At 41.5% G+C, this 72,089-nt stretch overlaps 1 protein-coding gene and 1 non-coding gene across 8 annotated transcripts; one reads left to right on the top strand and one right to left on the bottom strand.

Moving 5' to 3' along the window:
- Nucleotides 1-227: 227 nt before the first annotated feature.
- On the bottom strand, nucleotides 228-299 carry trnat-cgu. The gene has a single exon. It is a non-coding gene; the product is annotated as a tRNA-Thr (tRNA).
- Nucleotides 300-33,309: 33,010 nt separating this feature from the next.
- On the top strand, nucleotides 33,310-71,851 carry LOC118794968 (axin-1-like). 7 transcript variants are annotated; one of them, XM_036553273.1, is made up of 11 exons: nucleotides 33,310-33,394; nucleotides 44,434-45,399; nucleotides 56,707-56,850; nucleotides 59,668-59,764; nucleotides 61,880-62,017; nucleotides 64,824-65,329; nucleotides 65,798-65,977; nucleotides 66,325-66,573; nucleotides 67,863-67,970; nucleotides 69,512-69,661; nucleotides 69,935-71,851. In XM_036553273.1, exons 2-11 carry the CDS (start codon nucleotides 44,507-44,509, stop codon nucleotides 70,059-70,061), a joined length of 2,592 nt encoding a protein of 863 aa, XP_036409166.1. In that variant the 5' UTR covers nucleotides 33,310-33,394; nucleotides 44,434-44,506; the 3' UTR covers nucleotides 70,062-71,851. The 7 variants fall into 7 exon arrangements, with proteins under 7 accessions (XP_036409166.1, XP_036409168.1, XP_036409165.1 ...); XM_036553275.1 differs by lacking the exon at nucleotides 33,310-33,394 and adding an exon at nucleotides 39,749-39,889 and having other exon boundaries at nucleotides 65,801-65,977; XM_036553272.1 differs by lacking the exon at nucleotides 33,310-33,394 and adding an exon at nucleotides 39,749-39,889.
- Nucleotides 71,852-72,089: the final 238 nt, after the last annotated feature.

Below are 72,089 nucleotides of genomic sequence, written 5' to 3'. Positions count from 1 at the left end.
ATATGCTAAGCTTTTTGTTGATAGAAAAAACATTCAGTTGTAAGGGTTCAGTTTTTGTTGTAGGAAACAAAGATTGACTTGACAGTAAAAAGAGAATGGAAGTAATGTAATTAGTCAACTTAATTCTTGAAAAATATTCATGATAAGCATATTTGATATAATGCTTTTTAAGACTGTAAAAGCAGTAATAGATGGATTCTTCTCAAGCAAAAGCACCCCGGCATATTAGGCACGGACGGGGTTCGAACCCGCGATCTTCGGTTTACGAGACCGACGCCTTACCACTTGGCCACCGCGCCTGCGCTCTGTAATGGAAAAAATGACTATTTGTTTAATGACTACCGTAGTTCATGTTTAATGTGCTAATGTAATAATTGCAATACGCACGTAAACACCTTGCACAGGCCAAAGTAAATCCTGCTCTCCATAAGCTACCCGGATAAAACGATTTTGTGACGATTTTCTACGTACTTCTGTATACAACATCGCGGGGGTGAGCAAATGGAAGGTTTTAGTAACTCTTCTGAAGCGAACTAGCACCTACAACCATGTAATCATGGTTAATTTGCGGGAGGAAATGAAGGAAAGATTTTGTTTTGGAAAGGAACACTAAATTTCTGCACAGGTGATTTATTTTAATACAATTTAATGGAGAGGCGTGTTTGATATGAGCTCCACAGCAGTATTCCCTTCCAGTGAAGATTCAACACAATCTGTAAGTCTGTATCGTGGTTTGAAGCGCAATTAAAACAGAACAAACATTTCTGAACTGACTCTAATCTAAGTAAGCAGGGAAAAGCAGTAGAAATCACTTAGATTTCATGGAAACTGTTTGGTTCTGTCTCATTTCGAAGGTAGCTCTTAAACCCCAACTGCACGCCTGCTAGTGTTCTTGGATATTGTTGCCTATTGCATGCTTACTAATGTTCATGGAGAACTGTAGAATCAGAGCAGAAGCAAAGTAGTTAAATGGCAACTGCAGGCATATTCATATTTCAGTTTGATTCAGTTTCAATTTTCGGTTTGATTTGCTCTGCCTGCTGAACTACATGACCTGAAAACACAATGACAGAAATGAGAAAATATAAGCAATCAATAATATCCATGGAATGAATTGTAGTAATAGATTTTTTTATATCAGTTTTTGGTTACTTATTGCATTCAGAGCTCCTAGGTCATTGTAAATGAGAGTGGCTCATGATGTAGGGTGGCCATCACCTTTGGTGATGGGCTTTAGCAGCAGGGCTTTGGTGATACCCAAATACACCAGTTGAGTTGTGAGGAGCTGGGCAGATTGCAAAGCATACTGGGTCCTTTCTTCAAGCTTTACCTCAGCTGAACCTGGTGAACTTGCAAGCAAACAAATGTGGTCCAGATGGATGCTGGGGAGAAAGCCCAGAGCCCACTGCAGACCAGCGCTCTGTCACTCTGGCTTTTACGAGGAGCAATGTTGCCAGATCCCTTCTGTATTGGTAACAGAGCGTATGCTGTGAAACTGGCCAGGGCTAAAAGCTACCAAGGATTAAAACATAATTTACCAAGAAAATCCCCATAGAGCCATCCTAGAAAAAAAGTTGTGCCACTTTGTTATATCTCTACCTTTGTAGAACCCAACAGTATCTGAGCACTGGCTCATGTCTGCTTCATCATACAGAGTTTTCCTTGGATTCAAGTAGTTAATTGACTTTAGAGACCAGTATAGTTTGCACACAAACATAATGTGCATCACTATTGCTAGTACCATTAATATTGCACTGCTACAATGTCCTCAACATAGTTCATATTACAGCACACATAGTTGAATTTTTACAATGGGAGTGTCCTTCCTGGGATTCAACTCACAACCTTCTGGTTCCTAAAAATAAGCTTCCTATTCACTACACCATGCTGCCACATACGCATTAAGACATGAGAGATCCCAGTCAGAGGGAAATATTCAGTCTGAGCTGAGAGACAGTTTGACTCGCTAATTCAGTTTGTTGAGAGTAGAATTGTCTTTATCATTAGAATTATTTTTTTTTTTTTGGTAGATGCTCTTATGCAGAGAGATTTAGTGGACCATCATGGAAAGATACATTAAAATGTACATCACAGGAGCAACAAGACCAAAAGCATTGGCACAGAACAGCCAGTAACACAGTAAATGAGCACTGTTTATAAAGTAAACAGACAGACAGCAATACTTGTGTTACGATACACATAGTACTCAGGAATTATCCCAAAGACCAACATACCTATATCATAATAATATGCACCCAATAATGATCTATAACAGCAACATCACCTGAGATACTGGGTACTGGCTGTAGGGTATGTCATCCCTCAAGAAACCACAATTTTAAAATCCGAAGAATGTACCACAAGATGGCGCTGTTTTGCCAGAATGTTTAATATTCTCGCCAACCACCCACGCACCCACACACAGTCTCGCACACAAAGCACATACAATTGCATGTCATGTACACACACAGATCCTGCCAGTGATAATGAAATAAATATGCTAACTGTCCACAGTAATCTCTGCCCAAAGATATGAAATAATTGATGCCCCTTTTATCTGCTGAGTCTAGATAAAACACTGTCTATGCAAATGCATGTTTAAAGTCATGAGAGCTGATAAATGTGTCTGCCATTGACAGAGCTTAGAGGCATGTCATTTGGATGTGACCATGGAGATTTGTCTGTTTATGTTAATTAACATGTCATTGCATGAGAAGTGAATGACAGGAAATGGTTTGAATGAATATTCATTTAACTGATTCATTTCATATGGTGTTCTTTTGCAACAAGATTTTCTTAATATCTAACAAATTGTGAATGAATGACTAACTGCTTCATCATTCTACTTTACTGGAAGCAAAATGGCATCAGTTAACTAGTCTGATCACTCTAAGTATATTGTATCACTGAAGCCAATTGTATTCAGTCTCTTTCAGCAAATAACTGTATTGATTGCATTATATGTGCTCTGTTAAAGACAGAAATTTTAGCAATGGATGAGTTTACTTCCTTATTTTCATAGCCAACGCATATTCAGAATCTGACCTCGAGGTACCACATTGTAATTCTACAGGCAGACATTATCAGTTTGTCTGTTGTAAGCCTTTTACATTTAACAATTCACCACATGAGAAACAATAACATACAAACAACAGATAGTATTTTTTTATTATTTTTTTGGTGGGGTGCATATTTAAGTATGTTCATTTTTAAAATTTCAATGTAAATCTGCATATTTTAGCACAAGTACACATGCATGCATACATGGACACCCTCTCACACACTAAAACTTTGTGGTATGCTTTGTAATAAATTTTCTACACCTCTGTTTTTGAGATTTACCAATGTGTATTTCATTTTCAATACTAATTTTTAGTCTTTTCATTACATTTACTTGAGAAAATGAAATGTAAAAATTTATGCAGAAATAAAATACCATTATTGGATGACAGAAGAGCCAGGTATGATTTTCATCAATTTCCATTCAGTGTTTTGTTGGTTGCATTTAGGAAGCAGATAAATATGTGGATCCACTTTTGTCAGAAGACATAATTTTGGCATATGTACCAAAAGCTGAAGAATTGGGCTTAGGAACTATGGAAAACAAGCTTAACATATCTTTAAAGTTATCTTAATTAAAAACCTTTCTTCCACACAAGCATAATTGTTCCATACTAGAAATGTGAACACATATAACAAACATTAAGGTTACACATGATGTACCAAAATAGCAGTGTGTTATAATAATACGTCATCATATGAGGAGTGTCCTCTCAACTGTAGTTTTACCTCAAACAGAGTGGTTATCCTTAACATGCAGAAGAGGATTGCTAAGTCTAATGCTGCCTTTTCCTTCATGCCCCCAGAGAACAGAATTTTTTAAACTGACTACTATTAGAATATTGCCATATTCTACCCTGGAATTCATTTGTCACACAGAAAATTAAACAAAAATATATGAATCATCTGACATTCTTCCAGCTTTCACACAAATTTAAAGCCCACCATTTTTAAAAATGAAGTGTTACAGGAATCAGGCACAATTTTTTTTACTGAGAAATCAGTGACAAATGTAATAAAGAATCCTTGTCAATTGGCATTATAACCAGAACATGCGTTATCGCACATGATGAAGAACATTTACAAGTTTTACTAATGTATGTTAATTATTTTATGCTATTAAATGTTTGCACATTTTCTGAAGGACTCTTTTCTAAATCAGATTCATATCTTGCCAATGACTGATCTAATGGTATCAACTTCACTGCAAACAGCTTGTATTTGTTTGTATAACTGTATAAATGTATTTGACCAACAACGCGTTAATGAACCTCTCCTGCTGGATTAGAGGCTTATTATATAGGTGTGTGGGTGGAAAAGAGTCGTATTTGTTTGAACAGATTGACTGTGGCTGTACTCTGTACAGAACTGCGAGTTCTGTTAAGTAGCTTATTTAATCTTTGTAAAGTTTTACTCTTTTTGTTTTTGTGTGGGAAACATCAGCCAGATTCTCTACAAAGTACGTTTGTAGAGAAAGATCTTTTTGGACTAAGGAGCTGCTTGTATAGACACCTTTCCAAATAATCCATCAAATTTATTCTGTACACAGCCAATGAGGAGAGGAATTATCACAGGGTGTTTGGTAAAAGAAACACAGCTTAAAAAACATGCAATTGTAATTGTTAGGCACTGCCATAATGTTACACAGAACAGAAACCTACAGTCAAGATGACTGGCTGGAAGAGAGCAGCAACACAAAACAGAAAGCATTGGAATGAAAGGAAGCAGTGACATCTAGTAAAAAAAAACACATGACGAATAATGAGAAACATGCAGAGCAGAACGGTGATTCAAACATAGACAGAAAACAGAATGAGGGAACACTAAGAGGCTGCAGTAAAATACTGGCGACAGGATGAAAGCAAATGACAGCAAACACACGAGACGAGATCACAAAACAACAGCGCTAACAGAGCCGTATAACAAGGCAGTAATGGGCAGACCCTTTTGTTCTGTTACAGCATGGCATTGAACTGGTTGAGTAAGTCTGTCCAAATGATCAGGGCGGGTAAAAGAGCTTTTAGAGGTAGAGGGTTGCCTAGAATAATCCTAACTGTTAAACTGGTAATTTACCGTCGTGATTGAACCAGTTGCGGGGCAAAGGTTGAACCTGTTTAATAAAACCACAGGATGAACCAGACGATACCGCAAAGCAGTTTATAGGCTCCACAGCTACATTGTAAGGACAGACAACAGAGAAATAATGAGGCAAAAACGGCACTGAAGCTCGATATTTCATTGTGTTCACTGCAAATTATTTTAGCAAAGGCTTTGGAAGAGGAGAGAATTTCTCAGCAGACAATTCTCGCTCAAGTTTTCCTTAAATGGTTACAGAAAGATATGGAATACCTTCACCCTCTCACTTCAACTGCTATTTCCATGCTTTGCTCTCACTCACCACCAACTGTATCTGTGCTGCAGGTGCTTATTTCATGATGTCCACATGGGGGGGCCAGCCGGCACAAACGATTTCTTAGACACCTCAGAGGATGCTAACGCCCGCACATTCCACACATTCGCCTTCCTTGTTAAATCTATATTTAATGAATGCTATATATACACCTCTGTTAGAAAATTCACTTTTATAGACTCTGCTGTAATTGTCTTAAGGAACCTCAGTGTAACCACATGGGAAGCCATACAGCAGGATAAATATTGTTTGTGATTGCTTAGAACACAAAGGTACTTGTTATTTTTCCAAAAGGTCAGTGGCAAATAACCTTGCAGCCACAGTAAGAAATCTTTATAGAACCACAATATGTACATTTTGAGATTTCTTTTTGCCCGGGAAATATAATTATATAGCTCAAATGGTCATATTTTAAAACGTACAGATTGCTGAGTATAAAAGCTGTGGGTGTGAAAATAACATGAGAGTATGAGTTTTAAACTTATGATAAAAAGAATTCATTGAACAGTATTTCACAAAGATATGAGGTATGACCAAAAAAAAAAAAACAACAACAGTGTTTGTGCCTGTGTTTGCGTGTGTACATGCACACACTATTTTTATGTATTATATTTTAAACACTTCATGTTATATTCATAGCATGCCTTTGAGCAGGTACAAATGTTAATATTGCCTTTTTTATTTCATAATTAACGACTGACCAAATCAATAATTCATTCAAATGTCCAACAGAGGCATCTGAGGCATAGATTATTATCTACAACATTGAATAATCAAAACCTGTCAGAATAGGGATTACACCTCTTGCAACACATTGGAAGTAAATGTAAACATCTGAGCGAATGCACCAGCAGGAGCAGTTTAATAAGATACATTAACGTCCATCATGATTGCTGAGTTTACCCTGCTCCTGTTACATCTGGCACAGTCTCTTAGGAACTGTTTAAACCCTCAAAGGGCAAACAGCGGGAGTGGCAACAGTTAGCACCCTATTATCACCGCTGATTAATTGAGCTTGAATTGATAAGGGATTTACATTGCTCCGCAGTTCATGCCTGTGAGCCACTTCAAGTGCTGTCTGTTCTCGGCCTTGCTGAGAACTTTTCTGATGATTTCATTAACCGCCAAAGTCTTGCAAAAGCCACACCAAAGGCTCGTCTTTTAATGATGATCCATCAGACCCGGTTTATGCCAAATGCAGCTAATTATTCTGGCTACCCACGGCGCTTTGGGCGTCCTTCCAAACGTGTCGGTCAGGCTTTGCGGAGAACTTTGCACGTGTTAAAGGTCATGGGTATTTAAAACAATGATGGAAGCTCTGCTGGTACACACTCTGAGATCACCAGACTGACATTTGAAGTGAAAGTTCCATTTTGCCACAATTATTCTCATACAAAGAGACATCTGTAGCACTCCTGGGTTCTGAATATGACCATTAAGGAAAAAAACAGTTTTGGCAGCTGACCCTTTGATACTGTAACTGAAGTGAATTATACAGAAAATTCTGAAGAGGTGTTTTCTACCTGAGGTGTGTGATTTCTTAACCAGCATCATAATGTCTAATCCTATTACAAAACCCAGAATCTATTTCTCCACCTGGGCACTTTGTATTCGCAAATCCTGTTGTGTTTCTCATTCTTAAAGAACACATTCTTCAAAACTGGCCCATATAAATGCAGACTTCAAATACTTAAATGACGTACACATATGGTGTACACATTTTAAGTTAAGCTGGTTTGTGACTTTGAATTTAATATCTATTGTAGGAGATCACTAGTTACATGCTAACAGGTAGAAGAACATTTGCACATAATATATATATTTGATAATGTTGTTTCGTTTATAAGAATTATGTCTGTTGTGATATTTGATACACTTTAGACTTTAATGTTAACATCCCTTACAATGTGTTACATACCTATAATCTTCACACTGGAAATTTCAATCTGAATATTTACATTAATTTGATAAACGTAACACAGTCGTTAGTGACTACATAAAAAACAAACAGACCTGAAAAAGAGAAGGTGAATAGATTTGGTAAAATACAAAAGAGGAATTTCAATTAAGACAGGAATTATTTGGCAATCCAGACACATTCCCTTTTGAATTTGTATATGCTATGTAGCCCCCTGCATTCATCTTAAAGAAACTGCCCCCTTAACGAGTCCCTGACTGCGTACTGGTGTTTTTAAAAGTGACTTGATAATGAGGTCTGTTTATTAGCATCTCACAGCTCTTCATTTCTTATTTATAGCAATCCCAACCTGGAAGGTGCTCTCAGTGTTGATATTGATTTCTTTATCTATTTGACTGTCTCCTTAGACTCTGGCTTTGTTCAGTCTAAATAACCACATGATAATGTTTTCAGGGCACAAAGGGCAGGAGCACATTAATGCAGGGGATAGAAAAGCACTTATATTTAAAACAACAATGTATTGCATTCAAGATTGTATATATATATAGACAGATGCAACAACACCATGCCCAATCAAATACAATTTAGTACCCATTTAAATGATTTAACAGAGAATGTTTTCCACATACTGAAATTCACTATTCCAAAAGCACTTATGCATTTTTGTTTTGTATGCATGACATACATGTGTTTTTCCCCTTCAGCTAAATAATTGTCTCTTTATTTCCTTAATACAACATGGCTGAAAGGAAAGTGAGTGAGACGGAAACATTACTGGGTACTATTCATTTGCATTTTACATTCTCTCATACAGTGTAGCTTATATTGTTCATGTATACATCCCTATACATAGTTTACATACAGCTTTACATCACAATAAGCCAAGTATTTCCCTTCCAGTGAGGTGTATTCTCTGTACATCCACATTGCTTGTCAGAATTATCCATTCTTCTGGACTTTTAAGTTTTTACTTCACTTTTCTTATTGAATACGAAAAGATTTCATGACAAGATGCTTATTCTTGACAGAACTGCAAGATGTGAAATTTGAATCTGAAACATTGACTCATTGTTATCAAAGGTGACTGAACACTCTGTGCTTTAATCAGGCTCAATCATACATCTTTCATGCACAGTGAACAGCTTCCTCCACATTACATGATACTCATTTATTGAGTGCCTGTGAGGTTAATACTTCATGAAAGCGTCATGAAGCTACCCCACACTGAACATCTTTTTATAATGTGATCTGGCCTTTCAGTTGTAAGATTTTTAAATACTATGATGCAATTTTTGTACCTGCACAACATTATGTACTGCAACCTTTTTGTCATTGTATGTTGTAGCTGTATGTTGTACTGTGATAATTGTCATTGCTGACATTGCAAATAGGTAAAATTGGACATTTGTGTCATTATCAAATAAAACATATAGAGTCCAAAAGGAATGAGTGATGTTTCTCTGTGATACCACGTGAAACCTTAAAGACTCAACGAATCATATTTGACTCGATATAGCGCTCATAATAATGTATCGTAACAGAGTGTGCCATGGCATGCATTACATAGAAATAATACAAGTTACAGCAGGCAGGACAAAAGGAAGACCAACATGGGTAATAGCTTCAATAATGTATTCAATTTACATTAGCAATGTATTCAAATTATGTTAGTCAGCAGACAGAGGGAAATCCTGGTGGACTGTCAGAATGTATAGAAATCAAAGTGTCTGTCAAACCCTATTTTCTAGATGCAGTAAAACAAAACCTTGACTGATAGAAGAACACTGGATATGAAAGCGTTTCATATGAAATACTCATCAGATATTGTTTCATTTACAGTAAACACATACAGTATAATGCAATTGCATTGTATTGTAGCCTTAAATGACACTAACCAGTAAGGTGAAGCTGAATTTGTCTGTACTGTAAGAAAAGCCATGCAATTCATCTTCTTGATATACAGTACAGACAAACATTATATGTTTTATACAAAGCGCATGGCCCTGTTGTAAACATAATTTTTATCACAAAATGTAAACATGGAAACATAGAACATGTATTCTTGATTGGACCATAGAATAGATCCACTGTAAGGCCAATGTCAGCTCAAGCTAATGAAAATAAATCCGTTTTAGTCAAATAAAAAAAAAATTAAGAGTCTGTGTGTGTATGTACATGTGAGAGAGATAAAGTGTGTTTGCGCGCATGGGAGAGCGTTGTGTATGAGAGAGTATGTGTATGCATGTGCGTTTGGGAGAGACAGTGTGTGTTTGTACATGCGTGTATGCGGACCGAGCTTGACTGCATGTGAGAGAGTGAGTGCTTGTGAAAGATGCATTGTGTGTCCGTGTGTGAGAGAGAGAGCGAGTGAGTGTCACAGATGGTTTGGACAGCACCACAGCGTGTATGTCTGATCTCTTTAATCTGCCTTTGTTCTGTGTATGTTCTTTCATGCTCCCCTCTCGCAGCCTGGAGGGAGGAGTAAATAAGCACCTCTGGGAGCCAGCAGAGAGGGCCGGAGGGGGTGGGGTGTGAATGGGTGGAGAAAGGAGGAGGGAGACGTGGAACGGGGGGTCATGTCCTCAACCCTGTGTAAAAGCTGAAGTTAAAGCCATGTGTTAATATTATAATGTCCAGAAAGACATTATAAGAGAAATTTCTAGAGAAACTAGATAATGCACAGTCATTGAGAGAAGGATATATATATAATATATATATTTTATATAGATTTTGAATTTTATGTGATTCGGTAGGTGAAGGATGAGGAATTCACTCCTCTGTTGACATTTGTGGTAGTAAGAAGAATAAAAAGAGGAAGAGGAAGAAGAAGAAGAATATTGTTAGAACAGAACAGTGTTAGAATTTGCTTTTAATTGCACTAACATGGTATGCTTAAAAGTGTAGCTGCACAAAAATATGCCCAAAACTGAGGGTACGTGGTACAGGTGAGATTTTGAGTCTGGAGGTTTGTTTTATTGCATTATTTATTTCAGAGTAAAATATAAATGAAGATGCACAAACCACCTTCTCTTCTTCTTCAAAACCCAAAGGCTCTTCATTGAATAAGAAATCCTATGGTGGTTTCAAAGAGAATAAAGCTTGTTACCAATGGGAATGAGTCAGTGTGGTTCAGAAAGCCACAGATGTGCCTGAAACAAACCTTGATGTCTTTTTGCTCAGCTTCTTCAGGAATAAAAGCTGTCTCTGTTACACATTCCAGTTTATCTGGAAAAAATGTCTTGCTTTCTACAGGAGGGATAGACCATTTATATGTGCGAATGTGTATATGAGCATGTGTGTGTGTGTGTGTGTGTGTATGAGCATATGTGTGTGTGTGTGTGTGTTCCCATTTTGTAATAAAACGATGAGTCATTGTGAGCTGATGTGGATGACTCAGGTGTTTGGTATTTGATTTGATACAGCTTCAGTCTTTAGGCCTTCCTGTACTGACAGAGTGCTCTTGGCCCGGTCATGTCCACAGGTTTGCTTTTATGACTCACTTGAAAAAAACACTGATATTATAGCCTTGCTATAAACTGTTCAAAGCAAATACTATTCTATTATGCATCATTGTCTTTTTTTGTCAGTGTTTAGAAATTTGATTAGATATGATAGATACAGGGTCCGGGCTCCTTTGAAATCTCAAGCCCAAGCAACACTTAAGTTGTATGTTTTTGTAAGATCAATCTGTGACACATTAAGGTCTCTGAATGCAATTTAATTGTCATGGTCAATCCCTATCATGTACCCTGTGTAATTAATGTATTTTATGCAGTTATGATTTATACAAAATTACAAGAATAATGTTTTATAAGTTTGACATGTCTCTTCAATTGCTTTGACTTCAATTTCAAATGGCAATCCAAGAAAAAGTGTACACATAAAAAGTCAAATCTCACTCATGCTCTCTCTTTCACCCACTTTCTCCATCAAGATCAATACAAGACCAAATAGAATAAAAAATATACTATTAACCATGACATAAAATCTTGAAGTAAAAGCACAAATGTCAAATGCACTGGCATTGTTCTTTTTTAAAATCTCACAGAAACTGTTCTGTTTTTAGCAGACACTCCTAAATTAATTAAAATTGCAAGCCCCCTTCTTCCCTTCCAGAGAGGGCCACCAGCATTCCTGGATCTCTGCGGGCTGAATCTTTTATCGCTCCCGTCTAGATTTTTCCCCTCGTCGCGGTTCATGGATTCTCATTCTCTATGAAAATAAAACATATACCATGAATACCAGAGGAGAGCACCTTGTCAGCTTCATGCAGAGGTCCTCTTTTGAAGTGGAGCAGAGCCTGTGTTTGCCGTGTTCCCTTAACCTAATTAAAGCACAGGCTGAGGAGAGATAGGCCTATACCTGAGAGAGAGAGATAGCTACATGCCTTAGGCAAGCAGAGCCTTATTCAAATGGCTTCACACAGCTTGAAAGACGCTTGCCTTATAAAGCAACCTTTCTTTGTTTTAGTCAGAGAGGCTGACATCCTCTTTCCCGTGTCTGAATAAAAGAGTCTTGGTTCCTCGTCCTGCACTGCACATATCCCTGTTTTTTTTTCAATCTCACAGTACAGGAATGGCAAAAAATAATAATAATTGGAAGTGGAATCGCTCCCGTCTCTAATCCCTCCAGAGTCCCATGGCGGTAGCAGTAGCCAAAGGTATTTACGCAGTGTGTCGGTATTAAAGGATACCTGGGAAGGAGTGATTTATGATGGCAATAAAGAAGACCGTGGGCAGTGGTGCGCCGTACAGAACAGACACATCCAGGATTCTGCTGCGTAGGAGCTCTGAGCCAAATGTTGCTGTGCTGCAATTACATGCCACTCAAGATTAGGCTGGGAGGTTTCGTAGTTTTGGTTTCATTGTTTTGTCAATGACTAATTCTGGAGGGTTGAGGAAGGCAAAGCACACTAATGCTTTGTCCTTTTTTGCCACTGGTGTGACTCTCTGTTGTCTCACTGCGGCATGTCATTATCATTGTGAATGCTGAAAGGTATAAGGAGGTCCAGGTTCTGGCATGGATAGGAAAAGTCACAGAGAATCGGAAACAAATCTGCCATACTCTTTCTCATCAGACAACAGGAGTATAGTATTCTGAGACTTCACTCTCTGTCTCTTTTTAAGCATCTTCTTCTTGCTGTCCTGCTGGAATTGTGCCAGCCTGTCTGTATGTAACATTCCTTCAACAATGCCTTCTTATTTTAAACCTGCAATCAAGAGTGAAACAGAAGACTCTTTCTGATAAATAAATGAATATGTGTGTACATAGACACACACACACACACACACACACAGTGCTCAGTAACTCAAGAAACCTTATACAGTTGTATGTGCTATAATTAACACTAAATTAATAGAAACAGGATTACTAATTTCTAGATTTCATTACTTCATGAATGCACTTTTTGTTAGAGAAATCCTGCGTAAATGCTCTGCTGTAAGAATATATAGAATTTAGTTTTAAAATAAGTAATTTGCTACTTAACATTCACATTTTCATACAATTTAACCAAAAAAAATACCAGGAGGTTAAATCCCTGAATCAATGGAAGCAGCAAAGCTGAAAAGTTTAGGCTTCACACAGCTTCTTTAAGGCTGAGTCAGTCCAGGAGTATGTTGCCCATTTATAATAAACGAGGTGAGGTCTCTAAGGTAACAGCTCCTTCACACCCAAACCTGAGATTTGGCAGCACATTTGTTGGCACTCCTTGTTTCAATTAAAATGGCAGATAAATGCACTGACACCTTTCCATGTCTACATACAGTTCTCCAAGTTTCAGGCACAGACAGATTTCAGTCCTTTCATCTATGCCATTATCTTGTCCACACTCATTGACTTCCAAAGAATTTAAGCAGGATTTATGGGCATACACTTTTTGCACATGGAAACAAGTGTCTGTACATTATAACCAGAAAATCCTTGAAATATTGCATTGGACGACATTAATTTCATAAATTACTTCTACAGCTTTTATGATAGAGCAGAGAGAAGCCAGGAGGCACTGAGTTATTATGCTATTTGCTTGTCCCTTTAGTTTTCTTCCACACAAGTTGATTTTGACCATGGACCTCTACTCAATCTACCGCCACTGTGCTTTTTTCATAACTTTAAATGAGCGATTTAAGACGCTTTCCCCCCTTTTTGTCCCTTATACCTTTTCTGTTAATTTTAGCATCTGCTTGACTCATAATGTTGTGAAAGAACTGAAAAACATAACATTAGTTTAAATGAAGGGCAAGGTGCATTGTTGGTAGATGTCAGCCTTAGGTCTGATTATTGGTTTGTGTCACACGGAAGTGAGGTTTCCTTTTTGCCTTTTATGAAAATGTTTGAAGGATATTTATGTCTCTGAAAGAGAAATGTAGTGACCTCATATCCTCTTCGCTCTGTTTATTCAAGTGATAATTAGCTCCTTAAGTAAGACGTTTTGTCTGACGTACTGTAAGTGAAAGCTCAAATGAAGTTTGAGTTGAGAGAAAGAGACTTTATTATTCACATGTGATTTTGTACATTATTATTTATAGAATTAGACACATCAAACATAAAATTCATGCATTCTAAATAAGACATAATGATGGCATATGAATTATAAATGCAATTAAATGCATAGCTTTTTATACTGACGAGGATAAATCATTAGTGCCAGGAGCTCATTTGCGGCAATGAAAGAAATTTGTTAAGCATTTTTTTTCTCTACTTTCTCTAATCATAAGTAATGACACAGGCAGGGGGCCCTCCATCAAGGGGGAAGTGATTAAGGAAGTCGCTCACTGTGAAATAAGTGTAATCGCTCATCAGGCCCATCTTTGTATCTCATCTATTTTTAAAGCAAATGCACCCTGTTCAGTAATGAGTCTCCATGTCCCCATGTCCTTTGTTCCGTACAACAGCACACGGGTATGCACCAGAGCCCCCTGAGAGTGCTCTGTGATTGGGAACAAGGTCACCGATTTCTCACCGATTGCTCTGATTTCTTAACTTTCTTAACACATTTGCTGCAAACATTAATGAATATGAGACATTGTTGCTGTTTTCTCTTTATCCCTTTACTGTAATCGAGGCAAATGTGACTGCTTTTATCCAAAATGGCTTTGTTCAATGTTTCTTCCTGGTCTGCCATGAGATTCTTTATTTGAAATGCCAGGTTTGTATGCACCTGTTGACAACTACCCCCTCTCTGGTTTCTCTGACAGCTGCCTCTAATCTTGCCTGTTTTGAGAGCACACAATCCCAGGTGATTCTCTCGCTCACTGGAATGTTCAGCCTTCCCTCACTTATATTTATCTGTCATCATTATTATTTATTGTCATGGGGTTAGGGTTTTTTTTTCCATTTTTACTTTTTTGTTTTGCACTTTGCAAAAACATAACCTTAAATTTAGATTTTGTTACTGAACTGTCTCTCTTTCTGTCTAATCATATACACATATGTGTATACATCTTTTTTTTTAGATGTCCACACACTTGAGTGTGTTGAATTCACTCATTAACCCCGCGGTCCCTGCCGCTAGAATGTTAAAAAAAAAGGTAGGTGGTTGGCTGTGATTCAGTGTGGGTGCATTCTGTGTTCTAAGACTGTGTGTGTTTCTCAGACAGCCTATGGTAGAGAGAGAGTGAGAGAGAAAGAGATACAGCCAACCCTCAGGGTTTGAACTGACACTGGGGACTTCATCACAGATGGTCCTTTAGGAGCACCAGATGTTACTGTAGTGCTGTAGTCAATATATGCATTGGAAAAAAAAACAGCAATGAGAACTTCACTCAGCACCAGGGAGGATCCATTTTCCATAAACTTGACATGTGAAAACACAAGTAAACATGCATGGTTTGTCACACACACTGTATACAGTGCACACTTATAGAGCAGCTATGACAGCCCTCCCAAAGTCTTGGTCCGTACAAGAAATGAAGTTTTGACCCTGTACAGACTGCAGCTAGAACAGATGATATTAACAAACATGAACAATATCATTATCAGTGTTCCTTCTCCCTCTTACCCTTTGACTTTCCCTCCCACTGTGGCCCTAAGGCCCTTCTTTTAAAAGCTGGCATTCATTATGATGGACCAGAATGACCGTTGTGGCTGGACATGGTAGAGTTTTATACATGTGCCTCAATGGTGTCAGATCACAATACCATCTTATATTCATTGCTGCTTACACATCTTTTAATAATGTATTTTATTGTAGAAAAAAGTATTTATATAGAGTTCCTCTTATATGCACATTCTATATTTGAAACCATATACACCCTTTATGTTACTGTATGCAGGAGCTAAGAAATATTTATTACTCATTTTTATTTTATTTATGTTAAGACACAGTGTTCCAGTTACTTTTTGTCCTTTTGCATTCATAAATTTTTTTTTCCTCTTATTCCATTGTGTTGATGTTCTGAAGCTGTGATTTTGTGATTATTTATCAGGGTCTAGAATATATTTGATGCCTGTAAAGCTACATGATCACCTGACCCTAAATTATCTGTCCTTTTTGTGCTGTTTGGGCATTTTTATGGACATGGAAGCAGTGATCATACAGTATGTGATATGCATGTCTGAGAAAGGTATGGTGGGCTAATAGTTTTGGTGTACTTTGATAAAGGTTCACGGTTGTGACATTGACAGGTGGATTTCATTCAACGTAGGCCTTTATCTCTATGGGGTGTGGGATTGAAAGTAGGGTGCTGTATAGATCCCCATGGGTCATCCTCACTTACCTACTGGTACCTCTCAAAGTCCTAAACCGAAGAGGTACAAAGGACTGAGGTTTCCCGCCCCGTAGAGCAGACATACAAAAGACAGCACTGTCACAGCAAAGAAGCATTGTGTGTGTGTGTGTGTGTATTCAGATCCAAATCTCCACAATTTCGGCTCTGTTGAGCTGTTTGTGTTTTCTCTTTCGTCTCAAAGGTCTACAGACTCCCCTGCACTGATGCTCCAGCGCCTGGCTGCTCTTCAACAGTTAAAAGACACACAAAGCTAACAAAACATTGACATAACCGGTTACCACTTAAGATCCGTCCTTGACCTATGTAGAACGGAAACCTTTCATGCACCATTTGTTTTTCATTAGCAGAGAAACAAATGCTGGTGCAATGTTAATGAAACTGCTCTCTCTCTTTCTCACATTCCCTCTTGCTGAGTGAGCACACTGGCTGTGGTCTTATGATCTGTGTGGAGACAGGCAAAGCCGCACCCTCATTTGTTGTCCACAATCACAATGCAGGGTTTGCTGTGTGTTTCACATTGTTTAAATTAGCGGCGCACAGTAAGCTTGTCCTCTTCTGGCTGGGACCTTGTAAGGATGTGCAGTTCCTCCCAGCAACCAGTAAAGACAGAAACTGTGGTCTTTATTTTACTCCAAATCAACATGAAGGGAAGACATATAAACCCACAAGACGGTTCCCACTCTTAAAAACCTCAGGAGAAGACAGACCAGATGCTCTTTAAGCTCTTTAAGATGTTGACTTCTCGGTTGCAATACAAGCTTGACATTAGGTACAATAGAAATGGCTTTGTTCATGCTTTATCTCTGAACTCAGCCATTTTGAAAAAGCTGTAACGTACCATCGCCTCTATCCTGTCTGCCTTGCCCCATCTGCCTGACTGAAGCCTGATCATCTATCAAAGTTACCTATCTGATTTAAGTGGGACAGTTGGGACTGGGGCTTAGCACAGAGCGTGTAATATTATACGCTATTGATCTTGCTTTGAAAGGCACAGCTCCCCAGCTGAACCTCAAATTAATCCAGCACCACAACCTGAAACCCTTTTCTCAGCACATGAAGTACCTGAAAAGTAATGGACTGGATTTAATGGCACACGTCAGGCAGATTATTAGTTCTTTAACCTTCATAATAGTATAAAGCTGTCAAAATGAATTTTTTTAAAACTTCATTATGTTGCTTAAACAAATCCTTAAACAACCTTTTAATTTTGTATGTTATAACATAAATTGCAGCTCATGATGAAAAATACTATACTGATTCAAGACATGAAGGAATATATACCAACAATTCTAGTTAGCTTGATAACTTCATATGTAGATAATGTCAATAGTTGCACAGTCCAGTTCCGGATCATGTGTTTTCTTGTGGGAAGTGAATGATGAATGGTCAGTTGTTTCCTGATTTTATCATAGTCAAAGGGATTTATTGCTGGGTACTTCAGCAAAAGTCTTTTCTCCATACATTGCTGCATCAGTGACAAACATAAGCATCATGCTTCTATCAAGGATATGGCAGAGCAGGCACCTCTGAAGTAGAGACCACCTAAAGTGATGTTTCCATATGTCTTAATGCGTATCAGCCCTTCTAATGCCTGTTCCTTAATTCCCTCTCCAAGCATGGTGATTGTAGTTACTGATGTTATTGCATTGTTATTAAAACGGAGTGGATGCCCATTCAAGAAGAAAACTGATCTTATTTTATTGCTTAATTAAAAAATAAGAAAAACATGAAACCAATGGTGCGGATTTCTACTACTGCAAAGGTGAGGGGCATTACATTGTTTTTTTTTTTAAATTATGGATGAATTATGCCTTAATTTCAAGTAGATTTTGAACATACATAGTGCATAATTTGTGAATGATTTCTGTTCTATGTGCCTCAATAATTTCAGGTGTTCAATTGTCTTCCATCCTCACAAACATATATATATATATATATTTCTTATGACTATAATGTCCAAAACTAGAGGTATCAGATAATCATTGTGAATTCAGTGTTTTTTTTTCTTGGGATCAAAACACTGATATTCTTTTCTTGGTTTGGCGCAAAGCACCCAGCTACAGCCTGTACAGACACTGTTTATGAATAATTTAATATATTATTGGACAGTGGTACAACCTCATAAGATGACAGTCAGGTTTATTCTGTCAATACGCCCAGAGTAGCACCAATAGTTCAGAATCTTCTTAAAATCTCAACTGTAGTGTGGAAGTGATGAATCAAATTAATAAAGTAACTCATAGCACTTAACAGCTAGTGTCCATGCTGTGATCATTGATTCAGTGTTTCTGAGTTTTTGACGTGTCAGTACATTTAAAGCAGCTGCTGCAATGTCTTACATGTTTCTGTATAGTAGCCATTAAGTTGTTTAAAGGATATTGAATGAAAACAGCCTAATGCTCACAGACAGCAGGAAAAAAGACTCGACAAAAAAAAAAAAAACATAGAGCTTTGTCAGATTGATGTCCTTTTGTCCCTCCCCTATGGTAACGTTTCATTCCTGATCACAACAATAAAAGGGCTGTTAAAGCTTAACACATTACAAACAGCAAATGGGTGAGAATTCAGTGGGGTGTCTATCAAAAATGTTTTGCATAAGCATTCACAAGTTTTGGTGTCACACTGCCAAAATATATTGTTTTTGAAGGAGTGTATTTGACGTATGCGGATTTGTTAAATAAACAGACTATAGTTTTGTTATAAATAAACCTCCTCATTTGTGTTTTATTTTCATTACTTCTTAAACATGTTAAAAAATAATTGGCTCTGAAAATGAAATTTTTGTAAAAAAAATCTGTATTTTATCATCTGCATTGATGTGTACTACCTGCTTAACAGGTGCTGTGTTTGATTATATTTTGATAAAACATCAAAATATAATCAAAGGATGTTTTTACGTGACCTGTATAATTTTTTCCACTGGCTTCGATGGAATTTAGAAAGGCTGCTTCAGCATGTACAGAATCCAAAGATATGAAATAAAAAAAGCACATCCAGAGCTGTACCACATGTGTATCCATATATATGACAGAAATGATGTATCCTAGTTCCTGTGTATTTCAGTCTGTGCCCCTGTATGTTCACTTAGTGCCTGTGTATTTTTACTTTGTGCCTGTGTACTTCACTTTGTGCCTCTGTATTTTCACTTTCATTTTGTCTCAGACGTTATATTCTTGTGATTATGGATTGTAATGAGTCATAATAAATCTAATATTATGATGCTGATATTATGTAAATGTAATTATAAAGGTATAATAATTCTAGGATTATGTACAGGTGATTTATTCTGAACTCATTACTGCACATTTTCTGTATAATAACAAAAAAAGCCCCCCCCCCTTACTGCTCAAACAAAAAGGGATGTCTCATATAGTCACTTACTGTGCCATTTCAGAAATAATGTGCTGTCATGCATTGGATAATATCAAAATATTTTCTTTTAAAATTGTTTCTAGTTTTGATCACATCTGTATGTTGCCATCATAGTAGCCCCCGCTAGATCACAGTTTTTTAATCTGGGTACAGTATGAATAAATCAACAGGCAAATCACCATGAGAAGTTAAATCCATAATTCTCTTCTTTTGCTTACAAAATATCAATAACAAAATATTACATTTAATCTGTTGTGGTTCTTTGTGGGCAAAGTTAAAAACAATTCCATATTATGAATGTAAAGATTTGTTATAGTTTTGTAACACAAGCAAAATTTTTTTAAAAAAGAGAAATAATCCTGGATTCCTTTTTAGAATGACCTGAGTGATAATTCTTCTTTGAAGTTTAGAAGCTGGCCTCTCTGCTTAACAAATTAGTAATTAGACCTCTGTTTAATATCCATCTAAAAATAATGGGCAGGTGCAGGGTTTTTTCATTATTATTTTTTTTAATCCAAATCAAAAGTATCCTAATTCTCTTTTTTCCGTTTTGCTTGTCGCGTTTGTGTTTTCAGACGCGGCGTGAAAAGGACCAAACATCTCCTCTTGTTGCGTCCGTTCTCTCGCCGAAGTCATTCTACAAAAGAGCGCGAGGAGAAGCATGAATTCAGGAGAGAGCCCATATGAAACATTTGTTTTAGCGCGGCATCATCGACGCAAATGTAAGTGGCAGGCGACACAGAAAAGAGGTCCTCGCCAGGAATGGTGTGAATGGAAAATTGTTATTGTGGGGAGGGTTGGCTGCGTCTGACCCCGGCTGCCAAGACAGGCGACTGTGAAATCCAGATGAAAGGTAAGCAGCTGATAAGACTACGCTACAAAGGGAAAATGATCTCTCCTCGTCTTTCTTCCCCCTCTTTCCCCCACCACCTTCATCTGCTTACCTCTGCTCTCTTGTCATGCTTGGTTTTGTGTTGTTGTTGCTCTTCTTCTTTGTCTTCATCATCAAAAAAAAACCTCAATCTGGTCCGAACCGAACTTTATTCCTTATTTATGAATGCAGAAAATGGCACGTGTGACAGACAGGGAAGGGATTATTATGTGACCATATCATCTTCTTTTTTTTTTCTGAGGAAAACTGGAGAGAGGATCGATCTGGCTCAGCTGGTACTGTGTTTTCAAAGCTCTTTGATTTGTTAATGGTCACATCTAGTCTCGTCACTTATGACAAGAATACCCAACTTATAATAAGTGGGTTATTTTGAATGTTTACCTTGCAGTTATGAGCAAATCGCTCGTGCCTTAGGGGTCTGTTGCCATAGTTACAATAGGGTTCTCAGCACTATCATCTGGTCCTTGTGTCATCCAATCAGGTTGCAGAGCCAAAGCTGCAACATAAAGTAAAGATGCTCATCTTTCAGCAACACAGTAGTAAGAAAGAGAAACAGGTTCATGAGTATAAGAAAGTACTTGGGGTGGCAAGTAGGCGACTGCGCCCAGTCATGGCGGAACGCGAAAATCAGACCCGACGAGACGCACAGCAGGGGAGGCAGGTGAGACGATCGACCATTTTGAGTTCCATTATTGTTCTCTGAAACTGCTCTGTGGAACGAAAACAAAAAGACAGTAAACAAGATTACGCTTAACATTCAGCTTCCAATAGAAGAGGGCAAAAAGATTAAAAAAATGCGGTGGGGGGGAGGGGGGGGGGGAATTAGAGGCGATGGAGAATCATTGGGGGGGAGAGGCGGAAAAACAAACTGTCATACTTTTTCAAATTGTTGTTGTAGGCCTTTCATATCCGATTTCGCTAAAAAATCACGCGATCAAAGCACTCCAGCAGGGCTCTTTTATGGATCCAACACATTTTCCTACAGTTCTTATACAGGAAGCGTTGAACAACAAAGTCAGCTTGGTCAGACAGAGTGTTTGTGTGTGTGTGCCTGTGCCTGTGTGCTTGAGTGTATGTGTGTGTGTCTGTCTGTGTGAGTGTGTGTGTGAATGCACATCTCTGTGTGCGTACGAAAAAAGAGAGGCCTAGATTAATCAGAGTATTCTAAATCTCATTACTTGGAACATCAGAGGGAAAGATATTTTCAAAAGGCTCCATTAAGGAGCAGTAGACGCAGGCCTTCGCAAGATCAAAGGCCCCTGGAACTGGGGCGAATTTTTGTTTGCATTTTTCCATGTTTGTAGACAGCTGCACGTAGCCAGTGCATCTGCAGTGCGGTGGCCGCGGCGGGCAAGCTGCCTCTGTTTCATGCTCCTGCTACCCCCTGCAGAGCGACCCGCGAGCCCGTCGATACAGCACTGTGGTGTCAGTCAGAAAAGAGAACCACCAGAACAATCATATGGTGAGGGGGGGACGGGCGGGGGGAGAGAGACAGAGAGCGGCGAGAGAAGAACCAACACAAATGAACCCACTTCTTATTAAAGATGGCGGCTATGTATACCGCAGAATGCGTAACGCGAGACCCGACTGGTAGAGAGGCGATCGGAGCGGTCCGCTTCGCAACGCAACAAAAACAGGCAGCACATGACGAGGTAAACTCAAACGGAGGTGGTAGGTACCATGTCTGCACGCCTTTGAACCTAGAAGAACGGTCGTCTCTGTTTTTCCACTCTCGAAGTTGCATTGTTTTGTCGTTCGAATGTTTTTTTTTTCCTTCTACGTTCATTTTTTTTACCCTTTTTTTCCACAGTCTTGGTTCGGTTAGGGCCTCCTTGTTTTCAGAGGCGGCACGTCAATTGATTCGACTGCTTGATGTGCATCTTCAGCTCAACATATGGGAGAAAATGGCATGCTTTCATGCTTATTTTTACCTAGCTTTTGCTCGCTTCTTTACAGGCTTTCCATGACCAAGGTCTCTCGCCCTTGGATGCACGACAATAGCTGTGTGTCAATGCCATTCAGTTCCACATACTTTAAATAAACACAACTGAGTTAGATAATGATTTGTGCATGTTTTTCGTTCCTTATAACGTTGGCCTGTTATAATAAGTAATACAAAATAGAGTAAACTCAAGGCTGCAAATCTTTTAATCCACTGTGGCTAATCCACTCTCGGGTTTGTTTGTCATGATATATTCAGCATTGACAAAAGACATCAGCAGGACTCCAGAATACATTTTGTGACAATCTTTTTTGGTACTTCAGCTCTTTCAAGACGCCCAAAAAAAAAGAGCAGCGTATCAATACACCAAAGACACTTTCTTCTTTCCATGTTCCTTTCATTCAAATAGCTTAATTATTCGGCAGTGAAATTCAAGGTTTTTTTTTTGGTACTTCACTCATCCAAATGAGTGAAGTACCAATGCATGTACTGCTTTATTCTCTCTGAACTTCAAAGGCACCTCGTGTGGGTCTTTTTATCCAGCAAACTAAAGCAATCAAAACTTGTGACTACATTCACGTCACCATCTGCAACAGTACTCATTTTAAACATGCTTTATGGACTTGTTTTGTACTGCTTGCTTGTAACTTGTGTTATTTGTTATGACAGGTTTATTATCTGCTATGTCCTTTATATCTGGGTGGCATGGCTTATGTTTGAAAATGTCTCTTGCTTAAAACAATATTCATTTTTGAACATACAATAAACATTGTACTTGCCTTTTCGTGTCTAAATGGGCTATTGTTAAGTGATGAGGCCTCTCCAAAGATAAGCCTATTTCAAACGCTACAAAGCAATGTAAATCTGAATTGGCAGGTGTGACAGAACACCATGGGTAGAGAAGACTTATTTATCTTGAGTTGTCTGTGCTACCACCTCCACAATGTTTTATTTAAATCCTTTTCTTGTGCTCTGTACTGTAGAGTAATGCCTCCAAAGTTCTCATTACTGCATATCTCACTATTTTATTTTGATAGGGAAAAAGGCATCTGGCTGTATTTAATTTAAAACAGATAATTTCATCATTGTAGAGTTTACACAGTTTAAAAGTACTAGTGGCATTAAAACATTTAAATAATAAAAAAACTAAACAAATACAAACACAAAACTGGCTTCTAGACTTCTATCCAATTTGACCACACTGACCTTTCCTTTGGCCTATGAATTTAAGCATGTTCTACAATTTTTTTCATTTCTTACACAATGTTTGATTAATTGTAGTGACCACTAAAATTTGAATGTTGAATTTCTTACCCGATTTAAAGGCAAAGCACATTGCGTTTAGATTGAAATAAGTTTGGACTAAGCTCTGATCATATTTAACAGGTTATTTATTTATTTATTTATTTTTACAAAATATCTCCTCTCCTTTTTTTGGAATAGTAATTTGAGCCAATTTTCATAGTTATGAATGAAAAATGTACATGAAAAGAAGTGATACCAGCATTGAAAATTCTTCTTTTGCATAGAAGGAAGGTGGTGTATAGTGTATAAGGTGTAAGAGTTTGTGAATACAGCGTAGAGGAAGGCACTAATGACCAAAGATGTGTAATTCATGTGCAGGTTATACAGTAAAGATCTCTGGATTTAATGAGGTGATGTATTATCTCAAACACTGACTTGTCCTTGTTCACAGGATAATTGGTACTTCTTGAAGGCTACAGTGATTTTGACAGCGATGGTAATAGAAACATCTACTTTCATTGTATTTTCTGTACTACAGCAATGGAAATTCATGTTAGCTTTTTTAGCAATGTGTTGTGAAATACAATAAGTCTGTGTCTAACTGGGAAGGAAGCTGATCTCTAGAGAGCCAATCAAATGACCTTCTTAATATGCCATATTATTACTCACTTCTTCACGTGAACACCCGATTCTTCTGTTTTAAATGTCCCTGCCACCTTATTTCTTGCAGGCAGGGCATTGTGAGTTTTGTAGTTGCTGACCATAATAAAGTGATTTCTTTTTTTAAAGTTTTGTGTACTGTATAGTAAAAAAAATTACATGCTATTTTTGAGTATAACCATTTTCACCTGTTTTTCAGGGCTCAAGTAATAGCTGTCCTCCACTGCTTGGCCCTTTCTATTTATGTGATCCACTATTCTGTACTTCCTGGTTATTTATTGCAGGATAAAAGACAGCTTTGTAGTTTTGGCTGCAGGGTTTTGATTGGGTGGCGTGTGCTATAGACCACTCCCTCTGCTGGACTTAGTTATCCTTATATGACCTCATATGACCTGTTTTAAAAGGATGTTGAGAACAAGCTACTTTGCTGCCATAGCAAGTTTTTTTTTATTTCATTTTAGAATTGTTTATTTATATTTACAGAGAACTTTTATAATAATCGTGACATATGCTTTACGTTTTGTTAAGGGGAGCTAGGCCTATGATAATGCACATTTTAAAAGTGCAAATTTACATTTACACACTTGGCAGACGCTTTTATCCGAAGCGACTTACATAGCTTACCGTTCTTTACAACGTTATCCATTTATACAGCTGGATATTTTTACTGAGGCAATTGTGAGTTAAGTACCTTGCCCAAGGGTACAGCAGCAGTGCCCCAGCGGGGATCGAACTGGCAACCTTTCAGTTGCGAGTCCTGCTCTTTAACCACTGTGCTACACTGCCGCCCAAAATATGTCCATAAGGACAAATAAATATTTTAAACAATTCAAATTAGTTGTGTTTCTGGATTGAAATATTAACCAGAACTATCCTGGTCAAAATCAAAATCAACAGCTGCTTTGAAGTAGAGATTTCCTGATAGTCACTCAACATACACGGACTAAAAATAACTGCGTTAATTAATTATTAATTTTGCTTAAGATGTCAGCAAACAAAACATCAGGAAATATCTGTAATTCTTGTAGGAAGTAAATAATCAAAAGAAATTAAAACCAAACAGCACATCTAAAATCAGTTTCCAAAGCATTTCTTCACATCAACATACAAATTCATGTTATTTATTTTTATAGCGCATTTATATATGCACTCCTCAGTCCCTTTCACAGAACTAAATCTAATCATGGAGCTATTTCACCATGTGCTTTGGAAGCAAGGTCAGATGCACAAGAAAAAGAAGTCTGAATCACGGTGGATGTGAGTGCAGGAGAGAGATGAATTGGTGACTTCTGGGGTTGTGTTGAGACACAGCATAGCAATTTAGAAGAGCCTGGGCAAGTCAGGTGTGTGTGTGTATGTGTGTGTGCGTGTGTGTGTGTGTGTGCGCGCGCATGCATGTCCGCAAGCGGAAATTTTAAATGTGTCAGAACACTTGAAGAGCAGTGTAGCCACCCAGTGAAAAGGCTGTTGCAAAATCTTTGATTTTAAAACACATTTTGATATCATATATTCTAGTTTGTTGTTTTGATATCCTTGTAACCTCTTCTGGTTTTGTCTGAAATAGCACTACAGACAGTTATTTCTTTATCCAGCCAACAATATAGAAATAAATAAAAACAATAACCTGAACTCTGCCATTTAAAAAGGCTTAATGAAATTAAGTCTTTGTGGGCAGGTCGGTTAAGTGCTCCTATAAAGCACTTCCAGTCCTGTAATGTTTGGAGAGGCCAAATCTCCTGGTCCCTTAAAATGAAACATTGCGGAGAGCTTGTCTCCAAGTGATGTGGACACTGATGTACTTCAGTTTGATATGGTGATGCGGGAGACAGACTTCAAAGAATGTATTCTTACTGTTTTAATTTTGGTGTAGGCCAGAGGTGTGTAATAGATGTTTTTTTCCTCTAAACCACTGTGAATAGAAACATGAATAACAACTGTGCTGTATGTTCCATTCTCTTCACAGTCTTGATCTCATTTTCTTATTTGCTCTTTCCATTAATATGTAATTCTCAGAAGTTATTGCTGGGGATGGTTCCTATATTTTATAATGAGGCCACTATGGCTACGAAGCATTTTACCTAATACATATTACCTACATGAAACTTTTTATTTTATCTGCTTTATATTTTACTATGCTTCTTTTTTTTAGTTTTGCACTTCTTGGAAACTGTAGAAATCTGAAATGCATTGTAAATTTGTATTTGATATTTAGTCATGCTTATAACATACTGAGTTGCACTGACTCTGATTGCCCTGCCCTTAGGGGGAACCTAGGATAAGCTAGCACAGCTACACAGCGACAGCTAGGGGTGTAAGAACACCTACTTGACCCTATTGGACAGGGCCAGGCAGCTGATGAAGGCAGGAGAGAAGGCTGATAAACCTCATTGGTTGCAATGTGCAATGCAGCAAATAAGCACAGCAGTGCAGCAACCACAAAGAAAAAAAAAACATGACAGCCCACAAGGGGCAGCAGAAACCAAATGCTTTTATATTCATAATATGATATCAGAAGGCATAATCTCTTAATGAACATACCTGTACATGTAACATCCTGAGTGGTCTGCAAGTTGTAAATCCCAGAGGCCACCATGTTAGAAATATATTACCAAATACTGAGCAAGTGTCAGCATGTGAGACTTTGTGTCACATGGAAGATCATATGATATCTATCAAATTATGAATGACTCTGATTAACTCTCTTTACCTGCTGTGGGCGAACCTTTTGGATGGACTGACCCCTAATGAACAAACTTCAGAAAGTTACACCAGCAGCACAATATAAAAACAGAGACATCAATTCTGGGACTCATTTAGTTGTTGTAGGGAACACATTTGCGAATCATCTTTGAGAAATTCAAGCGATGGCAGTGAGGAAAACGAAAGCATAGTCTCACCTGCAGTATGCAAACATGCCTCACCACCAGGGAAGGAGGGAGGGAATGCCATTAATTCAGTCTCTCGCTTGTGCGATTTACTGGTCGGGCCCCTGTGGCAGAATCCGCATCTGCTGCAGCTCTTGGAGCCGGGAGAACAGAGCAGTCGCAAAACAATGGGGAACATAAAAGCTGCTTGTAAGCTGTTGTGGGCAAACTTATCATGCCAACCAGCTGTGAACCGCAGCACAGGGAGACTGTCAGCTGATGTGTGCCATTAACACATATTTAAGCCAAAGCAATGATTTGGCAGGAAGCCTTTGTGATAGGTCTTAAAGCTCAATGAAGAGTGGCAGATGGGAACTCCCTTACTATTACTAACATTACATCCTGTTCTTGTAATGTTTATATTGTATTTTTTTTTATTCAGTGTGAACAAAATTTTATTGTCTTTCTCTGAAGCACACATGCACCACACATACACATATGTACATATACACAGACAGACATTCACCTGACCTGTCCAGGGTCTACTGACCTGCTATGCTGTGTCTCAACACAAACAAATTCATCCCTCTCCTATACTGACATCCGCTGTAGTTCAGACTTCTTTTTTTCACTTATTTGACCTTGCTTCCAAAGCACATGGTGAAGTAGCTCCATGATTAGATTTAGTTCTCTGAAAGGGACTGAGAGGTGCATACATAAATGTGCTATAAAAATAAATGGCATCGCATGAATTTGTACAATGATGTGAAGAGGTGCTTTGGAAGCTCTGGATTTTGGAAGTGCCCCAAGCCTCCTGTTTTGCTTGTTTCTATTTAAGTCTTCTTACTTTTTGTTCTCTAGTGTAGACTACATGGCCTTATGACAGAGCTCCAGGTCAAACTCGGCCCTTCTTACCAGCAGTAGTGATGTACTGTTCCACACTACTGTCTAGGTCTATGACTTCTGTGTGGAATATTTAATAGCATATTTTTTTTAATCTGTGTCATGTTCTGTAAATGAAATTATTGTTATTTTAATGATACTCATTTTTCTGTCTGCAAAAGACAAATTACTACAAGCTATGCAAAAAAGCTACAAATTATGCAAATGGCCACTGCATATAATAAAGGAGTAGTGTAATTTCAAATACACAGACCAACATTGCATTCTAAGGCATTGACCTTAGATAGATTACATGTGTTTAATATGTAAGATAGTAGAGCAGAAATCATGAAGCGATGTAGAAAACATGATGAAATGTGTGATTGCCAATAACCCAGGCAGTACTGCAGTTGGTGCCATAGCTTGCATGCATAGCATTTAAGTGTTCTTTGTAATTCTTCAAAATGTATATACACCTTGTATTCATCATGCTGATGAGTACATATTTATATGTAATGAGAGCGGCTGGGACCAAGGCATTGAACTGGAAAAACCATTCATGGGCAAATATTTATACATACAGTTTCAACAACTGACTCAGAGCCAGGCATTCTGCAAAGGACAATAACATATGCTACAGCAAAAATCCTAGTGATTCTAACATACCCAACTGTTCCAGGACCAGTGGATTAAAAAGTAAATAATAATAACAATGTTATAAATACAAAGTATAGCTAGCAAGATAGGTACAATACTATAATATTTAGTGGGAGACATATGCCAAAATGTTTGTTAATGATTTGGTACACTGCACTATATGATTTTAACTGTTATTTAAATACTATTATCATGAATTGTTATTTGGGTTATGTGTACCTTGCTCAAAGTTACAATAACTGTGCTCCACCCAGGAACTGAACTTGTAGACTTGTGGTTATTGCCTGGTTCCATAATGTTTACACTACACTGCTCAGAAATACCATCCAAAGCTAGCTAAACCCCAATATATTGCTTTTTAATGAAAACACCACCGCACTGGAAACAACCAAAACAAAAAAGGCTTGCTTGTGAATATTCCAGGTAGTTAGAAGATTAAAAATAGTTTACTGTTCTTAAACGTGACTTAAAGGAAGATAAAGAGTTTGAGAAGCCATGTGAGGATTCGGCATTTGATTGATTACTGTACCACTATCCAGTGAAGTCACAACATACATAATGCAAATATGTATGTGTAAATCTAAGGTTTTTAACTTCCATGTTCTTTCACTTCTTTTGTTTAAGAATGTACAGAAAATGGCAAAAATCCCACCCTATAGTCATGAGTGTGTATCTATTCTTTCTGGTACAAAACTGCAAAAAGGTAATTCAAGAAGATAACCTATTTAGAGACAATGCGGTGTTGAATTTCAGGAAATGGATTCAGTGTAAAAGGGATTCTGGTGCAAAGCTCTCTACAGCATTTTGCTTCATGGCAGTGAGTGACTAATAACATGTGTCAGACAATGACATCATCCAGCAGAACATTTTACGACCACATTATAGAGTGTATGTACCACTGTCCCCAAGCAAGTCTTTTACAGAAAGGGGTGTCCTAGAAACCAAACACCCTCCTGCCAGGGGTAGGGGTGTATGGTACAGGGCAAATATCATTCCAAAGACATGGGAATCTGAAAAACCTTTATGATTGGGGTTGATAATTACACTGTGGGTAAGAGCCTAGTTAGTATTTCAGCAGCTTCAAACAGATTCTTGGCTGCATCCAGTTACGTGCACTTTCTCTGAACCCTGTAAGCATTCTTGAGGTTTCATTGCCTATGTAAGGTAACTGTGCTACAAAGGCAATTCAAAGCATTTATCCCCATGTTGTGAAATTAAATTCTTTGAAATATTCCATTGATAATACAGGGGCTCTCACACATACAGTATCTACATTTTGACTATTTCAAAAGGTTAAATGAATTGGTTAAAAGGCACCTAAGGGGGCTCAATGTGATAACATACCCTAGCTAACATGTTTGATTGGACTTATCAACCATTTAAATAAGCTTCATGAGGGTATTGCTTTGGTTGTCCAACTAGATGTCCTCCCTGGGGTGAGTTATTCCACCCTTTTCTTTTAAAATAAACTCTCACATTCAGTCCAAATTTCCCCTGGTTCAATTTTCAAATGCTCAGTTTCTTCAAAGATGCCTTAAAAGTAAAATAAAGCTCTGATTAGCTATGCAGTAAATCTTAAAAGGTCAGGCATTGATGACTTTTCATGCAACAGTCCTAAAAGTACCTTTTAGGCTGTAATGCACCTGTCACCCCATTCGTCTGTCAGTCCTAGGCTGCTGATTTGCAGGTCCAACTGCCAATCACAGCCTCTTCCACCTTTGTCACAGGAAATTGAGTGCTTCATTGCCTGATGCAGCTGGCAGATGAATCCAACGCCTCCCTCTTGTAGATAACAAGCCTTCCTTCTACACTGTTCAGCGAAGGAAGAAGTCTCTGAGACAAAGAGACTCAAAGACTAGATTAATTGCTTTTGGGTAAAAAGCTGTTTCAGCGGTTGTTAATAGTTCTTTGACTGCTTGTGATTTATGTTCCTCTAGAGCTCAGTAGTCTTTCAGCCATTAAAATGAAATACATAACAATTTGTTCTGGCTTTTACTTACGAATCATACCCAGATTCAATCTTACTGTAATATTCTTTGTCCTTAACTTTGAGCAACGTGTCTCAATAAGTGTCATGTTTTTATTTGCTCAGAATTTTTGAGTAAAGGTAGCTGGTTAGTACCTGAAATTAACATTAAACATGCTTGGAGTACAAAACATGTGCACTGTTGATAGACTGAAACTGGGCCTTACAGTATGTACTGTACTTGGTTCTGCAACAAATACTAGAACTAAACATTTCAAAATGTCTGCAGGCTTCCTTTGACTTCAGTAGTCCAAACAACATAAATGGACAATCATTGGAGTTGGTGGAATCTATCAGATACACAGGGTGGAGGATTGATAATAACTTTATTGCCTCATTACTGAATTCAGAAGCAGTCTCATCAATGGTGTTATGTATCATCTGTGCATAGTTTCACAGTAAATCCAAATCTGTTGTATAACAAAAGCAGTATAATCTCTTACAATTTGTGTCATCTCTTCATGCTGTTTGTCATTAATTGTTACAAACATTGTGACACTTCCCTTGCATAGGCAAAGACTGGTCTCCACACACCTAACATTTCAGAACTCAACAAACATGCCATTATGTGAAAGACACATCATTACCAAAGGTATCAAACGTCATGTAGCTGCTCTGAAAACTAGCATCAGGCCAAAGGCATTGCAGATTCCAATGCAGAGAGGTCTGTTTCAGTGGCAGCTTCACTCCAATGGCTGTCCAAGCTGTCGTGATGCATGCTCAATCTTTCACCTTGTTGATGATTGATGAACATTTACTGTCTTCTTATGCTGTTTTTTTTTTTTTTAACAAAACACAGATATTTAGCATAAACAGGAAAGTCTCAGTGTGGCATGGGTAGATTATCATGTGCATAGACAGGCACTGCCTTTTAAACACCACAAAATGTGCAGGCCCCGGTGGCCCATTATGATTTTGGCTTGATCTCACATATGATATCAAGCAGGAAGTACAGGGTAAAAGTTCACCCACTCTTCCAACGCCACGCTCAAGGCTCACACGTTGTTCGCAGCTCCAGTTCTGAGACCTCAGCTGATACACATCCTGGGGTCTTGTTTTTTGTGCACTGTAGGGGGTCTAGCAATAAAAAGCTTGGCCTGCGGAAGGGCATTGAGAGGGCTGTGCGCTGAGGCTCTGATGCCATCTGATCTGACTGCTGATTTACTCTGCAGTGTGGTTGAGCGGTAACATTGATCTTGCTGCAATCACTAGACTGAGGATGTGGAAGAATGATTTGTTTTTTCTCCTGCAGTCTTCAGCTCAGTTGCTGGGGGACTGAGGGGTTTTGAGAGGTAATTAGCTTCTCACCTCTACTGACCCACTGACATTTCAATGAACCAATTTGATTTATTGAGGGTGGATAATTGTTATCAAGGGGATAATTATGACGCCATTCTTACCGTGGGTTGGCATTTAGATAAGCACCTCTCTGCAGTAATTGCCAATGTTGGTATTTAGCTTATGCTGCTGTTGGGAAGCATGGTTTTATGTATAGATGCATGCAAATGTGCCACATGTGCAGCTGAATATCTGTGTGCATGGGTATGCATGTGTGTGCATTTGCATGTGTGTCTGCTTGCATGTGTGTGCTTCTGTTTTCAGTTTAACTGAGTGCCTGCATGACAGATGACACCATTGATACCATCATAGCATCTTGGCATAGCATGCAAAATACTCTCCACGCAATGGCAACCTGGAGGCATCTCTGCTGAGGTACCATATGGGTAAGAATGGGGACACATAGCTCTCCTGGTGTGAAAAAGAAGGAGGGAAGGGGCACAGCAGAGAGACAAAAGACAGGGGAGACAGGGGGTGCAGGAGAGGCTGGGTGGGGGAGGGGGGCAGCAGAGACGGGGGCGGGAAAGAAGGAGGAATATACAGGAGACAGTGCAGGCACGGCGGGAGGACACAGAGTACTGGAGAAGCAGAGGAGCTCCTTGCTATGAGGCAGAAAGCCTGGGTCTGTTCCAGGCTCCCGTTCCAGGATCCCTGTGTGGTGAGCCTCTCCTTTGGGCCCGAACCCTGCTTCTGAGCACAGCCCTGGGCTGAGAGAGGGAATGAGGCTAGTTCATGCTGGCAGACTTGTACCCTCCAACTCAGGTGTGATTATATAATGGTGTCTGGCTGACCGCTGACCTCTGTCTGAACAGCTGGCACCACATGTGGCCAGACTGATCCAGACTACCATAGACGATCCTGTTGAGAGAGTGCCTTGTCCCTACAGCACTTTTGGCACTGGTTTTTTGGTCTTCATGGGGAGATTCCTGCTTCCAATCTTGCCGTCTGGTTAAAAAGCTTAGGAGGTGACATCTGTGTTGTCTGGGTTTAATTGCATTGGAGTGACAAGGTTATGGGCGGCTCTGCAGCGGCAAGTGCAACAATAAGCCAAAGCTTCAATGAGCTCATCACTTTCCTTTACATACATTCATATGGTTTAATTCAATTAAAACGAAACTGACACTGATATTCCCTCTCTCCCCTCCCAACCCCAGGTTGACAGCTGAACAAATAACTGCATGCTTTCTTGTTTCTCTTTCAGAAACAAATGGACAGAAGAGCTGACCCGGGATGGCAAAACTGGCTGCTGACAGTGAAAACTCTTGTTCCACTGATAAGGAAGATGCTCTCTCTAGTGGAAGTTGGTTTAGGAAATGATTTGGCAATGGAATCTTCCACAGATGGATATTTACTTGGAATGCCAGAATCCATGCAACGAAGAAGTGACTGTTTTCAGAAGGTATTGCGCTTGATTTTAGTCCTTTTAGGTAATGGTGGGGCGTATGGGTGTTGGTACTTTGCATACTGAAAACAAGGCCTGTTCCAGTGGAAATTACAGACTAACTGTCACAAAATGTTTTCAAATGCAAAATTTTCAAATTTGTGGCTCTGCTCTTCTTGCTCCAAAAAGGGAAAGGCTTGTTTTTGTGTATATATATATCTTCCATAAATTAGGTATGCCATGAATTGGGTCAGAATTGGCTGTATAACCTGCCCCCTGGTCCCTGAATGAATCACAGATGCTATTCATTTTGAGGCAAAAGAGCATAAACCACCCCAGATAAAGACAGCTCAAGTTCTCCTCTGGGCCTATGTGTGTGTGCAACCAACCTTCCCTTTTGTTGTGAGGCAAGCTATGTCTGTTGGTGTTTTTTTTTTGTTGTTGTTGTTTTAAATGGAGGGACTGAAAGTTACAAATATTCTTTAATAGGGAATTCACAATCACCAGTCACACATGTTACAGCCTGGTTAATAGCCAGGCAAACAGGAGAACAGATTGTGTGCTAGATTACGTTCAGACAACTACCACCTGACTCTTCAAACAGGCTCAGATTGAATCTAACCATAATGTCCTTTGTATTTAACTTTGAATGTTAGTTCCATAATAGCTTTAATGAAAACTTAGAAACAATTTGACATATGTGAAGTGAAGTGAAATGCTTGCTTAAATTCAAAACACGACAAAATGTGCTGTGAAGGCAATGCCTACAGAAAGGTAAGTTACAACTGAGATAAGAATCCCCACCTCTTCGCTGGCAAACATTCCTTTGCATGGGGAGCAAAAAGGGTATATGAAAAAATGAAGGGACTGAGATAATTTAATGCAGGCTATCAAAGGGTCGGGATTCATTAAAAAAAAAAGTCAAAGAGACCTGCTAAAATCCTCTTGCAATTTCAGTTTTCAATATGTGCCAATTTTCCCAAGCCAGCCTGCAGAAAGGTCTGCTAACCCGCTGCGCCACCAGCGTGGTGCGGAATATGCATGCTCTTTGTTAACGAGATTCAGCTGTCTCGCAGTCATCATGTTGCGAGCGGGCCTGCCCGTCCCTCGTGCTCTACAGCAGGAGTGATGCATTGAGGCCTGCTTTATATCATGCTGGCGTTTATTTTTAGGATGTGAGGATAGCTTTCTGAAAACATAATGACAAATGGAGGCTCCGTGGCGCTGACGGTGACTCAGGCAGCGGTGATGTGAATGACAAAGGCCTCCCGTTGGGACGGCGAGTTCTGATTGGTAGATCCTCTCCAACTCCACCCTGGTGTAAGTGTTCTTCGTACAAGATGTTACCAGATGTTCTATGTGGCATGTTGAATAACGAGCTTACATATTATGGGGTACACAAATGTGCCGTTTAATCTTCTATTAATGTTTAAGGAACTATTCATATGACATATATGATAAGACAACATTGCTTATACTTGCTTATGCATTGTAAATTAAATGTCTTACTCATGTGTGCAACAGTATGGCTTCACTAGAGATCTGAGATTGTAACACATTTATGCAACCAGTTTTCTAACCACTCATTACACTATTTTTCTTGGTGGGATGAAATGCCGATGGAAAAGAAATATGGATATGCACACTCAATGCCATAATACCCCCAGGAATGAATGATGATCAGGACTAGATTTCCAGCCATTTTAGAACTTGTGAATTCACCTAAACTATTAATCCTTTTTAATTTCAATGAAAATAAATATTCACAAACAATGCTTACGCTGTATCAGGTGCAGAGGCAAATCAGTGAACTGTCCATGAACTGTCCATGAAGCTTAGGATATATCCACGATACCAAATTGGTTACAGTGTCCTTAAAAGTGTATCCTTGTTTATGCAATGGTTTGAATTTGTGATATATTTTGCAGCTGGATGGCAGGATAGCCAACATTCAATATCTGTGAGATTGATTTAAACAATGCTTTTGTGATGCATTTAAACAAATCTTAATTTTAACTTACTGATGTTTGCGCAACATTCCATTAAGTAGGCACTGGGATCATCAAAACATGCGGTGAACAATTGAAAATACATAACACCTATGCTTTTTGTTTCTCAGAGTAACACATTAAACACTTTGCAGTTAGATCAAATCTGAGCCTTTGTGAAAGTCAGAAACAAAAGCAACACTGATAACAGATGACTTTGCAGTGACTGGAATAATATTTTTGATTTAACACTCAGCCCTTAAAATGGTTTCTATGAAATGATAGAATCAAGTCAACAAGCAAGAATGACTTTCTGCATTCCAGCAGGATTGGAATTTTGTATGGTTAAGTGCAGAGATTACATACCAAATTGACTGCAGGTGTACTGTCTATGAGGAATGCAAGCTGGGCACGTACAACAGTAGATACAATGTGCGTGTTACTTCTTATTTCCACAGCAATGAAAAGTATGCAGAAGTAAGTTCAAATGTATTCTGGCATTTTATGAAAGGGTGAATTTTTTGTCAGAGAATTAAAGTAAGAGAAAAGATTCTTTAGTTACACCTATAAACATGGACAGTCTTGTAAATATCATTTCAAAATACAGTTTGTGGTTATTTCACCCAAGGACATCTAAATATTCAGTAAGTGAAGGGTCCCATTAAGAGTGGGAGTAGGTCAACAAAAGTACTCACCCCAGTCTATCTGTAAATCATTTCTCTTTTGTTGGCTGGTCTGAAGATCGCCGCAGAGATAGTGCAGATAGCAGACACCACCTCCATGAACTTTATCAGGCCTTCTTTATTCTTGCCAGGCAAGAGAGATCCCATCCAACGGAAAGCTCGATCCGTATCTCCCAGGAAGCTGTGAGACAAGAGCAGGAAAGGGCAAAACAGCTGCGGTGACACCCTGTGTCTCCGTGGTTCACTCCAGCTCAGGTTGATTAAAAAAAAAAAAAAAACCGATAGGACATGAATGCATTCCATTGCCTCTGTGTTGTGTGTGCGTTTGATGATAGCGAATCTCTCTGCCTTGCATGGGGAGTGGCGAGGCAGATAAGAGGCAGCCTGCACTGGGGGAACAAACATGGTGGAGGTTTGGAACCCTCTCATCTGCAGCGCAGATTTATTGCACACGCTGAAATCAGAAATCAACATGCACTGGGTAAACAGCAGGAGCAAAAGTGACCTCAGTGAAAGGGGTGGTAGCACCATTGGAGCGGTAGCAGCAGGCAAACATTACAACCGGAAATATTATCTTGCCTCATATTGCCTCCTATTACGCACAGAGAGGTTTTGAAATTGGTGTTTGATTTGATTTGATTTGATTGATGTAGATCTTGGGCAGCAGGCATGTTGTAAACACAAAATAACCGCCCAGGAGTGAAGTAGGTGAATAGTGTGGTAGGTGTGATGTTACTTTTAGGTTGCAAATTGTTTGATGTACCTGTACAGGTAAGGGTTTGCTGGGGGTTGGAAGAAGGGATTGGTATTAATGTAAAGCACTGTAACGTAATTACTGTTTAAGTCCTTCAGAAAAGGAGAATGTGGCTCTGTTATCTATTAAGTAAAGCTGTCTCATTAATGTCTTTGTTGTGAAACATCAGATGCCATTATACTGCTATGGTTAATTCCATGGAACCATATCCTCTGCATCTATAAAATGGGTGTTGCATCCTATCCTTGATTTGAGAAGACGACCGTAAATACTTTTCCTCATTTTGCTAATATCATCACTTATGTACAGTATGAGTTGTTTTTCCCAGACAACGCAGTTTGAATATCTATTAAACCATGGATTATTCCGGATCTGAACACTTGCTCCTTGGCCTGGATTAAAATTAAAATTCACAGGACTGTTTGGTTGCGTGTACCCTGTGCGTGTTCCCAGTTGCAAAGCTGCCACTGCTCCTTATTCCTGCTTAAATGGGGATTCTGTACTTGTATTTTCAACAAGTATGTTTATTCCTTCCCCTTTGAAGTAATGCAAATATCTTCACGCAAGATGTACGGGGAAATGGATACTTCTGAGGAGCAGGTTGTGCAAAGGAGGCTCTTAGAGTGTGTGAGTCATGCTGCAGCTTGTGCAGAACTGTAATTGGATAGAGGAGTCAATAAATAAATGAAAACTTTTGAAAATATTCTAAGAGTTGAACTTCTGCCTCATTGATCAGCTTGTCCCCTGGGTTTCAGCTAACGGGTTGTTTTATGATAACAACAGTTACAACAAATAGCTGTTTGAAATCATGGTATCGCCTTCAACCAATCCTTCATAATTGGACTGTAATCTCTGAGAGCATGCACACCTACATAGAGTATCAATTAATGTGTGCTTTTCACGTGTGTGGGGAGAAGCATCAGAATGTTAAGACCACTGGGGATGTCAAATGATTTTTTTAAATAACTGGAAGAATTCCATGAAACCTATTGTTAATATTCAAGTAATATCTCCACTACTGTATACATACTAATCAGTTTAAGCCCAAAACTGCTGTCCTTTACACTTGACCCAGAAGCTGGTGGTTTTGGGGACTTTAGTATAAAAGGGAGAATAGAGAGCAGGACAGACGTGGGCGAAAGTGGTATAGTGCTGAATAGGGACTGTGGTTGTCATACTTGACATTGTTACATTCATATCCAATGTCACCTGTGCTTTTTTCTGAGACCTCCTGGCTGCACCTCTTGGAACTGCCAAGGCCCCCCTTGATTGATTCAGCATCGGCCTGAATTGGAGATGCATTCAGCTCTTTTCTGTGCATCAGGCTTACAGCATTTCATTTAATATCAGGTTTAATAGCTTAATATCAGGTGGCTGCTTGGCATATTCAGAGCACAAAAAGTTGATAATTTTATAAAGATTAGAATGATAACTTTTTTAGCATTTAAAATGTCCAAGATGAAAGTATGGTGTGGTGGTTGACAACAGGACTTGTAGGCAAAAGCATATGAGCTTGCATCCTGGGTGATGTGAAACTGTTTCTTCAGTATTCAATTATACAAGTGGACACAATTTAAAATCTAAGCTCTTTAAGTTGCCCTGGATAAGGGTATCTGTGAATATAACTATGTTACAATCATAATATAACAATTTCATTGTCACCTACTCCTCTGGTGACAACAAATAGGAAAGAGACCCTCATGTGGACTTCAATGTCAATGATTTCATCTATGCTGCTTTTGAACACATGCATTAAATAAATCTAGAAATATAACATTAGTTTTTCGTCAAAAAAGGCTGTGGAATGTGGCACACTGTTTGGCCTGCAGCAGTGTTTTTATGAGAAAACATAGCAGCAACCCTTTCCAGTCCTTTTTTGATTAGTAAGATTCCCACTGCAGTCTGTATTGATTGATGTTTTCTGCAATCGTTTATCCTGCTCTTTGACTGACTCAGAATGATAAATTAAGTATTGGAATACAATTGACAAGGGACACATTATATGCAGTCATTTGGCATGCTCTCAGAAAGTCTGGGAAGGGAAGAGGGAAGATTCCCATGCTGTGTATGTTATGTAAGTTTCATATAAAATGCATAACTACTGATGTTTAGCAATGACTTATCTACAAGGTTTTGAAATTAATTATGAAATTAATTAAAGTATATTATTTGTGTTGAGGAGAATGATGAGTTCAATTCCACACGGTGACAATGGAGAGTAGTGTTGCATTTGGTATTCTTCCTTTTTATCTGTATATTTTGAAAATGCTGGATTTATTTGGATAGGTACAGACTTACTTTTATGATGGAAAATGCTTACAAGACCTCTGCGGTGTCACCAGTTGAAATCAATCAAGACAATCACATTGTACTTTGTCTCACTTTAACATATTGTGATACTGAATCTGATAATTACATTGAGAAATTTCACCTCATGCTGCTTCCATATCAGGATGTAAACTGTTGGCTGGTTTAGAAGCAAATGCTTGATGCATTGTACAGTTAGAATCATTTTCCACCTTGATATTCTATACATTTGCAGTCTGAGAGTTAATTTGCATTGGCTTTTCAATTGCAGATGCAGAGGCTCTAGTTTTTTTATGTTTTTATTTTGCATAATTGATCTCCCAAGGATTAAATATTGAGTCAGCCTACTGTATGTTTTTCTTGTTAATGCTTGTATGGAATATAGTCATTACAAGAATATTTCTAATAGAAATAGTGTGGTTTTCTGTGTTGTGGTTTGATACACTTTAGTGGAGGCATTGTGTTGGTCGATTCCCCCAGAAAGTGTCGCACAATATTCAGGTTTTCTGTTTTTTTTCTCTCTCTCTCTAGGCGGCAGTGTGTTTTTTGAACACGTGTGGCGCTGTACAGCATCTACAGTTCCACACATATATATACACACACACACACACATCGAGTCAGAATAAGAGAGTGAGAGACAGCCATGGGGAGGCGGAGGAGAACGGATTGTTTTCTTTGTTATTTTTAAACTCTCGCAACTCGCCCTTATGACACGATTCACAGCAAGCTGTAAACGTCAATATTCCCGATGCACTCGAAAAAGGGGAGCAGGCTTTCACAGGTAAAGTCCGAAACTTTTTTTCTTTGCAGCTCGGGGTTTGGAATTGCGGTAGCTAGTCAGGGATGAAATGTGCCATCGCTTTGCTATGTTTGAATCAAATCCGAGATCCAGCGGAATTTGCCGTGTGTTTCTATCGATTGCGGAAGTTTAGCATCTAGTGATCGTGAACGTTGAAGGCCATTCTTCATAATGCGCTGATCGCGGCTCGTAAATAATGACCGAAAGTTGTGTACGAGTCGGTCCGCTGAGAAAGGGCCTTGCTGTGTGTGTATGTGAGTGTGTGTGGAGTTAGTTACTGCCTCCCCTCCCCCATCCGTTTCTGCTGCTGAGAGACTCCGAGAGGCCAAGACATGAATGCAATGAATGTGAGGCTCACTTCAAAGCAATCGAGAGGGTAGCGAAGGGGGTGTACGAACTGACTAACCAAACTAAATCACGGTCCAACAAAATGCACCGGCCTGTTCACGTACCGTTATTTACAACGAAAGTGAAGGTTAGCCAATGGCTAGCTATGTGGCTTAGCTACGCCTTAACAGTTCGATTAGCTCGCTAATATCAAAGAGCCGGTCTTGATGTCAGATAAAGCTGGCTAACTAGCCAGCCAGCTAGCTAGCTACAGTCTGGGGAAACAGGTAGCTAACTAGCTTGTTCGCTCACCAGCACATTATAGGCAATGCTAGCTTCAGTAGTAGCTAGCCACCTACATAAAGCATCCAGCCAGAGGCGCTAATGAAAACTTGGTTTGCTACCTAGCTGGTTGCTAAATTTGTTAACTGGCTAGATATCTTGATGGTAGTTGGTCACGACGTTTTTTCAGTTAACCAAACACCTTGCTAACGTTTTAAGAACTTGCACTCGTATAGCTTGCCCGCTAGTCTACCAGCATCCTGGTTGCTTGCTAGGTAGTAAACGCTACATAAAATCTATTTCAGATTTTGTTTATTAGTCAATATTCGCGCTTTTTTAACGCTAGTTAATGGGTAAGAGAGCTTCCTAGGTCGCTGGAAAAAGTCGGTCATAGTAACCCGTTAGCTTGCTCACTAGTGAAATGTGATTTCTTGAAGGGGTGAAGTGAGACCTCCAATGTGCAGGTTTACCAATTTGCAAAGTTGCATGTTTAAAATGCCATGTATTCCTGCCCACTTCACAGGCTGTAGTGCTATAGATAATTCCATTTGGTGGCTGGTCAATTATATCAAACGGTAGCTTTTTAAATGACCTGCTTCATCGAACCTTGCACAACCAAATATAAACCCCCTTGACAAAAAGGGAACGATTGAAACATGCAGGCAAAATGACAAATTTATGGTGAAGATAGAAGCTTTTCTAAATGGTGAGGCACAGGTTGTTGCAAAGTTTAGTTTATTGAAACACCATTGAGAGCTAACGTGTGCAGATAGTTAACGTTCTTGTTTTAGACTACTGTAATTTTTGCTGTGACTTTAGGTCGGCATCAATTATTATGTTTATACTTGTAAATGTTCAACACATTAATAATGAAACTGACAATAATAATGGTTATGGGTTTGTCTTCCGTATACCAAAGTTTTGAAATAACGTTATGTGTTTGGTTTGGCACTCTTTAAAGGCTGGTTGTTACCTAGATAAGACGCCTGAACGCATCCTCTGAATTTCCCTATCAACACTCATGTTTGGGACATGTGATATTGGGCAAAAATCTATGAATGGAGATTACTATTGTTCAAAGAATGTTTACATTATCTCGCTCTCTTGAATTATTTGTGGGTCCTTCGAGGAGTTACATTACACACTCCTGTTTGTCCTTCCTCAACTGTACCCCACAATTTTTGTATGAAAGCACTGTAATTTTCATAAAATGTAGGTTTTAATGTAATGATCAAGTGTAAACTGAATTTATTTCTGAACACCTTTTTGTGGGATTGTTTTTGCCTCATGCTTGAGTATTTTGTTCTGTTCACGTTGCACAGGTAGATATCGAGGTGTTGATTATTCAAAGAACCATTTGGAGTTTCAGGAATGTGAACATTTAACATGCACCTTTTGGGCATCATTTTCCAATGACCACTTTTTGAAGGTGCGGTGGAAGGCACAGTACCCACACTGGCATGCTCCAGGTGGAAGTATAAAATGACAAATGAATTGCCTAAACCTCACTGTATAATTTAAGAGATTTGCATGGAAAGGAGCAAACTTGTCTGCATTTAACCACGGTCAGCAGGTATATGAGATGGGCAAATAAATAATTACAATTAAAAAAACACCTTCAACAATAACCCATAGATCAACTGCAACTGCAAGATTGATGTATTGTTTTCTGAACAGTGTCTACAAAGATGCAATCCATGGGAAGCAACAGCAGTGATTTCATGCCGTGTCTGTTAACTTAAAAAAAATCGGCATGAAAAGTGACATAGAAGACACGTCTAATGTTTTTAATGTTCATCAAAATGCTATTTTCAGTAATCTTCAGGTTCTGTCTTGTGTAACTTTGCATGTTCAGTTTACCTTTTTCTTTTACTGTACCAGGTTAACAAAAATGAGGTAGGACACTTTTAGGTCACTCGGGTTGAAGGTGGTTCTTACACATTTGAAAATTGATTTAATGAACATAATAGAGTGCTTCTAGTGTTGCTGCTTGCGTTGACTTGGACAGTTTTGCAAAGTTCTTAAGCTACAGGTTTCGTGGAACTGTTCTTTTTCTTACAGGCCAAGCTATCAAACGATGGCATTTAAGGAATCTCCTTTTGCATTCAGACTGGATGAAAAATGACGAGCAGAGTTATGCACATTAAGGACGTTTTAAAGAAATGCTGACCTCTGATCAATATTATCTATGGAATATGAAGCCGAGAATGAATAAGCCGTAAACATGGAGTGTTCACAAAGGGATAACAGAAGGTGCTTTTTTGTTTTCTTTTACAGCGTTGACCCTTGGAGCAGCTAGATGGTCAAATTATCTTGTACAAATTGCACCAGCAGCTGAATGTGTGACATAGGATGATCCTGTTTGATGGTACTCTGCTAGTATATGTACCTGCTGTTTCCCATGTGTTTCTAAGTCTGGAACACTTCCCTGCACACCATAAAAGGGTAGCTAATTTCATCCTGTAGTGTGCAGATTTATGTTTTTAAACTGTTGAAGATGTGTATAATCTCCCTGCTAAGTAGTTTTACTTAAGGCCACCATCATATCAACTCCCCCACCATCATTACACGGGCCTCACAACATTGAGCTGGGCCTGAAATATTTTTTGCCGGTGTCTTTTGATTTTCTCAGTCGGTGAGCCCGCACGGCTGTAGTCACCGTCACAGTGTGTGTGCTCTGCCGTCTGTCTTTTAACCTTGAACATATTCAGCCCTTGTTTGTCGTCGCTCCCCGAGTTGGGTGTTCTTTAAATACCGTTGTTCTTTTTCGTCTTTGCTGCTGTTTTGCTTTTTTTTTTTTTCCCCCCCTCAAGTTTTTCTCAATCCATGTGACTGCGGTTGTCTTTGAATCGAAGAAGAGACTCCAGTGTTGATTTCAGTAAAAAGAAATTTCAAAAAAACTGCAGCGGAGGCAAGAAACCCGTGGAACATATGGATACCTTGACAAGATGTAGTTATTCTCTGTGTTACAAAGTTGTCTCTCCACCAGCCATGTGCAAATATTATGAAATCGTGATTGAGCTAACATGCAGATTTATGGAACTTACCTTTAAAACAGGTGCTTCCTCTTGCACATTTGACAGGCAATCTTTAGATCTTTAGAATTACATCTTTCCACAAAAACAGCCATATTCTCTGAAATTTGCAGCTCTCACATGGCCTATAATGTATGAGAAATGATTACTATGATGGTGGTGTTATACAGAAACGGTAAGGGCTGCTTCTTGATGGGGATTCTAAAATGCAGTGGAGAAAGCTGTGAAAAAATCCTATTTTGTGCAGAGCCTGTAGAATTTCTTGAGCACTCATTCCTTCCACTGCGCCTTCCGAAAGCTACAGGGGAGCTGTCGGATTCAGTTTCATTTTCTAAATGTCAGTGCAGTCCTTTTTAACAGTCCCAGCAAACACGCTTTCCACTGCGGATTTCAAGGTTTGAACCCAGTAAATCAAAGAGCTTTTGCAGCGTTTGTCCAGTTCTGAAGATTTATCGTACAAAATAATGCAACTGCTGATTTTCCTCAGTTCATTAGTTACAATTATTAAAATGAAGTGGTCTGTGTTTTCTTTTGAGTTTGTGAAGTTCTGCACCTACAAAGGGATAAAGTTGGATGCTTCTGAGGTCTCACTGACGGCTTACCATTTATGAGGGCTGTGTTTTGGGATATTGTCAATATTTAATTTTACAGTCTGTCTCATAAATTGGCAATGGTGTTAATGTTAATAAAGTGGGAAGTTTCAATTTGATGTCAAGCTCTTGTCATGTTCCTGATCTGTTTTCAGTGTTCCGGGCTGTCAGCATGGCCTCGGGTAAATACAGTCGTGCCCTTAAGGAGAGACGGCCTAATGCCGCTGTTTTCCTGGCACGACTTGAAAAGAAGCCATGCTTTGTCTCATGAATATTTTCCCCCTTCTTTCAGGAGGAATTCTTGGGCTGCAGCGCTGGTAGGAGTGTGGGTTTAATCGTCGGGAAGTTGGGGCCGTGCTGGGCGCATGGACGTTGTGAGCATGAGCCTGAGAGGGAAGGGGTACCTGGCGGACCTGGGGGGCAGCTTCACTGAGGATGCTCCACGACCCCCGGTCCCCGGGGAGGAGGGCGAGCTGGTGTCCAGTGATGCGCGGCAGTCCTGTCACGGCTTCTACTCCGCCAAGGGGGACGGCCTCCGGAGCGAGGCTTCCACAGCCACGCCCCGACGCCCCGACTTGGACCTGGGCTACGAGCCCGAGGGCAGCGCCTCCCCCACGCCGCCCTACCTGAAATGGGCGGAGTCCCTGCACTCCCTCCTGGACGACCAAGATGGCATCCACTTGTTCAGGACTTTCCTCAAGCAGGAGGACTGCGCCGACCTCCTGGACTTCTGGTTCGCCTGCAGCGGCTTCCGCAAGCTGGAGGCCAGCGAGGGCAACGAGGAGAAGAAGGTGAAGCTGGCGAAAGCCATCTACAAGAAGTACATCCTGGACAACAATGGGATCGTTTCGCGGCAGATCAAGCCGGCCACCAAGAGCTTCATCAAGGACTGCGTGATTCGGCTGCACATTGACCCCGCCATGTTTGACCAAGCCCAGACTGAGATCCAGACCATGATGGAGGAGAACACCTATCCTTTGTTCCTCAAGTCCGACATCTATTTGGAATACACCAGGACAGGTGGGGAGAGCCCCAAGCTGTACAGCGATCAGAGCTCTGTGTCAGGGAACGGAAAAGTCCTGCCAGGATACTTACCGACTCTGAACGAGGACGAGGAGTGGAGGTGTGACCGTGAGCTGGAGGAGGAGCCGGAATGTGACCACACCCCCAGCAACAGGCTGACCCAGAAGCTGCTGATGGAGACTGCCCCCCAGCGAGTGGTCACCAACAAGAGGTGTCAGGAGAGCCGGGAGTACAGGTAAATGCTCACCATCTCAGTCTTTTTCTCCTCACTCAGACCATGTAGTCTTAAACTATAGGCATTTAATGAGAATATAATGGGTGTTTTCAAACCCCTCTGAGGGTGTGAATGTGGCAGCGGGATTGAAGACATTTCTGAGCAATGGGGCAGACTGTTGCATTTGAATACCTTTGACCTCAGCGGCATGGTGGGGGAGGTCAGTGTGCCTGTTAGCTGTAGAGGTCGGAGAAGCTCTTTGGCCTCCGTATACTGGTTCTTTGTGAAAGGCAGGCTTTTAAAGACGAATAAAGCTCTGTCAGAGAAGAGCTTTTGATGTGGTTTCTCTTCTGAGTGTGGAAAATGGAGAACCAGGCTTTAACTAGCGATAGCAAGTGAGTCACTCTGCAGCTTCCTGGCTTCTGCTGGATGGAAAACAAAATGTAGCAGAATTATACAGACAGGTTCTCTTATATGATTAAAACTTTGTATGTGATCTATGTAAAAATGATTTAATCTGTTAAAGGCATCCAGTATGCACAGGAAAAATTTAGAGTCTAGTGTCAGAATTTTAATGTACAGTAAACAACCACATTTACCCAGATGGCTGTAAATATTCAGCTAATATGTAAAGGGAGGCATGTACTGATTGCACTAGTAGTTTTTTGTATTTTCTCTGCTTCATAAGTGATAAATCTCACAATGATGAAATGCCCTCAAAATTGATTTGTCTTTACTAGTACATAAATGTCAGTTTCTCCCAAATGAGACTGTGTCAGAATCAGCTTCACATCAATGGTCTACGCTTACTTAGCAACCAGGTGCAGTTTCTTAATTAACACTAACTGAACCACAGTGGTAATGGAAATTGCCCCCTTCCTGGTAATGAACTGTCCTAAAAGAGCTCCCCAGTATCATTTTTCAGCTTTCCTTTATATCCACATAATGCGGCGTCTACCGTGTGACACAACTGCAGTATCTCCCTGCCAATTCCTGCCATCTCCTGCCTTTAATCTACCAAAACAGGGGAACCATTTTATGACTTGCTGTACAATGAGCAAGCCTTGAATGTACAGCATAGGAGCGCTGTTTGCTTCCTGTGAAGGGGAGGATTTTGTGATGTGACTACATCAGGCTCTAATCCCAATCCAGCAGGAGGGGGAAAAAAGCATATCTGTGGGCTTTGAGCTGGGTTTAAAGTACAGTATCCTGCAGAGGATTACAAACCTTTGTACCAGTGATGGAAAAGGAGATGTTGATATGTTTTTTTTTTTCTTTCTAAAAAGAGGCATCCACAATTTCTATATTTATCTGATATGTTTAACTAAAGCAGTGGCTTTTATCAGCGGTGGTAGCAGGGAGGTGAAGAGGGGATTTGAGCAGTTGGATGTAGCTCCTAACAGGAGCTTGGGAGCGCGGTGTTTTGCACCTTAGAGAAGCTCCGAAACTCTATTCGGGGGTTGGAATTCTGCAGCAGAACGATGGAGAAAGACTTGAGAGTCATTCTCGCTAGGAGTGACCCAGTTTTCCCACTACTGTCGGAGACAAACCTTGACATCTGCTGAAGATGCAACAGCGCTCCGCTCTCAGAATGGAATATATTTATTTGGGCTGAGATGAAATGCCATCGCGGATGCTAACAGAATAGAAAAAAAAGTAAAAAAAAAACACTGCTGTGTGTGCATTTGGGTTGTTTTCAGAATTAGTATCAGTAGTTAATCTGAAAACATTATCATTACGCCTATATCTGTCAGAAACTTTAAGGTTGAATTTCAGGCATGTTGTAGGAGGTTGAAAAGTGTTTGAAGATGAAACCAAGGAAAGTGTTGGAGCTACCAAGCCCACATGAGGTTAATGGGGCTTTGAAGTTGTTCCATAGATACTGGGCACATCCAGTGAATCACTTTCCCTGGGTTTTGGTTTCTCAAACTTCCAGTTTTTGTATGTTATTTATGATAATTATGTTTTTTTTTTTTGTTTTTTTAAATGGTGTTTAAGTGTTGCATAAGGGTCAGCACTGGAGCCTTTCTGTCACCTCTTCCTTTTCTGCTGTTGCTGTTGGGTTGGTCTTTTCTGCAGATGGGGTGGGGAGCGAGGAAAATGTTACATTAAATTGAAAATAGTCGTCGGGCAACAGGCGCCACGCTTCTCCCAGCGGACTCCTCAGCCCTGTGACCTCATAATGACGGGCAGACCAATGGAAGCTGTGACAGAACGTAGAGCTCCATTTTAAAAACGTGTGGAAAGGCAACTGTTCCCTCCCTCTGAATGTATATCCCATGCCCTGGGGGCGTGATGGGATTTAAATTACTGGGAGCGATGCATATTTGAGGTTGTTTTCAGATTATTATTTCATTAGATGAAGTCGTTGGCTGGAATTACAAAAAGGCAACCTTCATTTTTAAATAGTTCTTTAGGATCACCCTTTGGGTTTTTTTTTTTTTTTTGTAGCTAAATTTTACATCAGTCATATGTCTGGTTTTTTCCCCCCACAAAATCTCATAAAGCCAGGAAGTTCAAATTATGAGTAGAAGGCAATGTAAAATTAAAGAAACTAATTTAGGGAAAAGCAGCTAATGCACAGTGTTTTTGAATACCCACCCTGCAAGAAATGGCATCCCGATAGAGGAGGAAATGAAGCCGGATGGGTTTTTGAGAAGCCGTACATTTTCTAGTACAGGAAACGGCCTCTTTCACCGTTTCCTCTGAGGTTTATTATGGTCATGAATATTGTTTGATTGTTAAGGGGTAATTTTAAAGTGCTCTGTTTACTGCGGCGAAGTTTAACGTCAACAACACATTTTATGGCTCCCCCCCCTCCGGCACAAGAATGGCTTATTGTAGAAGATTTATGCATTGAGAAATGGTCCTAGCATGCAAGCCTGTCTCCTCAGTGCGGTAACTTGCGCGGCGGAGGTTTCTTGTTTATTGTGTTACTGAGGCGCCGTTCCCAGCTCTGTCACTTTTCATCACTCAAAGGGAGCTCCAGGGCTGGCTCGCACACGATGGAACATCAGACATCTGGACATTTACACGATTACTCTGTGTTTTTTTTTTTTTTTTTTTTTTTTTCTTTTTTTTTCCAGAGAGGGCCTTAATTGACACAGAGGCTAATTCCCAGTTTGCAGCTTGCTGATCGTGAGGTGTGTTTGAATCCCGTCAAGAGTATAAAGGTGTCTGTTTTTATATCTGGGGGAGTTAAATGGCTCGCCGTCATTGCTCAGTGGATTGTCCTGTGCCTCCACATAAAGGCTCTATTAAGCAGCCCTATGCCCTGCTTTTATAATGTTTCATAGAGATTCTTGGCTCCACTGTAATTGCTACAGAGGAGTCAAATGACCTTTTGTAAATTTGCCTGTAAAACAAGAAGTGGGATGGTATTTTTAAGGAGCGGATGTGCTTTAGTATTCCATTTGTGCCTGTAGCGGTAAGGATCAGATGGAGTCCGCAAAACGGATTTGCAGGAAGCTCCGCAGACCGAAATTGCTTTTTATCAAAACGATCTAATTAAAAAAAAAAAAACAACCAAAAACTGGTAATTAGACCATGATATATGGATTTCCCACCTGAACAGATCAGCAGTGCAAAAAAAAAAAAAAAAAAAATCCTTCCAAACATACTTTAAATTTAAACTTAGAAGTTCTGAGCCTGGGCTTTAAACTGTTCAGCACACATCACAAGTGTTGATCTGTCTCCTTTCTCACTCTTATATTGATGCTGCCAGCAGCGACTGCTGTCTGTAATGATTGCGATGAGTAGCCTGCTAGCCTGGCCCATTCCGTCTCTTGTCCTTGGCTAACACCATAGTGTTGATCAATCAGTTGGTCGTGATCCAGAGGCAGCTGCAGCCAGATGAAGAAGGGGATGACGGAGAGGCCATAATTATTCTTTGGGGGGGGAGCAGAAGCACAGAAGTGTTTGAGACGCAGCACTGCTGATGTGTGGGGATGTCATCCTGCACCCCCGTCGTGTTTCCCCCTCCTGCAGGGGTATCCAGGAATAGAAGACCCAGCAGTGCCTCCATCTCGCTCCCTGACTTCTGGAATCTTCCTCACCTCTACCGACCGTTTAGTATAGCTATAGCAGTCTGTATAGCTTGGGACTTCTGATAAATATCAGACAATTATTCAACCTGTCCACCTGTTCCCCTCCACTGTATCTTGGATGTAACTCACTTAGTGCCAAGAATCTCTTTCCTGGAAGATACTATGAAGCGAAGAGTTATAGACATTGAACTGTCTAATTCAATGGTTGATGAAATAAAGATTCATGGAAAGATGCTTTCCTGGCAGGCAAACTACGTGTGTCTGGAAGAGGGAAAACAATTACCATATAGTAGGTTTGATCTTGGGCAAACAAGATTATGTTTGCTTAGTGAAACTGGCATGTCATCTTCCTCCTACATTAGTAAATTGGTGATCAATATCATACAGGGCTGTTGTGCAAGCCTTTCTCTCTTTCATTCGATTCATTTTTCTTAACCCAGATGTGTCATGAGGCTTTGATTTTTCAGTCATGCAGCTGGCAGGGTTGGAGTTGGCACTCCTGCCCATAGCTGTCAGGATATGAGACATCTTCCCTTGCGCCCTCTGCACTTCTGGGCCAATCGATGCGCCTGCCTGCTGAAATCATTAGCATGTTTCTGCTTTGAAAGTTGGGAATAATCAGGAAAGGCTGCCTTAATCCAGCGGCCGGTACCTTCTCGTCCGCAGCCTCGGCAGCAAACTCATAAAAAGGCATCTCTCCGGAATGTTCCGGGGCTTAGGTATAGCGCTCTGCTCGCCCCCCTGCCAGTGCCCCAGAGAGAGGTATTTGGAGCTCATTTAGCAGAGGGGCCAGTGAGCCCCCCCACCCCCCGTCTGCTTCCAGGTCAAGAGGATCCCCACACGCGAGCCGGAGCTTTCCCCCACTTGGCTCCCCGCTGCGCGGGCTCCCGCGGAGACGGCCGGCAGCCCGCGACCGCGGCTTCCTCCGGCTGCACACCCCGTCTGCACTTCCTCTCAGAGCACACTCTCTCCGGCGGGTTCCCCAGCTCGCGGCTCGGGCAGAAACGCAGATCCCTCCACCTCGCTTGGATCTTCTCTCACCGTTAGAGGTGCAGAAGTCTTTACCCTGCTGTCATATCTCCAAAGTGAAGCTTAATTCTTTATCTTATGGATTGATGGAAGCAGACTGAGGATCTGCACACTTAAGTTTAAATACATAAACTTAAAAACTTATGAATGAATGAAAACCTGAGACAAAATCCAGTGGAGCCAGATGGTACAATAGTTTAAATGCGTGTTCCAGCTGCAGCACACATGTCATCGACTGAAACCTTTACACTCGCCCTTCTTACACTGACTGATGATTACTGTTAGAACATTTGCAGTACTCAAACTGAAGTTCATCGCAGATGGGATTCCCTTTAAGTATATGGGTCTTCTTACTACACAATAATCCATATGTGTAATATTTGTTCTCTATGCAACTGCACATTTATTTTGGATGAATTTGTGTCTCTGGTCACAGTAAATCATACAAATGAACTTGTGTTTTTTTTTTTTTTTTTTGAAGGATTTGCCTTTTTTGGAAGGGCCTGTTTATTTTATGGGCATGCTTATGAAGGTTGTCTATCCTTACCTGACCTTATGCTTTGGGTCAGAGCTATCAGGAAAGGGTGTAGCCCACATTTAGCTGTCCCATTGAATGAGAGCATGCACCAAATTATTAGCTCACTGACCGTATCCCCCACGCCCTCCTCACACGTCCCTGTGCTGCAGACCTGTTCAAAGTGTCTTCATGCATTGTGCCCTGAATCACAATTTGTTCATCGCAGAACGCCTAAAATTCAGTTGTTGCTTTTGTCTTTTGGGTCTTGCTGCTTGTACTTGCAATAATTCCCTATTGTGAGTATTTTTGTTGTTTTGCTATGAGCACAGGGGTATAATTTTGTTGTCGGACTCAAATTAACAAGCTGTTTGTTGTACAGATATTCCTAAATGAGGGATGGATCATTATTACAGTAAGCTGTCCTTAAGGACATACTGTATAATAAAAAAAACAGTATTTGCATCTCCCTTTGAAAAAAAGGTGCCAAACAGAAGTGTGTTTTAACCACTCTTTGATGTGAATTGTAAAGAAATCCGCTGTTCACTTCATGCTGCTTAGAAGGAAACATGAAAGGAAAATGATCCTGTAAAATATATTCTCTCTTTGGCTCAACCATTACCCGTGTAGTCATTTCTCTCAACGTGACACAGGGTTTAATGTTGAATAAGGCCAGTGGTTGTGTAAACCATCCTCTCCATTAGGCTTGCTAAATTAGATTAAAGCAAATGTCATACATGTTCAGCATAGCGCTTTAAAATAAATAGGGTCTGAAGGGTAAGACAAGAACATAACAAATGGCCACAGAGGCTTTGAATTGAACACGATAAAAGGCCTTAAGCATCTATTGATAGCTGCAGTGTTTAAGTATAAAACAGTTTCTAATCTCTTTTGCTGGAATCAAGAGGAGCTGATGTGGGAATTAAGACTGAACTGGCTTGAAAGGGACAGAAAGTGATGGGCTTTGGGCTGAACAAGCAGAATTTTATTCCTTTTGACAGACGGCATACAGCACTAAGTGTTTAAGGAGCTTACATTCGCGTACAGTGTAGACTATGTGAAGAGGTGCTTTTCTTATTCTTGGGAGGAGAACCCTGTATGATGACTGCAGTAGAGTGCGTTTTGGTTCACTTTAATTATGCATACGTTGCTTCTGTAGTGTACGGAGTTATAAAACCATGGACAGTTCATGGTCTTATGTGTCAAGATGAATCACTTCCTCCCTGCTGGTCAGTTTGTCATGGTTTCAGGTGCAGAGGCCTTGCCTCCTGGTCTGGCAAAGATAGAATATTGAATCCAGTAATTCTGATTCATTTTAAGACTCTGTCAGTGCGTCTGTCGCAGTGACAGCACACAAAACCTACGCAGTCCAAATAATCCCCAGATCCATCCATGCACATGGCCCACATTCAGTTACATTACATTACATTACGTGAAAGTTTTGTCATTTAGCAGATGCTCTTATTCAGAGCGACTTGTGTAGGTTAGTTTTTTTTTTTTTTTTTTTTTTTTACATGTCATCCATTTATACTGCTGGATATTTACTTCCACTTCCGTCTGTACACTGTATGTGCCCCCTTTATAGATTGCTCATGTTTGCTTGCAGGTAATGGCCGCCCCACCTCAAATCCACAGCGCTGCACCGTACCATCGCAGCACGCACCGCGAGGCTTTGATCCGACTTTCTGTTGATGGTGCAGTCGGGCTGCAGAGAGGGGAGCGTCTCCATGGAGAGCCCCCCCCCCCCGCCTTTTCGGTTGAGAATGCTAATGCTTTCTTTTTGAGCAGTGGAATGTTTTTTGAAGGAAAGGTTAGCTTTCTTATCAAGCACAGTTCACTCACATCTCTGCTGTAAACGGTGTCACTCAGGCTATCTTCGTAATAATAACATGGCAGAAAAGGTAGTGAATTTATATAGTTCAGCAGAACTTAATGTGGAAAAGATGTGTGTCTTACTTACTGGTGATGTTCTGTGTATCAGTTCTGCTGTACGTGAGAAGAACTTAAGATTCCCTGCTCCGTTTGGAACCACCACTGGATCTCCAAGCTGTCCTACTGTGGTGCTTACTGGCAGATGAAAAATGAGACGATGTAGCAACACAAGCACACTGTGGATTCACCCGGAGACACAGGTTTTATAGCAGTGTGTGTTCAGAACTGTTTTTCTGAACAGATAGCTAGGTGTTAATGTAATCAGAGACGTGTTTTGAGTGCACCACGTGTTAAAATAGAAGCCTGTTTAAATTTGCAGACTCTGCAGAATTCCACTGCTTTATCTCCTGGAGAAAAAAGAAACTTACTTTGGGTAGGCGCAAGTCAACACTTGTAAGTGTAGGGTTCCGACTGGGATCACTAGTAATGAATCCCTTGACATAAATCACCCCTTAAAGAGGTGGAGCTTTACCTTCATGTGTCCTTACTGCGTCTTGACATTACAGTTCCGTCTGTAGACTTGCTGACAAAATAATGTCGGATCCTGTTGATCATGAGGTGAGTATTATGTAAATGCATAGTGAATTCTTGCTCATTTGATGAGCAGTTCACTAGAAAAATGCAAATCTCCCACATCTATTCTCCCACATTTATTGGTGTGCTTCCAGTTGATTGAGGCACATGATAGGGTTTATGCAATGTGTCAGGTCAGTTGTGTTGACACGAATGACTAATATATTTTACACATATTTTAAGGACCTAGAAGTAAATGTTTTTTATATGAACACATAGCTAACATATCTATGTATCACTGTGTCCCTAACAATGAAAATAATTTTTAATTCTTTGAAAAAGGTGTTTTTTTTTTTCTTACGTTCTGTTTAAAAAACCACTGTATGCCACTGTATTCAGCTCCGAAAATGTTTGTGAACTTAATTCAGACATAGTGAGCCTTTTACTGTGTGAGGCAAATCAGACAATTTACAAATGGTTCAAATTATTTTCAGTTAACAAATGTATTTAATTAAAACCCTTACTTGGCAGGGTTTGAATCAGCATATGTTGATTCTGAGCATAGTTTAAATCACATGCTAATGTCTAATGGGACATCATTGAAAGAATGGTTAGAAAGCAGACCGGGTTGTGTGTTCAGATGCTGTCAGACTGTAGAGAAGATGGTCAACACAGGTGAGGGCACCCCTTTCACACCTCATCTGCCTGTTTGTTTGACGCTTCTGGATCAGGAATAGTCCCAAACACCTGACACTGGTGTCACATCGGTGATGAGTTCTACATTTGCCTTTTGTTCTGTGGAAGACACCATTTTTTTGGAGCAGTGAAGGTGAAATTTGACTCGACCTGCAGTTGAAATGTAGCACTGTATAGATCCTAAGTTATGGTTTTGAACTTTTTTTTCTTAACTGCATTCTACCTTTGCAAGGTATTGAACATAAAATTGATAACTTATAAAACCCTGTATTTGAAAAACGTGTTAAAAATTTTATGTCGGCTCTTTCCAGCTCCCTCCACCTTCCAGAATAAAGTATTCTCCTTCCATTGGTAATTGCATCCAGTATAAAACAACAAAAATATTTTTATCATACTACCATTGAGTGATTGTGTCTCCTGTGATATTTTTCCTTGACTCAGAGTGAAATTTAAGAGTGAAAACCTGACTTTTTGTTGCTATTATAGACCTTTTTGGGTAGATTGGTTCTTCGCCCTGGTCAGTGCACACTGCTTTACCCAGTGAACACTTTGGGAAGTCATTCACCTTAGTGCCAGCTCAGCCCAGGCATATGCTGTGCCCACGTGTGGAGCCCACATAACTACACACTTCCTGTGTGTGTCCAGTTTAGGCCACAAACCCCAGTTTCCTCTTTTTAATTAGTGGCTTTAGAAACGTGCTTTTTCTTTAAGATCATTGGGTGTGTAGAAATGTTAAGATCCCTCTGTCTGAAATGCGGGCAGTGTGTATGCTCCAGCTACGTTATGTACCCAGCCAGATAGCTCTTTAGTTTATTGCACAACATTGAACCTGAATATAACCCTCTTGCATTTGTCTGGTTGCAATAATGCTGGCCACGTCAGTTATCCTTAGCATTTTATCTGAAAGCTGTCCAGATATGCCTTGGTAAGGGCTTGACCATATGAATGTACACAGCCTGTTCCATCTTGGGGGACAATGACACTGTAATGTAATGTTAAAGAGGCAAAGATATGAAGCGATTCTTAATCGAGTTGTTCAGTAGATTCCCTTCAGTAGATTCCAAGAGTAATTTTTATTGCACTCGGAGCTAAACACAGTGCAGCACATTTTTTTCTAATGATCATTTTGAGTCTATTTGTGCATATTGAACAGAGCTGGGTGTTAATGCAGCCAGTAAATGTGTTCATCAGCCAGTGTGAAAAGGCTTGCTGTAGTGCCCAGTAGCTTTCTGACATGCCATGGAATAGCCTTGATGTGTGGCCTCCCTGTACCACGGCAGAGGGTTTTAGTATAGTGTAAACTGTCTCGTTCTTCAGGCCTCTTTCCTGTCTTTTTGCAGGAATGAAAGGGGATGATGGGTAATTATTCTGGTACTGTGGGGCAAGGTCATGGGGTGACTACCGTGCCCAAAATGTTATGGAATGGCCACATTACATCACAGCACAGCAGTCAGGCTAATACATGTCTTACTATCATGCATGCCAATGAAAAAATACAGTAGTATTTTGTATTTTGCATTTCTGTTATAATTGTGCAGCTTTGACAAGACGCAAGCCTGTGAGACATCTTTATAAATTTCATTTCTGTGTCGAATGCAAAAAGCAGGCCTACATGAATTGCAGATGTGTTTTTCAAAATCAGTTTGCCACTCTATTCACCGCAGCAGCCGAAGGTGAAATGAGAAGTGGCCTTGATTATAAAGTCACAGTAGATGAATCTGTCAAAAAATTGCATGCAGCCACAGTGGGTCTTCCATGGCAGTGTGTGGCAAACTGCCTTTTTTTCCCCCAGACCAGCTTTGATCCCATCAACCTCTCATGAACGATACATTTTTTAAAAACAGATTGAATACGGACTTCAAAAGGCGGAAGAACAGAATGGTAGGTCAGGAGTGTTCTGTGAAATTCGGGCTGGCCCTGAAAAGGAGCCAGCCCTTATGGGGAGGGTCTGCCTAAAGATGAACAGGACCTGGTAAAGATGTATAATTCATGCAGAGGGAAGCGGTTCCTGCAATTTTCTGAGGGATTTTGAGTCAATGATGGAAACCTCTTAGATGCTGCAGAGAGGAATTAATTGAGCTCACCCACCTTCTGCAGAAGGCATCTTTAAAGGGAAAGAATCATATTGGCGTCAAGCCTGTGAAAGGAATACAGGGCAACACAAATGCTGCTGAATGCATAAACCTTCCAGGTAGAAAAATGAAGAGAGCACTCTCTTTTTTGTGTTTTTATCTACTGTAGGTGCAGTACGCTGTACTGAAGTGGTATGAATACAGGACAGTGCATTTGGCCTGGTTTTCATCTCGACGGCACCTGTGGTGCTTCCGTGTGAAAATAACTTGAGGAGAGCATTTGGTCGGGTGTAGCTAACATCTTTAAATCCATCTGGATAGAGCTGGGTGCTTAGCATGTCTAACCCAGTGTGAACATTTCCTGGCATTCACTTTCAAATGAGTTTTTCTAGCAAACGCGCATTGACCTTAACAAAAGATGTAAAATAACAGCGGCATTTGCTGAAGGATTTCAAGAGAATAAACATGCGTGCCCTTTAAACGAGTCCGCTAACCGTTGTTCTTCTCGTCTTTTTCCCTCCTGAAGCAGACACTCAACATGGAGGGAGCCCATCAACCCTTACTACGTCAACACCGGTTACGCCCTGGCGCCCGCCACCAGCGCCAACGACAGCGAGCAGCAGAGCATGTCCAGCGACGCCGACACGCTGTCCCTGACGGACAGCAGCGTGTACGTACCGTACTGGTGACAGCCTGTTCAGCCTGACATTGCCTGTCGCCCTCACTTCCCGGAGTCTCCGGCTCTCCACTGCAAATCAGCAGTATAAAAGTAGTTTCTTTTGTCAGCGTCAGTCTAACCTTTAGGAAATTGCCACCTGTGCCCTTTGGTTCTGCTTACGGAACCTAGTGTGAAGTAGATTACATTGTACCACAAGTCACAGCAAAATTGAGTCAGAAACTGACTTGACATCCAGTCTGTGGGGTTGTAAGGGAGGAGGCCTGAAACTGGGGGAGGGGACATTTTTTATTTATTTATTTTTTTAAACAACTGAAAAAAAAATTGATAGATCTTTTTGTTTTCTCCCCCATTGACTTTGCAGCCCTTTGTCAGCCAGTCTTTAACCACATCCTGGACTCCCTCTGAGTAAAATGACCTGGGCTGACTGCACCCTGTAATGCACACACATTAGAGCTGTTTCCTCTCGGGTTTCATCAACAGCAGAAACGAATCCGGAGTCCTCTGAAGTGGAACATTCTGCTCATTACTTGCACCAATCAAAGCCAGCTAAATGTCATTACTTATGCTAATTATAGAGATTTCAACTGGGTTCTATGAGGGACTTTAATATGTAATTTAAAAGCTTTGATTTTTTTTTTCCCTCCCCTTTAAATTAACTTCCCAATGAGAACTGTCTGCTCATCACAGATAAAACATAAGGTTGTATTAAAAATAGAAGCAAACATTGATTTAAAATGCTTTCTTGCAAGAAATTGTATTTGCTGTGCTGGCTAATACACTAATATTCCATCCACAAAGCAGTGAAAGCCAGAAAGTGTAGAACATGAATCTTTCATAAAGATGTGCTTTTTTATGCATGCATTAAGTTGCTAAATGGGTTGCAAAAGAGCAAAATCTAAGCAAGAGGTATGAGCTCAAGAAAATAATTATAATGTAATCTTGATTTGTAGTTGATTGAATGATATATAAAATGGCTTGTTTGTGGAAATTGCCTGATTATGTTCATTTAGCTTGTCTTCGACTGTTCAAAAAGAACATGAATAGTAATTTACAGTGAGGTTGCGGGCCAGCCAAGGTACCATTACTCTCAGAAGTACCGTTGGTTTTATTTCATTTAAAGTGCAGTGTGGGTGGTAGTATGATAATCACTAAAGGGCGAGGGTTTATTTGGACCAAGTATCAGAAGTGTTTACAAATGGACCCTGTCAGGGCTATTTACTGTGTGAGTTTGGTTTCAATTTCAGCTGGGTTGATTTTCAGGTATCCGTTGTTTTTTTTTTTTTCCTTCCGAGTAACTTTTCCAAAGTGACTTGAAGCTTCAGTTAGACAAATTCAGTGAGTATGGAGGGGAAAAGTGCTAGTCAGAATGGCCCCAGGTTCACATTGGCAGGGCGCTCTGACTGGTGCTATGACCAGTGCAGTGTTCCCTTACTTCCTTTCTGTGCAGAACGCTCACACAGCATGACCTTCCTGACATACGTCTATTGTACACAAATCTTGTTACTTTTCTGTGAATTCCTTGAGATTTGACATTAGAAATGTTCTGTTTCACCACAAGAAGTTACTGGCAGATTTGATTTTTTTTATTTTTAAAGGGAATAAAAGCTCTTGGAATGTGTTGGATCTCACTGTTCAACCTGCTGAATAATAGCTGGATGTCTTTTATAGAGGTGGTGATTGTTCTGCTGTCACCCTGTGTCGGTGATTCATCCTGAATTGAATTTTTTCTCAAGATTAATAACAGCTGTGTATTTTAATTGAAGCTGGAAATGTTCAGGGCGGTATAGCGAAACCAGGTAAAGCCGGGCATTTGAAACGACAGACCCAAGGTTGAGGTTAAGGGTTTTTTTTTTTTTTTTTTTTTTTTTAATCTTTGAAGGTCGAGCGACTGCTGAGATTTTTTTCTGCTTTTATGCTTTTATCTGCCAGCCTGGGCTAGTACGTTTTCATTAGCGAGTCACTGCGGTCCCTGCTTGGACCCGTGCCGAAGCACCACTGCACCGCAGTGTCTTTCTTGTTTTTATTTATTTATTTTTTTTTACCTTCCGCCTTTACAGGAAGTGAGTTTCCTTTGAATGAGCAGAGCCGCGATGAGCTGGCAGCCTGAATGAAGTTGGTGGGGGGGGAGTTAGCTAAGTTCTGAGATGGCACGGGGGAATCGCGCTCGAGGAACATCAAAGGCGGCGCGGCGGGACGGAAGCGGGCGTTTGAGGCGCTTTTGAAGCGGTGTGTCACAGGGGCTGCAGACGAAGGGAAGGCATGCCCCGCGGGACCGCGGCATCCGGGGACCGAAATGTGCTCACAGTGCCCCGTCAGCAGCAGGCCGGCCTGAGTTTAGGATCGATTACACCCCACATAGAGGCCTGGGTTATTGCCACATACAACACCTCAGTCCTCATGTTGAGCCAAAGAGCTGCTTTATGGGCTGAATGGGGACCCTGGACTGCATGGCCTGTTCTCATCATTACATTGATCTTCTTTCTAATGCCTGATCAGCAACAGCACCACCTCATCGTGGTATGTTTTTATGAGTAAATAAACCCCAGGGAGAATGTCCAGTTGGACATATGAGCCATTATAAATCGTTCAGTGAGCTTTGGGCGTAGTCTCTGTATGCCTTTTAAGAGTGCGGTATTTCTAATATGATATTTCACTAGCCAGAAGCGTTGTATATAAACTTACAATTGAAATAGAAAGCAACAATGTCTTCTTTGCCACACAAGGCATGCGATCTAGTTGTGTTGTGATATGTAAGGTTTAGGTGCGCATATGTGTATTGTAATGCTGTGTCTTTCTTTCCTCCCCCAGAGATGGGATTCCTCCGTACAGGTATCGGAAGCAGCATCGGCGAGAGATGCAGGAAAGCGCCAAAGCAAACGGGCGAGTGCCACTACCTCATATCCCTGTAAGTCCATCCCAGAGTCTGTGTGTCAGTGAGATGCGGACGCACCCACAGCGAAACCTTGTCTGACCCAGTATAGGCTATTACACTTAATGTTAAATTGAAGCACAGGATCAGGGCTAGTGAGCAGAAGGTTGCAGGCTTGCACCCCAGGTGTGACACTGCGTGATGCGGGTGTCTGCTGAGCGAGTGAATGATGTCCTGTATCCATATCCCACTCCCTCGTGAAAGTACGGGGAAGGTTATGGAGGGGGTGGGGGTTTTTTTCAAGGGGGTTACAGCGGTCTCTTCTCCCGAGCAGGTTGTGGCCATTTCCTTTTCCCTCCCTCTCCAACCGCAGCACTGCAGCTGAAACAAAGACAGCCCTGCCTTTTGTGGGGCCCTTGGAATGGGATTTGGCATTCCTAAGATGCGCAGCGGCAGCTCCAGGCCTTTGATCACCGGGCTGCGCGCAGCTGACTCAATGCGCGGGGTGTCTGAGCCGAGCTGGAGACAGATCTGTACCGTCCTCTCTGACTGCCGCGGCTCCCTGTTTGTTTCCTCCCTAATTAGGGCCCTCAGTTTCGGGATGGAGAGTAGAAAGGAAACCCAGCCACCACTGATGCTCGCTACCTTTCTTTGTTGTGTTCTTAATAAGTGATGTGTGTGTGTGTGGAAACTGCAAGGCTCCCATTCAGTTTCTCTTCCCAGAGATGAGCTTGAAGGCGGTGATCACAGGACCATTTGTATACCCAAGGTGCGGGAAGTGAACTTTTTTTTTTTTTTTGTAAGTGTCAGCATTCAGAAGTGAAAGTTTTTCTTTGGCTTTTTTTTAATGGGGAAGGCTTTAAAGGCGGGTGCGGTTTTGACAGTGTGTTTTGCAGAAAGCGCCAAGCATGCGGCCTCTTCCGCAGCCTCGCCGAGCTGTCAGAATGAGTCCGTATTATTCATTCATGCAGGAGATCCTGTCAGCTTGGAAAATAGAAGGAAATCGGTCCTCCATGCTAAACAGGTGGCCTTGAGCGCTGAGGCAACTGCAGCGTCTCACACACTGTTGTGTATTGTGTGTTAGTGTGCCCTACACACGCGTGAGTGTACGTGCGTATACGTGTGTGCGAGTGCATGCTTGTGTGTACATGCCTGTGTGTGAGTGCGTACATATGCACATGTGTGTGTGTGTACATACCTGTGTGAGTGTATACATACGCGTGCGAGTGCATGCTTTTGTGTGTGTACATACGTGTGCATATGTGTGTGTGCATGTATTTGTGTCTGTTGGAGGTGGATTGGGTAAATTTAAATCCAGATTGAAAGAAAAGAGTTGGTTCAGAGGAATGAATCTTCGGCTTTGTAAACAGACAAGGAGAGATCTCAAGTGCTTTGGCACATGTGGCTACTCACATTTTGGCACACGTGGAGATGGTTGCTATTATATTTATTTTTCTCTGTATGTGTTTTCCTCTCCTTAAAGCTGGCACCACAGAAATGCATCTGAAGAACTTTAATTGCGCTTGGAGTCCCGCTGGTGCGAAAGCCGAAAGTGTCACAATCCCCCCTTTGTGCTAAATTTAGTGATTGCTTTGATTTAATCTACACGATAACTGCTGCGATGGTTTTGTCTGCCAGTCACCTTGAAGGTGGCGGTGTCATGTTTCACTTAGTATGAGGATCATTATGAAGCGCATTTGGCCGCTTGCTCCTCGCGCTGCCGCGGTCGACATTAGGCATTAGGGTGGTGTGCTTTCCTCTAAATCGAGTGGAAAGGTGAGCTTTGCAAAGGAATGAACTTCCTTCAAGTCGAGGGTTGGACAGCAGTTTATGAGGACAAATAGACAAGGACAGGCCAGTGCTGAATTATTAGAAGTGTCCCTTAAGCGAATGTTTTTTTTTTTTATATATAATTAGAGCTTGCAGTTCACTAGAAGAAGATTTGGATTAGTCTTTGTATCTGAAACAGTATTTTAAAACGAAACCCAGGCATGATACCTAGTTGGACGCACTGGTCCTGCAACGAGCGAACGGGGCTGTGTTTTAGGCTGTTGTGCCCAGTGTAAGCCTAACTTGTAAGCTGCTCTGGATAAAAGCGTCTGCCAAATGAACAAATGTAGATGTAAATGTGACTGTCCCTTCTCCCCGCAGCGCACACACCGGATGCCAAAGGATATTCACGTGGAGCCGGAGAAGTTCGCCGCAGAGCTGATCAGCCGGCTGGAGGGCGTGCTGCGGGAGAGGGAGGCCCAGGAGAAGCTGGAGGAGCGTCTGAAGAGGGTCCGACAGGTACGTGCATCTGGACCCCCCCAATTCCTCCACCCCCCTGAGCCCCCTTTGTGAGACCATGTGTTTTCCTGCTTCCATGTGAGGCCCGTGATGGTGTGCGGGTGTTTCTGTGCAGCCAGAGTGTTATCAGTCATCAGCTGCGTTACCTTCAAATGACACTCCTCTGTTTTAATGAGGTGGATTTGCCCCCGTGGAATACTTGGCACAAGTCCTGCCCGGAGATATGAAGGATATGTTTGGTTGGTGTGTGTGTGTGTGTGTGCGTGTGGAACACCTGCAGATTGAGCCCCTCGTGAGTCCGCTGCAGCCTAATGGCTCTGTTTGAAGTCCGCTGGAGTGTGCAGAAATGCCAGCACGCTCCCCAAATAGATCATTTGCAATCCAGAAAGCTAAGTGTTAAAAGTCTCAAGGCAGATAAATGATACTGTTAGGTCTGCTGTAAATGCAAGGGACTCACAGTTCAGTGGAGTTCCATCATTTTTGCATTAATATGAAATATTTTCACTGTCCCTTATGAATAATTATTATTCCTAGCACTACCTGTCCCTGCGGGCAGCAGCTTCCTTTAAGTGCTTTCTCACCCCCCCCAGTATTTTTGTGCAAATCGCTTGGGGACTTGCCTAAGATCACCTTTTCTGTCAGCTCCTCTGCCGTGATTTACATCCATAGCATACCAAACAGCTTTAACTGCTCTATGATTATGTACATTTGCCTTTTAAGACAGTTGGATTTAAGTGTATTGACTTGCTACCAGAGAGAGTGGTGGCCTGTGGCGTAATTAGGTAATCAGGCTTTGGTCCTGTAAAGCTGGTAAAATAGTGGTCCAGAGAACAGATAGAACCAAAAATCTTAGCCTGATATGGTGTGTTTCAGGTCTGTGTTTTTATTGTCAACAGTGGATGCTGAAGTTATTGGAAAGCACAGGCCCAGTGGCGGTTGATTGGGGTGAAGAGGCGAGCTTTGCTTCAGGCTGATCTGGGATCTGAGAACTGTAGTCTTAGCTGTGTAAAGGTCATCGAATTTCAACTTCAGACAGGCCGAAATAAGTTACATGAGCTAGCACTCCAAATGTGCTGTGGTTCTAGTGTAGCAGGGCAATGCAAGTGTGTTATAGTGACAGTGAGAGAAGTCCTCTTGATTAGGAACCTGGCTCTGATGGCCAGTGATCTAGCCTGCATTTCTGGTCAGGTGATGCAGATGTGGTTTGAAATTGCAAAAGTTCATGCCACACTCAGACTACCATAATTGCAGTGGTGTTATGTGTGGGATACCTATGCTGGATTTCTATTGGTCAACAGAGGCCGCTGTGGGTGTTGTTAAAGGAAGATAGCGTAGCAGAGCTACATGAGCCCGCTGCAGACGTTAACATCACCCCGGAGACGAGCCGAGAGCCCCATTTGTCTCCCATGCGAGGGACCCGGGTCGTTTGCGCCGGCAGCTAATCGCGGCTCTTTCCACACGTTTAAAAATAACCACCTGAAAATGTATTACATCCACCAGCCCATTTAGGACGGCCGGTTCGAATTCAGCGGGGACCTCCTGCGCGTGTAAAAACGGAGTCTGGTTTTAGTGTCCCCCCCCGCACACGCTCACTCTCTTGTCATCATGACCTGAGTAATGGAGAGCACAGATTAATGGCCTGCCCAGCTGTTCACAGGAGAATATATCTACCCTCGCCAGGCCCTCTGCCCACCACTACCTGGGCCTGCATCAAAGAGCTGATATTTGCCAAAGATCACCCAATGCTGAGTCGCGTTAAAAACTGCTGAACAGATAGGCCAGGGACGTGGGGAGCTCTACGCCGTTTGAGGAAGCCCTTGGAAGGAAAACCCCAGCGAGACGCCACTTCAAACGGTCATTACTGTTATTTATTAGCTTTATTAGTAGAGGGCCCTCTCCAGGGCGCCTTGCACGCAGGAGCTTATGCTATTACATTTCTGTTTATACAGCTGGATATTAAGTGAAACGAGTAATTACTCCACCTCAGAGTGCCTTACCTATTGTTCCCTAACCACCACACCTCATGGGGAACCCATTGCAAATGTGAACATGTGATCCTTAGCAAAACAACACGATAAAGAGCCAAACCCAGGTAGCCTCTGTTCCTCTGAGTTGTGAACATACGCCAGTTTCAGGGGAAAAAAAAATGAAACTTAAAGCACATGAGGTTTCCCCTTTTTCCCCCCTTTTTTTCCACTTGCTTGATTTTTCATGTTTGTTGTACGTACCCTATTCTCACCGCACAACAGCCATGAATACAGATGATTAGACTACAAATTATACATAATGTCAAACAGCGCCATCTGCTGGTAGGACATCGGGTGGCATCTATGCCTCTTCAAAGCCATAATCAATAACAGGGTGGAATGAATTGCCCTGCAAGTAAACTAGTTAATGAGACACTTGGGTGGATTTCTGTTGTGAAAAGTACTGTTCTTTTGTTAAAGTGGTCAATTTGCCATAACGCAGGGAGCTAGAGGCTCCCCATTTCACCAGCTGAATGCATTGTTCTTGGTTCACTATAGTTCAGCTCCTGTATAACACAACATCCTAGTAATGCTTAACAGTGAAGGTGCATTAGCATGTATTTGTTATCAGCATTTCTCAACATGTGTATTTTCCCTGTTTGCCTTGTGGCCTGTAGATGTTAAAGATTAAAGATTAAAGATGTGTACCCTATGCATACGGAGAAACATAAGAAACAAATCGGTTCATGGAAATACCATGGGATTAATTTACAGGTAGCTGAGGTGTTAACGTGCAGTGTTGCGTTAGCATTCCTCTCACATTTTTCTCCCCTCTGAAGGAGGAGGAAGGGGACGACGCGGACATCTCCTCGGCGCCCTCACTGGCCAGCCACAAGTTCTCCTCTGCCCTCCACCCCCAGCACTACGGCGCCCGCTACTCGGACCTGAGCTACAACGGCCTGCAGGCGCGCGACGCCCACGAGGAGAACCCCGAGAGCATCCTGGACGAGCACGTGCAGCGCGTGATGAAGACGCCCGGCTGCCAGTCCCCCGGCGCCGGCCGCCACTCGCCCAAGTCCCGCTCTCCGGACGGCCCCGTCGCGGCGCCGGGCCACGGCAAGCACCCGGCCAAACCGGGCCTCAAGGCCGAAGTGGGCGGCGCCTACCACCACAAGCACGTCCACCACACGCACCACGCGTCCGGCCTGAAACCCAAAGAGCAGCTGGAGGCCGAGGCCCTGCAGAGGGTGCCGAACAACTTTGCGTGGGGCGCGGAGCTACACTCGTACGGCGGAAAGTCGCGCAACTTTGCCGACAGCATGGGCATGGAGGCGCTGGGATACGGGTAAGCCTCGGTCATCGAGCCTCTCTTTAAACAGCACATACAGCTGACCTAATGACCAGATGCACTTATCTGGAGCGACTTACATAGGTTACAATTTTATCCATGTATGCAGCTGGATTTACTGGGGCAATCCTATGGTAACTTGCCCAAGTATACAACAACTGTGGGGAGTTGTGGGGGGAGTTGAACCAGCACCCTTTTGGCTCTTAACCACTATCTGACACAGCTGCCCATCACTTAACATTTATGCTCCTTTTGTTCCAAAAAATGTTTGATCTGTCATTCCAAGCTATAGGTGTGTTTTAATACCCAGGACTGAGGTTTCTTCTGAAATGTACAGTTACGCAGATGATTGCTCATGGTGATGTCAGCTCTGATGGTTCACCGCGTGGGCAGAGTCCAGCTGTTGGTGTTTGACGGCAGGAACAGTGGCCTGCTGCATGCTGACCGCCCCGTTTCTCCACACAGCAGCAAAGGCAGCACGTTATCCAAGCGGGCCTTCAAGAAGGGCGAGCCCGGGAAAGGGGAGGACGTGCGGGCCTTCGAGCTGCCCGTGCCCCCGGAGGAGCTGGAGAAACACCAGAAGATCATCCAGTGGATGATGGAGGGAGAGAAGGAGGCGGGCCGCCACAAGAAAGCGCCCTACGCGTGAGTTTCACCTGCCTTCCCTGTTCGAGTCCATCCTGCTTCCAGCAGTTTGTGCACCAGCTTCAGAGGCCACTGACTGTGGGTGCACCTGGGATGTCAAGCTAAACTAAACGTTTCGTTAGTTTTCAGATTGCCATTGACTTCCCTAAAAACATATCATCCAAGTCCATATTAGATGTAGTTATTGAATGCTAACTGTTCCTGGAAATACCATGAGCGGGAGGACCGCTGCTTTAACCATGAGGTTAATGTCGTCGTTTCCAAGACACAGCTCTAGGTGCCATTTTTAGGAATCTCCATGAGGGCTTTTTTACCAGTTTTAACCCTTTGTGGTCCTCCTCCCTCAGAGTCGCCATGGGGTCCAAGAAGGCCCAGGGGCACGAGGGGTCCCGGCCCAGCTCGGTGGAGCGCCCCGGCGCCGTGCACCCCTGGGTCAACGCCCAGCTCCGCAACACCGTGCAGCCCTCGCACCCCTTCATCCAGGACCCCACCATGCCCCCCAACCCCGCCCCCAACCCCCTCACCCAGCTGGAGGAGGCCCGCCGGCGGCTTGAGGAGGAGAAGAAGAAGTCAGGGACCCTGCAGACCAAACAGAGGTGAGGCGTGGCGCCCGGCGTCCGACCTGGAAGTGTTAGCGGTGTGTGTTTGTGTGTGTGAGAGAAACGGGGCCTCTGCTTATGCCCGATGCAGCCCCTCATCCAAGCAGCAATGCCATCCCACCCATCATGCTTCCCTGCAGTGCATGTTTCACCCAGCGACCTCTGCTTGTTACCCGAGACTGGTAACCCCCTCATCCATGCATGTCTGTTTCACAAGGAAAATGGTGGTGCAGGAAACTAAACCCAGGAGGCAAAGAAGAGTTTTGCCCTGTGAGATCACACCGTGGCATGACCCTTTCATTTGGAGCATTCAGCATTCATACATATCCACTGAGTCACTCTTTCACTTTTCTACTAGAATCATAGGAATAGAAATAATATTGCCCTATTGTGCCTACACATGCTTGAAAAAATGGCAAAGTGAGATTTTGCCACAGTGGTCATGGCAACTGGAGGACTATGTATGCACATTGTGAGAGAGCCTCTGTGAAAACAGCAGGTTTCAGGAGGAAAAACCCAAAAATTTATATGGAAGCAATCATGTTGTGTTCACAACGTGGAATTGTGACCCAGTACTGAGCCGTGTGTCTGTGTGCTTGTGTTCATGGCTCTGTGTGTGTTAGTGTGAGCACGTATGTCTGTCTGCTTGTTTTTGGCTCTGTTTGTGTGCATGTCTGTGGCTGTGGGAGTATGCATTTGGTTTTGTTGTTATGTGTGTGTGAGTGTTTCTGGTTATGTGCGTGCACGTGTGTGTGTGTGTGTGTGATTGTGTGTGTGTGATTGTGTCTGTGTGATTGTGTCTGTGTGATTGTGTCTGTGTGATTGTGTGTGTGCGTGTGTGTTTCTGGCTGTGTGTGTGTCATTGGCTATGTGTGTGTGTGTTATTGGCTGTGTGTGAGTGCATGTGAGTGGGTGAATGCGTATATGTGTGTTTCTGCCTGTGTGTGTCATTGGCTATGTGTATGTGTGTTATTGGCTGTGTGTTATAGGCTGTGTGTGTTACAGGCTGTGTGTGTTACAGGCTGTGTGTGTGTGGTGTGTGTGTGGTGTGTGTGTGTGTTTCTGGCTGTGTGTGTTTCTGGCTGTGTGTGTTACAGGCTGTGTGTGTGGTGTGTGTGTTACAGGCTGTGTGTGTGGTGTGTGTGTTACAGGCTGTGTGTGTGGTGTGTGTGTGTTTCTGGCTGTGTGTGTGTGTGTGTGTGTGTGTGCATGTGCATGCGTTTCTTGCTGTATGTGTCAGCGCACAGGCCAGAGGCTGAGAGTCTAACCGGGGGGTTGTTCCTCAGGTATGTGATGGAGGTAATCCAGAGGGGTCGCGCTGCCGTCAGGCCCGCTCTGGTCCCCCCGCTCAGCGTGGTGCCTGCCGTCTCCGACATTGACCTCTCCGAGTGCGAGTACGTGCAGCTGCTCTTCCTGTCTCCCTGTGCTGTAGCCCCCTGCTCCCGTAGCGTAGCGCACGGCACCGCTGTGCTCCCCGTATACCGCAATCTGCCGGCCACCCGCAACGCCTCGGAATAGCCTGTTAATTCCTGTAGCGCACTAACAACAACTCATTGTTTTACTTGGTGTAGTGAATCCTGATGTACACTAAGTATGATTACATCCATTGGTACAGGCTGAAAGTCGAGTCTAGAAAATTTCACATTGGGATGATGACACCTAGAGCTTTTAATTACTAATTTGTGAGGCTAGTTTTACTAACATTTCGTTTCAGCTGATAAAGGATTATTTGAATGTGTAAAGTGACTCGCCCCTGTGTGGTTAATGTGCACTTGATTGTGTGAGGAATGTAAGGGGAATGTGGCTGCTGATCAGTCAGAGCTTGAAACCACTGCTTCCTATAACACGCCTTCCCCTAGATCAGCAGTGTAGCGATTGGTCAGCATGTTAGAGATGGTGTGGTGAGTGGATGAACACAGCTGGCATGTTGGGAGGTCCTACTGAACCATGCCCTCTCGGGGGCAGCAGTGTAGCATTGTGGTAAGGAGCAGGGCTCGTAACCAAAAGGTTGGTGGTTCAATTCCCCACTGTGCCACTGCTGTTGTACACCTGGGCAAGGTAATTAGCCGAATATTGCCTCAGTAAATATCCAGCAGTATAAATGGATTGTATGTAGTAGTAATTGTAATGTAAGTTGTTCTGGATAAGACTGTCTGTTAAATGGTAATAATATAATGACGTGGTCCCCTGAAACACTAGAGAGGAGTGTCAGGAATGGGCTGCTGGTTGGCCAGATCGCCATCTGACCAAAGCACTGTGGCCACACCCTGTTGCCCTCTTTGTGCATGTAGACTGGCTGATTGAAAGCCCAGTGTTGGTAACGGCACATCGTAAAATGTTATGAGATGATTTTAGGCCTGGGCCTTTTTTCAGTCTCACCCTAAGACACTTTGTCCTGAAAGCAGTGAATTAAAGCTAGTGAACAATTATGTAAAGAACAAAAAAAAGTCAGTTTTGTTTAAATGCAGTATTTCCTCAACATTAATAGATGCCTGACTGTCACTGTGTTTCTCTGTAATTATTAGACAGGGTTTCTTCTCGTCCTGGAGATACGTACACAAGACCATGGCCTATTAACCAAAAAAAGAGTTTTTCAGCCTCCTCTTTGTCTGTCTCGTACGCCGTTCACTATTTGACAGAATCTGGATGGAGGGGCAGGCAGATGACTTAAATCTCGGTCCACCCTTCCGGAGATTTCCGGATTGTATTTCTCAGGGTGATGTCAAAGGAGGGCACCTCATACCACGGGAGTGTAATTTCACCCCTGGTGAAAAGCCAAGGACTTTTTTTTTTCTTTCTTTTTTCAGAAGCTTTGAAAGACCGATTTACTGGCAAAAAGGAAATGACCCTGTTTGACTTGATGTCCCTGTTTAGTAACACCGACAGCGCATTGTCGCGGCGCAGCTTTGATAAATTGCTTCCTTTCTTTCCTCAGACACAAAGCTACAAAGAGGCAGCCGTGCGAGAACGTTATCGTGGCGTATTACTTCTGCGGGGAGCCCATCCCGTACAGGACCTCTGTCAAAGGGAGGATCATCACACTCGGACAGTTCAAGGAGCTGCTGACCAAGAAAGGGAGCTACAGGTCAGTCCACTTCCTGTTCCCGCTAATTCTGGCTGAGACCAAACTGGCCTCCATCCTCTCTGAGCACACTGTACCTTCCTCTGAGTAATCCATTTAAACAAGTCTTATATTCTACTTTTAACTCACGTTTTGTGTTAGATTTCAGCAACAAGCATCATGTTACCCGGAGTTGAGCACAAAGTGGGTTGTCATTGGAATTTGGGTTTTTTTGTTCTTGACACGCATGATAGGTAAAAATGAAGCTAACAGCTGTTTTCTTTCCACGTTTTGCAGGTATTACTTCAAGAAGGTAAGTGACGAGTTTGACTGCGGGGTGGTGTTCGAGGAGGTCCGCGAGGATGACGCCATTCTGCCCATCTTCGAGGAGAAGATCATTGGGAAGGTGGAGAAGATCGACTGAAGTGGAGGCGACGAGGGAGGGATGGAGGAAAGGGCCAGGGCTGCGAGACCGCGGCCTTGAGAAAGGGAAGCGGGTTCTGCAGGAGGCCCGAGGAGAAGGCCGGAGTCAGAATGGTACAAGGAACGTCAGTCTGCTGGAGAGGACGATGTAGAGAGACAACCGGTTTGGGGAAATAGTCACTGTGGGAGTGACTTACAGGCTGACTTACAGGCTTCCACTTTGGCACAGAGGTTTTTATAGTCCTTTGCAAGCTGCTCAGCTCCAGTGGAAACTGCATTTTCACAGCACAAGTTATCGTCATCATGATTATAAAAAAGGAAGGCAGCATTATATTTTCTTTGGTCGATTTTTAACGAAGTGTAATGTAGCATTGTAAAGTTGTACTGGAGAAATTGTACTATGAATCTGTTTACTAAAGCTGCATATTTTTGATATAACGGAATAGAAGGAAGGTATTCTTTCTTATGTAACAACGCTTTCTTGTAATTTTGATATGTACAGGTACTTCTAAATTTACCAGTTGTGTACAGGCCATCTGCTTTAAGCAAAAAAGTTTTATATATATTTAAATATTTAAAAAGCTGTCAGTTTGATCCCATTCATACATTTGCTGGACACAATTACATTTCTCAAGATCTGTGTTTTGATTGTTTTTTTTTTGTTTTTTTTTTGAGAGAAGAGAATCCAGGATTCGCCATTGCAGTTAATTTCCTCATCTGTGTCATACATAGACTGCCAGTGATTTGACAAATGCTTTTGAACCCTCAACTCAAATCTCAAGCGAAACATAATGTCTGCTGCTAAAAGTTTGGTGTCAGTAATCACATACAGTCATGCACTACTTCATTATGCATTAGTACGGAAAGGAAAAAGGAAACGCCTATTTAAATGTGCTCTCAATGCTGCGGCCTTCAGGCATTGTGCATTAGTCTGTTGGGGAAGGGCCTGACAGTGGATGTGCACTTCCCCCCAGTGGTAGCTATATTCACTGTCCTCTCCGGGTTTCTTTCTGGGCTTGTTCTGTCCATAACAATGCCAGACAAACCAAGCTGGATTCTCTGCCGTTGAGATATGCGTGTGAAAGTTACCTCATTCAGGTATACTTCACTGCATTAGCCAGCTGGAGTGGGCCATCGCTAATGATGCGTGCATGTGTGTCGCCAAAGATGGAGCAAAAAATACATAAATAAAAGGCAACATCAGTACAAAAATGCAAAGCGAAACAGAACATCACCATTGATCTCATGCGTTGAGGGAAACTGAATTGTGTGATTTTTAAAGACAACGAATAAGTCAGAATCGAGAGGAACCAGATTGACAAAAAGTGCTCTGGAGTGTGTGCGCTAGAGCCTTACAGAAAGGGTGTGAGAAGTCGCCAGTGGAATAAGAATGTCGAAACCGCTGTGGTCTGAGAGTTGGCTTATGATGGACAGCTGTGCGAGAGAGGCATGCTGGGATTGAGCATCTCGATTCTCTGAGGTGCGTGCATGTGCGGGAGCGCGGAGCCGTTTTTGTGGCCTTCCGCCGGGGCTACGAGTTCTAGATCTTCTAAAGTGATGTTTACGCAAAACCTTAATGTATTACAAACGAGAAGTGAGAAGCAAGTCGTAGCCTGGCCTGCTGCTTGTGGCTAAATCTGGGTGCCTGGTAGTGATGCAGCGTTTGTTTTAAAATTATATGTTTAGCATGAAACGATCATCCTCTTGCTGGATTGTAAGACACCAAAGAGCACCGTATACATTAGAGGTTTAATATTTGTAAGAAATGAACTTGCTGAAATTTTATTTTGCTACTTTTAATTTGTTTTTTTTTGTTTTTTTTGTTCATTTTAATATTACAGTTCAACTCCTCTTCAACTGTCAACTCAAAATGACCGCACAGAATGTTGGTGTATTTAGCTAATTCTACCAGAGTCAAAAGTTCTGCAGAGTGTTTTACGCATTTTACACGTTTAGGATGGAAATGATGGAATTGTAGGCCTGAATAGGACTGCTAACGAGACTGAAAAAGTTTTAAGCCTAATGTTAC

Source organism: Megalops cyprinoides, chromosome 19, assembly GCF_013368585.1.
Source record: "Megalops cyprinoides isolate fMegCyp1 chromosome 19, fMegCyp1.pri, whole genome shotgun sequence".
Taxonomy (NCBI): Eukaryota; Metazoa; Chordata; class Actinopteri; order Elopiformes; family Megalopidae; genus Megalops; species Megalops cyprinoides.
This window is presented reverse-complemented; position numbering and strand designations above follow the sequence as displayed.

Bases quoted from the DNA above. Each gene is read 5' to 3' on its own strand.
- LOC118794968 (XM_036553273.1), top strand. From the start codon at position 44,507: ATGGACGTTGTGAGCATGAGCCTGAGAGGGAAGGGGTACCTGGCGGAC. The intron at 59,765-61,879 runs GTAAGTCCATCC...TTCTCCCCGCAG, and splicing joins TGCCACTACCTCATATCCCT to CGCACACACCGGATGCCAAA. The intron at 67,971-69,511 runs GTACGTGCAGCT...TTCTTTCCTCAG, and splicing joins ATTGACCTCTCCGAGTGCGA to ACACAAAGCTACAAAGAGGC.